The following is a 68,023-nucleotide window of genomic DNA, read 5'->3' as shown; positions in this document are numbered from 1 at the left end:
TACTGCGCTGTATTAGTCAACCCTGAAAGATGAGTGTATGAGTGCTGTCAAAAAATTTTTTTTGTTGAACCTGTTTATTTTCCTACGGCTCCACATAGCTTTTTATTTTTTACAACTTCCCTTTGACATTGCTTGAACTACACAGTCAAACCCATCTCTGTATAGCAGTTACTTTCTTAGTCTTAGTTTTTTTTTAGTCTGTTTTTCCCTTTATTTTCACTTGATGAACCTGCCAGTAAAACACTTCTGTCCCAGGGTGACAACACTCACTTGCTGCACTGTATCTATGGAGGAGCAGCATTGTCACCCTAGGACAGGAATAAAGAATACCTCCCCCTCTCCAGTTCTCCATAGCATGGGGGAGGCCTTTTGTAGTCCACAGAGTTGACTGGAATCAGTATAACTAAGAGTGCAGCAGAGGAAAACAATGTTGTCAGCTCACAAGATTCTGGAAGGACCAAGCGGTATTTTTTGCACTTATCAAACACATACTGTATAACAAAAGACTTTCAATGGACTTTAATGGAAGCACAAAAGGGAAGGTTGTTAAGGGTTTACTTACAGTTCAACTACGTCCTGTTAACTTCTCCACGCCAGTATGCCATAGCCATTTATTTAGTTCATATTTTGTTTATACAAATTATTTTAGTTGATTTATTATTTTCCGCTTTATATTTCTCAATCAAAGGGATGTCAGTAAAGAAGAATTCAGGTATAATTTCAGTTTTGCTTTAATTTTTTTTCTCGTTTGCCAACTTATTTTGTAGGATGCATTCTTTTTTTGACACTTGTGTTACTAATAACAATCATGCATTAGGTTCAAAGCCCCACTCACCCCACTTTCAGTATTGTAATCTAGATACCACAGGAGCCTGCTACCTGCAAAATGTAACAAAACAGCAAAATATTGGGGTGTACATTTCAGAATGCAGAGTGAAACTCTCTTACCAGGTGTCAGTGCTACACTCTCCTTCCAGGTGACAGGGTGAAACTCTCCCCTCAAGTGACAGGGTGAGACTCTTTTCTTAAAAGACAGGGTGCAACTCTTCTCGCAGGTGAAAGAGTCAGACTCTTCTCCGAGAAGACAGGGTGAGGCTCTTGTCCCAGGTGGAAATGGGGAGACTCTCCTCCCAGGTGACAGGGCGGGACTCTCCTTCCAGGTGATAGGATGAGACTCTCCTTCCAGGTGACAGGCCGAGACTCTCCTTCCAGGTGACAGGGTCAGATTCTCATCTCAAGTGACAGTGCGAGACTCTTCTCCTAGGAGATATGGTAAGACGTTCCTCCCAAGTGACAGGGTTAGATATTTCTAGAAGACAGGGTGAGACTCTTCCCTAAGTTGACAAGGTGATAGTTTCCTCCCAGGTGGCAGGATGACATTTTCCTCCCAGGTAACAGGACAAGACTCTCCTCCTAGAAAACAGGGTTAGACTCTTCTAGTAGGTGATAGGATGAGACTCTCCTTCCAGGTGACAGGGTGAGACTCTTCTCCTAGTAGACAGGGTGAGAATCTTCTCCTGGGTGACAGGGCGAGACTCTTCTCCTAGAAGATAGGGTGGAACTCTCCTCCCAGGTGACAGTGCAAGACTTTTCTCCTAGAAGACAGGGTGAGACTGTCCTCCCAGATGAGAGGGTGAGACTATTCTCCTAGAGACAGGGTGCAACTCTTCTCCCAGGTGAAAGGGTGAGAATCTTCTCCTAGAAGACATAGTTACATAGTTACATAGTATTTGGGGTTGAATAAAGACATACGTCCATCAAGTCCAACCCATATAGGGTGAGTCCAACCCATATAGGGTGAGACTCTCCCCCGGCTGACAGGGTGAGGCTCTTCTAGAAGATAGGGTGAGACACTCCCCCAGTTGACAGGGTGAGGCTCTTCTCCTAGAAGATAGGGTGAGACACTCCCCCAGCTGACAGGGTGAGACTTTCCTGCAATAAAAACATTTTGAGTTTTGATTATTTTTGAGTTTTAATTATTAATGTTATAGATTAAATCAAATATGTGTTTGCAACAAGTTTAGTAAAAAAAAAAAACATTGCTGCATGTTCCTTTAGGGCCCATTCACACCATCTCGTTAAAAAAGGCAATGCTACCGTCACTGCCTGTTTGAGTGATTGTGGGTAACATCACATACACACTCATTGGACTGAGGTAATGATGAAGACCAATCCCAAGCTTTGATTGGACTGTGAAGGAGCAATGCCACATTCTAAGTGTGTATAGCTAGTGAGGCAATAATTATAATCAATGTAGTTCAATGAGATTGTTGTCATTTGTATCTCACAGTGTCCAAGGAAGAATGCATCTTTTACATTACTTTTTTAAATGATTTGTGATTTTGTTTGTTGAGATGTTTTGTGTTGTTGTAGTTTTGCAGTTTCTGTAATGGATTTGTGGACTCATTATTGTAATTATCTTTGAGAGGGAAGGAAAAGTTATTAAATATCAAAATATGTTACAAGTAGAAAATGTGAGAATGGGCTTTAGGGCCTGCCAGGGGTAGGCCGTACTCTCCCTGGCCAAACACGGATAGAATTATTGCCATTTCCTGCTGAATGGGCTGAAATTTGAGCTGTGGATGACCCTGTTAGCACCACCCGGCTCAACACAAGTCAATTTTTTATTAAATTTTTTTCGAAGGAGCTGTCTGGAAAATTGTCAGCCGAACAGGGATGGAAGCCAGTCAGGTGCAGTCACTGTTTGGGTATTTTGACAGCTATGACATCAGCTGTAAGGATACATTAGCCGGCAGGGGAGACTCCGCTGTCAATGCTCTTAATGTGGATGGGGAAATTAAGTGAATTTTTGCCGTTCAGCCTTCGGGGCTGAACTAGAAAAAGATTGAACTGTGTGGACGTCTTAACCCAAATAATGTCAAGGGGAAATGGGAGAAGCATTCTGTGTGCTTCAGTACCAGAAAAATCTCCCGCTTTTCTCCTGCCCTAAAAGTGAACAATGTTGAGCTATATGTAGTAAGTGGGACCCAGCACCTGTCCAACCCACATCTAGAATTTAGGGGCACCTGAGTCTCAGACTGCACAAAATGTTCATCCACCCCAATCTGCTCAGATCTTACCCCAGATCTCTCTGAACACATTTGACCAAGAAAAAGAATTATACTTTTAACTCACTTCCACTACCTTTGGGTATCCAAAAACTAAGTCTATAGAGGGTATGCACAAGATCAGATGAATATTTGGGTTTGCTGATCTCCCGAAAATGCAAGTTTCCTACTACCATGCTGATTTTCTGGATCACTGATTTAAAACAAGTATGCACATGAGGTTTTCTTACTTCATATGTTGCTCACTTGCACTGGGTCAGCGACCTTAGAAAGAAAACATTAAATCCAGAACATTGGCAGGGCTAAGAGGAAGGGTGCATTTTTAGGAGACCATTGCCAGCACACCACTGAAAGACAAATGTCCAACTGTCTGTTGTTATTGCCTATGATTTTAGATTGCAAGTGACCTCTTTGTGACGTCATCAGGTACTTTTAGCAATAATGCCATACTATAAAAATAAAATACAGGCATGGAAATATGTAAAAAGAAAAACAAATGGTAAAAAAGTACTTTACAGACTTTCATGATGACTCCAGTTCAGCCAAGTTCGAATTTAGAAAAGATGGGTCTATTAAATAGAGCTTCATAGTGAATTGCTGCTGATAGCAAATGTCAGACCATCCGCCCACAGCTCATGTTCAGTACATTGACTAAAAGAGGAATAAATTACAAGCCATTAGCTTGTCTGAAATGCTGTTTCAGGAAGCCCATGTCCCCATTCAGCATTAACTAAGTGAAGTAGCACACAGTGTGAGTGCTTGGCATAGGATGAATGCCCTTCAGCAATGCAAATCTGTGCAATGTGAAATGCAACAGCCACAGATGAAGAGCAGTGCACTTATTTGCAGACTTCTGAGACATGAAGATTTCTTAAAGCTTTAGCACAACTTTACAAGAGCACCTTTGAAATTCTACTCACTGCAGCTTCCCGTAAAAGGATAATCCCAATTTAAACCTGATATTTTAGTTTTGGGTGGGTGCTGATGGGTAGAATATTTATATATCACTGAAGATGAGTATATGTTTTTTTTAAAACTATAGTTTATACCTTTTTTTAGATAAACATTACTCATAGACATTTACCATATGACAAAATATTCCCAGAGCACTCTGGGTTATCTAAAGAGACAGTACAGCAGAGCAGCTTGCTTTCAGGCTTTATTCGTCACAATAAATCCTTGGACTAACCTTTTTTCCCAGAGCACTCTGGGTTATCTAAAGAGACAGTACAGCAGAGCAGCTTGCTTTCAGGCTTTATTCGTCACAATAAATCCTTGGACTAACCTTTTTTCTGTCAGGGCACTCCTTAAAAGTATGGAAAATCTAAAATGTTAAAAAAAGTTACATTTTAAAAATGGCATGTGGTCCCCCTCAAAATCCATAGCAGACCATTATTCTTGCTAGGTGTCTGTTATAGATTCTAAGGTCGGACCCCACGCAAAAAAAAACAAAAAAAGAGGGGTTTCCCCTTCACAGTCCCCTGTGTTCACAGCAATGTCCCTCTCAGTCTTCCCTTGACAGAAGAAGCCAGCAGCATGACAGATGGTGGGAGGTGGCAGGTCTGGATGGAGGAATATTTATTTCCTCTTCTGCATGGATCACGCCTGTTCACCTGGATTTGCAACATTAGTTTGCATGCTACTGTTATCAACCTAGTCTGTACTATGGAAATGCATGAAGCTGTGTCATAGCCCCCCTGAAAAAAACAGATGGTATCCCAGCATGCTGTGGCACCTAGGTTAAGAAAGGCTGCTGAAAACAAGAGGCTTCTTTTAACACAAATGAATAGGATTATAATACTATGCAACTATGTGAAAATAGACCTGCCTGTTCATGAAAGACTATGTACCAAATTAATATACAATAGTTCATATTAACCCGACTTTAATAAAAGAGACATATTATTTTAATTATTACTGTAGTATTTTTAGTCCTGACTATAATAAACAAAGAAATAAAATATGCACAAAATCTTTATACACTAACATTAAACCAGGATTACTAAGCATTAGTGAAACCTGCTAGCCTTATCTCTGTGCAAAAGGATTGTCGACAGTTAAAGGAGAGCTATGGGGTCAGTGTTTTTCCCCATAGTTCTCCTAAGGGTCACGGGAGGACATAAACTAGCATCCTCCCAAGACCCAAAGCTCAGTATATCGCGAGCTACAGCTCACGGTATACTGAGAGGCCGCAGCCGCGACGGATCCCGACATTACTGTTGAAATCCACCCAGCTGCGTGATTGACAGCTGGCTCTGCCTATCTAGAGGCAGAGCCAGCTGTACCCGCCACGTCCGTTCTGCCAGTCAGCACTGGAGGATCGGAGGGGGGAATTCCTGCAGGGAGCCATGAGTGGCAGTCACGGCTCTCTGTAGGGAGATGATCGAGAAGTGAGCGAGCGACGGTATGTGTTCACTCACTTCCCGATCTATTGAGCCAACTTGTGACAGTTTCATTGTCACACGTCGGCTCGAACTATGAGGTTGAGTGAAAATCTCTAACCTCATAGTTCTCCTATAAATACAACTGCCCATAGTTTGCTTCTTCAGTTTTCCAAAGGTATTTAATGAAATTCACATCAGGGTTCTGTGCTGGGCACATGGGTTCCTTCAGACCAAACTCAATAAACAATTATTGAGCCAGCTTTGTGCACTGGGACACAGTCATGCTGGAACTCAAATGGGTCTTCCCCAAACTGTTGCCAAAAGGTGGAAAGTAAACAACTGCATTTGTATGCTACAGTATTACCAGTACCTTCAAGTGAAAACACTTGAACTCAATCATTTGAAGGTATGTCTACATAGTTGTGTCCATATAGTTGTAAATGGGTTGGTCAGGTTTCCACAAACTTTTATAGTGTATGTTCTTGTGATGTCAAAATGTTTCTTGCTGTTTTTATTATCTTACTTTGAAAAAAAAATTCCTGGCGATTGTACCAGCAAAGTGTCTCTGCAGGCATTTCCTTTCCGAGGACGACAACTCTTACTTAATTCAACTGTTGCACTGTAACCTTTCTAGATGGACAACAAGATCTATACACGCACACGTGACTGCATAAATTATATTTTATACTAACTAACTTTATATTAATGCACCCCACCAAACCCCTCTAATTGGCTTTTGGGTGGGAGGGGCTGTGATCATACAATAAAAAAATAGGGGTGACCGCCAGTGTTGTGCCCCCAGAGTATAGGAAATGATGATGAGATCCATAGTGACAAAGTGTGATGGTGAACAATTGTAATAAGGAATTTAAAGTTTTACTAAATGATGTTGTGTCTTTTTGTCCTGTGTCCTGTAATTTGTTTTTGGCTGGCAGTCTTGTGAAATATGATTGCATGTTCTCAGCTCTTTTGTGTTTTTCTTTTTGTATGTGTTCATTGTTACCTTCACTTTTTTATATTCAAAGAATAACAAAATATATCATTTATTTGCAGTAAAGTCAGCAAAACAGAATGGGAAATGAAAAAGTTTGACAAGGCAATTGGGTATGTAATCTCCAGAGAAACTACATGTATTTTACCTTTTACAAAAGGTTGGTCCATCCAAAATGAATTATGGGTGGATGCTGATAATCTGAATCACCTACTGTGTTCTTCTATCCCTTGTTGATTCAGTAGCTAAATATCAGTATTGTGTGTACTCATCCTTTCTCAAAAGTATAAAAAAAAAAATGTTTGATTAGGTCCAGCATATACGAACTGTACGATAAAGCAACAGAAGCAGTAGGAAAACATAATAGACAACAAAAACACTAGTTTTCTTCTAGTTGCTAGCAGTGCACATTCAATTCAGGTCCAGTCCTCTTTATATAATCCACAAGTATCAACACTGCCCGGACAAACCATAAAAAAATGACATATTTAGTCAGTATGTTTCAAATGATAGGAGTTGTAGACAATGAGTTAGCACTGTGTAAGAGCATAGATATCAAGGAGTGAACAGTAGCCACTAAAATATAGACCAGCGGTGGTCTACTTTCTTGATATAGTGGGAAAATAGCGGCTTTCACATTTTCTGCAGAAGACGTGTATCCAAACCTCTGTTGTTAACCTTAGTGGTGAGACAAGTTTTTTTACATGCTGGCTTGTGAGTGTGCCATGATAACTTTTTACTGTTTTGCTGTTTAAAGCCCATTTCGTGTGCACCTTACTGTATAGCTGGAAACGAATTGTTGAGTGCGTTTGTCATTTGTTCTGCTCGCCCTTACATTATATGCCCCCATTGAAGTGCCCTCCTTACATTAGTTGTCCCCTTCAGAGTGCCCCCTTAGATTAGTTGCCACCATCAGAGTGCCCCTTACATTAGATGCCCCCATCAGGGTGCTCCCCTTACACTAGATGCCCCCATCGGAGTGCCCCTTTACATTAGTTGCCGCCATTAGAGTGCCCCCTTATATGTGATGCCCCCATCAGCGTGTCCTCTTAGACTGGTGGTTCCTAGAGTGCCCCTTTAAAATGCTGCTGTCATCTTAACAGCCCGATAAGCTGGCAGTGGGAGTCCGTGCTGAGGGGACATGAGAGGTGGGGATGGGAGGGGCAAGAAGGCAGGGATGGGAGGAGCAAGACTTCAGGCTGCAAGGGAGGACAGAAGAAGATACTCTTCCATCCTTCCTTAATGCTGGGTGGGAACAAAGTGATGTCATTGACTGCTAGGACCGCAGCATTCCTAGCAGCCAATGACTGGGGAGGAAAGGGGACCTGCAGTGAGTTATAGCTGGCTGTGGATGTGGCCCCACAGGCCGGCGCATCCACTGCCAGCCAGCCATAGCCTAATCGGAGATTGCAGTCTGGATAGAACCACTTCTCAGTCCACCATTTAGGGACCCCTGCTATAGACAATGGCCAAACACTGCACAACACACTAAAGGAGATGGCCAAAGACAATATCCCCCCAAGCACAAAAGATAATCCAGACATTGTAGAATTGAAGCTGTACCCAAATTGACCCCAACATTTATTTCTTAAATGTATCTTTCTATGTGTTTACAGCTATTCATTTGCCATAGTTGGGATTAATATCACTGACCTGGCCTACAACCTGCTGATAAGTGGGGCTCTGAAGACTCACCTGTACAATGTGGCCCCTGAGGCTCCATCACTGCATCATTTCCAGCAAACATTCTGTGAGTATTGGTTTTCCTATTCCACATACTGATGTATTTTGAAAATAATATTATCATGTGGTGTCATTATTGGTGCATATTTTGCATTGCCATAAGGGACCAGGATATGGGCTTTGAAAGGAGCCACTTAGGCAGTGTTTTTGATGCACACCAAGCACTGCCCAACTGCAAGATGAGAAAGAGCATCTTACTAAACTTGGGCTACAGTATTTGGGCCAGGGCAAAGCCACACCCAGCAGACAGCGATATTTACAGAGCCAAACCATTCAGCACCATGCAGCAAATGGCTGTTTGCTGGACGAGGCTTCATGCTTTCCTGAATGATGCAGTCAAATTGTAAACTAAATTAACCACAGCTAGATGTTGTTCTGCATTCAGTTCCCCATGTACCTGGCTTGAGAATTCTTCTCCCCCTCCACCCAGACCATCTCTCCCCTCCCCAGAGTATCATTCAGCCTAGATGTGAACCTGTGCTGGACTACAGTGAGTCTTAGTGGGTCAGTGCTGCAGAGAAGGTGATATGTGCAGTAAAAGGGCAATTTTTATAAACTTGGGCCTAGGAATGCACTGATATTTCGTATCGGCCGAAAACGGCACTTTTGGCAAAATGCCGAAAGTGCAATTTTTTGGCCGAAATAGTGGTGCATCTGCTTTCTATGCTGGGCGCTGCTCTGTGTCCCAGCGGGGAGGAGAGAGACTGTTACAGGAGGCCGAGCAGTGTGGGAGAAGAGCGCTATGAGCGGCCGCCGTCTCTCCTCCCCGTACCGCTCAGCCTTCTGTGACAGATCAGGAGAGCGGTGGTGTGGGGGCGGAGACAGCTCTCAAAGATCTCCTCCCCGCACTGCAGATCCAGGATGGAGAGCGGGTACAAAGTGTTTGTACATAATTAAGGACAGAGTATGTTTACTGTATCCTTAATTATGAATGAATGGGAAGTCATCTAAATCACCTCCTGTTCATTCATGATTGTGGTTATAGTAAACATACTCTGTTCTCATGTTATGAATGAACAGGAACACTCAGTATAGAGGATTCTTGTTCATTTGTAACAGGGGCTGCAGAAAAAGAGATTGGGGACTCTGTGTTCGCAATCTCTTTTTCTATTTTAAAAGGGAAATATCAGGGGTCTGTTTAGACCCCTAATATTTCCCCAAAGCCCCTAAGAATAATATTAAATAAATAAAAATATAAAAAAAAATGAAAAGATTCTAAAAATGAATAAAATATAATATTTCATTTTTTTTTTTAAAGTTAGAAAAAAAAACATTTTCAGTTTCGGCCTGACATTTTTTCTTCATTTCGGTTTCGAAATTTTCATTTCGGTGCACCTCTACTTGGGCCTTAATCTCAATCCGGGATGCCGCTCAGTGTATAGTCTGGACCTATGATTCAAGACGATCCATAGAGATCCATGCATGGATTGATCTGAAGACTGATACTTGCAGGTACCACAAGGTTCTGCACTTCAACATTGTTACCTTATAAAGGTTTCAGACCAGATTACGCTCTTTTAAAACATGACATTTCCAAAATATGATAACGTTTTTATTGATGGAAGAACTGAGTACAGTGTTTCATTCCCCTAATCGTCTCTTTTACAGCATTATGTTTAAGACAGAATTAGAACTGTTGTAGATAGTAACAACACATGAGAAATATTGCAGGTTTAACCATCTTACACGCTCCTTCTCAGGCTTTCTGATGCACGAGTTCCACAAGTTCTGGCTTGAAGTGGACCCTGTGGACATCATGGAATTCAACCGGGTGCGCAACAAGTTCCACAAACGGATCCTGAAGCAGCTCCAGAAGACGGACATGGCTCTGTGTCCCCACTTTGCAGCCTCAGAAAGCTTAGTCAACGTGTAATCATCTCCATTTCCCCCGATTCCAGATCACTGCCTCACTGTTGTGTTCATGATCATGGCGGCCGTGTTGTACGACCACAGCGATTGTATGCATGCTTTTTTGGTAAAGTACTCATCTCCGTTTTTACTATGAATCCCTTCGGAGCTCCATGTACGCCGTGGGATTTTCTCATACGCATATTGCGGATTATGCAGTGTTATATTTTCATCTGACATAAGAGTTTTCTATTTTTTTAGGTTTTGTTTTTCTCATAGCTGAACATTGAAGAGTTGTATTTTGTCACGTTTAGGTGGGTGTCTGAATAAGCTCTTGTACTGTACACCTTTTTTGATCCCTAATATTTCTACTGACCACATGATACATATACTTAGCTCAAATGTCTTAAATATATTTATATTGTATATAATGTGCTTCACTGCAGTCCTCAGTCTACACGTAAGTGCTGTGTTACATGTAGGCCCCAGAGCGCTTATTTTTAACGTTATTGACTGTCATAAAGTATGACTGGCCCCTTTAGGGCTGTCTGCTCTACTGTACTACCATCAGAGACAACAGGGCCCCCCTAAAATAGATATATTGACCTCCTTTGTGAAATTGTATTGCCTACCTGCCTTTATATCCCATGACACAGAGAAGCAGCAGTCCCTGATTGCATCTATCCCCTTTTAGACAGGGTAATGCCCACTTCTCACATTTTCGAATTCCACAGGAAAGTTTAGTTTTAATTCTAGGGATATTGGAAGTAAAGCTGGGCACCAACCAGTACTTGGAGGGGAGGCAGTAGGGGCCGTGCAAGAGTATTGTCCTAACAACAAAGAGTAGTAGAGTATTGTCACAGCAACAAACTTAATGATCCCTACACTACATATATGAAATGGTGACATAAATACAATAATGGTTATTGCTTTCTTGCATGAAGGTGGATATGATTAAACCACATTTTTAATGATGAAGGGTGTTGAGAGAGAACAATTTTAAAGCAAACAAATCAGGTTTGTAAAATAATTCATTTTAAATGCAAGTACCACAAGGTCTACAAGTCCTTTTGTTGTGTTGGTTAAATTCTTTCCTCTGAGCCTCAGATGCCACCCAGCTGAACGGCGGCCTTGACATTATGAATCACAGCCCCTGAAAATTGCAGTAATGGCACTGGGATTGATTTGTAGATAGTGGGGAGGGAGTAACACACTAGGACTGAGAAATCGAGGTCTATATTCAGTATGAACTCAGAATTTGGGGGGCTGTATACTTTGTAAAGTATTTTGGAACCTAACATAGATAATCATATTGTGCTGGGTTGATCAACTTGCCATTTCAAACTTTACCATGTGCAGAAGCACAGGGACTGTGCACCCTAGATCTATCTCCAATGAAAGCATATGCAGGTTGAGTTGGTTTGGACATTTAATCATCATGTGCTGCCAGCACTTAAACAATGGCATGTTACTTTATCAATGATGTGAATACGAAGGGTTCCTCTTTAAAATTAGTACAGGGGCAAAAAAAAAAAAAAAAAAAAAAAAAAAAAAAAAAAAAAACGTTCTTTCTAGTCAACAACCATTAAATAGATTCACAGTTTCATAATCTGTCAGCTGGAATCTTTGGTTTGCGGCTGTAGATAAAACCAAGAGTTCTAACTGCAGACCATTTACCAGAAGATGCCACTTCCAATGAATGACCACAGCAGGTTAAATACACTGACAAATTGGGTAACACAATGACATCACAGTAGTGTATTACATCAGGCAATATACACAGACCCATCCTTGTATTGTATCAGTATTCTCCAGTTGTCCCTTTTCTCAATGAAAAAATCTATTTTATCAAGGAAAAAACTCTTCATAAGTAAAAAGCAATATATTTTCCAGTCATTTGATATTTGCATATTACACATTGATATTTATCTTGTGTTTCTAAGCTGCAGTATATGCCTTTGCTGTTTAAGCAAACAGCTGAATTCAGTATTGTTATGGGAAGCTTTGTGAGAGACTCTCAATGGGGTTTGAGAGGATTAACAAAGCTTAAAAATCACATATTTATTGTCAAAAGTGGCAGAAAAAGAAATTAACCTAAGGGAACCTTTGTACCTCTATGGTCCAGTAGCTGAATACCATAGCTGATGCCAGAAGCTGATGGCAGACCTATTCTCCTTTATGATGTGGCTCTGCTGAGGATCTCCTTTAAACTCTAAGTGGTGTTGAGTGAGAGGAATAAGTATCTCTGCCGAGCACTCATATATACTAATACTGTGATTTGATGCATGTTAACTAAACTGTATCCTTGGCCATTGCACAGCCAAGTGTGGCTATCCTCTACATTTTTATATCAATATATGTTATCATGCTAGGAGCCATTTATGGTCAATTCCATCCAGAATGGATTTCTCCCTCAATAACTAGAGCTACACAGGAGATTTTATTAGCTAAATCATGCTACTAAAATTGTTAGCAATTAATCTCTAGTTTCCTATGCTTCACAGCTCCAGCTAGGCATGGGAATGCAGTGCAAACATTTATACATCAGCCCCTATGTATAGTGAACAATTACTGCAATGATTAAACAAATGGCCCAGTATGATGTAAAGTACAAAAGGAGCATGTTGTAGCGATTGATCTCTTATTATCACACAATGGTCCAGTTGTGTATTTTCAATTGTTACTACATGCTAATAGTGTAGCTTGCACCATTGGAAACCATTTGTTCCATGTGTGTGGCGACAGGTTAGAACTACACATGTGGTTAAATATTTTTACTACTGGGAAATTAAACGCTTGTTGGCAGTTATCTCATTAGCATACCAGTAATTTATTTTCACAAAATGTTTATTGTTTTCAAATAAGCATGTAAAGAGAACAAGGTATAAAACAGTGCTGACGCAGCAGCCCGAAACATTCATTGGGGTTAAGGATCAATAAGTTGTGCACACAAAAAGCAAGCTGGTTAGTTCATTTAAATTCGTCTAAGTTCTAATAAACCATCTAGTGAGAACCGACCGGTGAAGGTCTCAGTTGTTGTGGACCGTGGTCCAGTTCTACAAACAGTTTCAAACTGGATTCTGGGAGGCTGATCCCAGTGAACAAACTGCGTGGAGGGCAGTAGGGCGGGAAAAGGGACAGGGTGTCGCATAGGAGGGCAGTTGGGGTACCAAAAGGCAAACATAACTTGGGGATTAGGGTGAGGGGAAAGAAGTGCAAAGCTGGCATAGACTCTTGTATGTCAGATGGGCTCCCTCCTCTTTCTTTCATGGGGGCCAATCAGATTGTTAGCTGGGCTGAGTAGCATCCCACTAATTTCAATGTGCTACAAATGAGGTGTCACCAACAGGTAGTTTAATTTTCTCAGTAGCACAGCAATTTAAAGGCTATTTTAGCCTTAAGCTGCCTATACATGGCAGTTTTAAGTAAATTTTAACCAATTTCCATTAACTGGAACTTTACACATTTGATTGGAAGTAATCGCCAGAAACCAGGCAATCTAATACAAACGAGTTCGATCGACCACCAAAATTCGATAGATTGCTAAGCCGAAACTGGGCAATAAATTAACAGCTCCAAAAACAGAAAAAACTATGGAAAATTCAATATAAACCATCAGACTTCTCTGTCAGGATTGATTGGGACAATTTCAATCCCATCTCCTTGTGGTCAATCAAAACCACAATTTGATGTCTTCGATTGCTATGTGATTTTGAAAAGAAAGGAGTTGAAGGTTTGATTGCCTTATCCAAATTGCCACGTGTGTGGCCAGCTTCAAAGATTAATTGCTAATAATGTAATATGATTGACCTACTAAATATCTATGTAGCACTAGCCTAGGGTGGAGCAGGGCAAGGTTCCATCTAGGAGTCCAGGAATGAGTGCATTTCCTGTCAGGGGTCAGAGTGGTTGTGATCTGCCTGCTCTTGGACAATAGGGAAGATCCAACAGAAGATTGAACTCCACCACTCCACTGGAAGAAGCACATTTTGGGTGCAGTTGATTGTTAAAGGTAATATTCTGGTATATGTCAACCACTATATTAGAATATAGATGCTTTTGAAGCTGTAAATGCTTTGCAGAAAAGCACAGATCAAACCAGGAGGATAAATTGCAAACTAGAATTTGCAGGATGACTTGAGTAAGTGCATCTAATGTAAATATAGGATCCCCTAGATCCCGTTCCATCAGCTAAAATCTAATTCATCATTTGTACCTAGAAATATAAAATTGTGAATGTAAAGTGACAGTGGCTGACACAGCTCAGAGGCTTCTCTGTGATATGAAGAACTGCTCCATACGTCACTCACAGTTTGCTTTTCTACTGAATGTTGCATTTGTTTTGAATATGCTGTCATTTTGCAATGTGTAATCTCATTTTTTGGATATCAGGCTTTTGATTGTGAAATCACGTGAATAAATTTCATGACATTCCAGAAAAGTTCTTGTCTTGTTTATCTTTTGTTACTGGAAAGAGATTTATCCTCACTTGCTCTCATGGTGACAGGACAGACAGGAAGTGAGGGAAAATCCACAATTCTGCTGTGAGGAGTGGAAGGAGAGGACTGACGGCCGGACTCCACACCCACATAAAGGACTCAAAGACAATACCAGTAACTGCCTCAAAACGCAGTCTCAACAGTGTCATCAACACATGTGATCTACTGCTCCTCCTACAATACGGTGATATATGAATGGCAACATAGAAAACAAAAAAATGTCATACCCCAAACTTTATGGAAGAATATCAGGTGTAAGAATCCTTTATTTTACACTGATGAGGAGAAAGGAGGAGTTAGTGCACAATGGAGGTATTCTTGAAGTGTAAAATAATTACATGGCCACTATACATAATGGAAAATGTTTTATTACAAAAAATTGTAAAGGTTTCAAGAAGACTTCTGAAGCTGTAGCAACATAAGAAAACAATTAGCTTTTTTAAACATATCAACTATGGGCAGCCTTAGACATTAGAGAGTAGTTAGACATATACTGTAGCTATGTGTCTTGTTGAAGAAAGGGGGGAACAATAGCAAAAAAGGGTTCCATAACTTATTACTATTAACTTAAAAAAAGCATCACCCAGAGTGTGACATGAGATGATCAACCAGTCTACCAAACACTTACATAAGTAGTAGTACCTGTAGTATCTGTTCTTATAAGTGTCCAGGAGGGAAATTCTGGCATCGTGGTAGGAATGGCTGGCTGCAGAGTACTCTATTTGGTATGATAGGGGTCTGAACCGTGAGAAAAATTGAATTGAGTGCCCACTAAGTAAGGTGAGGAGGGGCAGGAGTACTTTCCTAGTGCAGCTATCTCAAGTGGCCCAGAGCCTCCTGATTTGAATGAGTCTACCTGGTCATAGGCTGGGCAGGCAAAGAGTTTACAGTGTAAGGATTGGCGCCTTGGGGGTGCCAGAACAGCACTAAGGGTTTGTGACCCCTTCGTGTGAAATGTCACTAGACCATGACACAAATGCTTTTTCTTCTGTTTTAAGTGTAATGGTGCTATCCATTTACTTACAGCACTTTTTAAAACATACTACGGAGTACAGGCTGCGCGTATCATGTTTTTAACATATAAGATGGGTCATATAAGTAATGCAAGAATGCCATACACAGGAAAAAAGGTTAAGGTCTTTATGAGCATGGGCATTATGAGTAAGCATGGACATGGGCAATTTGTCAAGGCATGCTTGAGACGACTGCTGTATCACTCTATATGAATAAACAGATCCCATAACGTTAGACCACCTTGCAGTATTTTGGACATTTCACTGTCAAGCAAAAGCTAAGGTCTGACGGGGTTTCGGAACAGTGATATACTGTATTGGGTTCCACCATGCGGCAGCAGGATATTGTTATTTGATTGTGAAATTATTGTTTAAAACAGATTTGATAAATACAGCCATGGCCATGGTTTTTGTAGATGCTAGCCTGATATCTATGGTTGTCCTTGACTTTAGCCTGATAGCCACAGTTATCCTGGACCTTAGTTTGATCGCCATGGTCATCTTAGACTTTATCAAAACTTTACTCTGATGGCCACAGTTGTCCTAGACTTAAACCTAATGGCCATGGCTCTCCTAGAGTTAGCCTGATAACCTAGTGGTAAATGTTTTGGATGTGTGACTACATTTGTCTCAATAGAAAGCTAATAAAACAAAAAAAAACATTGTTTTCCATTAAGTAGTGGTTGTATCCCATTACAGTGTGACATTGTTTCCCAAAAAAGTGAAGCTATAAAATCCTTTAAATAGTTGACGATCAGGGGCGTCCCGAGGCCGGGTGTCACCCCGCCGTGACGTCATCGCGCATGCGTGTGCCATCACCACACGCGTGCGCGATGACGTCATCACGCATGCGTGGCCGTCTAATTGACGCCTGCCGGCGGCCATCATGGTGATGGACGCTGGCAGAGAGAGGAAGGGACATTCATCCGGTTGGATGAGGTATGCCACCGGGCCCCCTCCGCTCTCCTGACACTGTGTGCCCAACATTTTAGAGGGGGTGACACCAAAATGACTGTCAGTCATTTTGGTGTCACCCCTCCAATGGTGTCACCTGGGTGCGGGCTGTACCCCCCTTGTCCCTTGTGACGCCACTGTTGACGATAGAATGGCATGCACTTAAAGTGTATCGAAACCCAGAAGCAGAAATGTAATATATTGCAAAGCGCTCGTCCTTAGTTCTGGTTGATTGAGTTAGTTTTCTTTTTTCAGGCTCCATTCCCTTTTTTTACACCTGCTAATCTTGCGAAAACACACTTCCTGTCCCTTCCTGGCTACATAAATTTCTCCACTTTATCTATGGAGGAAGCCCTGGTTGTCACACAGGCTGCACTTCCATCATGTCTGCCTTTGTTTATCCCCATTAGATGGTGGATTCATGGGACTAGAAGTTCACACTAGAAAGATAAGAATGTTTGTGATTTCTTTTCAGATCACAGGAAGTTACAAGGACTCAACATTTTTGCCAGAACCAACCTGCATTTTTTATACCTGCTGAAATTTTTCTTAGCCTAAAAAAATAAACGCAGCTACCATATCTAAGGGCTGGTAAGCTGCAATATATGACATTTTGGTTTTGGGCTTAGATATGCTTTAATTGGTTGCATTTAAGTAATGCTACGGTGCAAAGAGCTGTACTATCAGCGTTCAAATATTTACTGTACAAAGAATGACCCCCTGCTGGCTGCCATTGTGTCCATTAATCTTCATTTTTGAAGATGCTGACTTGTAGTTCACACATTCACAAAAAAATTAAGCTGTGCTAACAGTGTATTGGTTCCTCGCCATCAATCTGTCCTTTTCACTTTGTGCTTTATCTGTTTATTGGCTCTTGCTGCCTGTCAGAAATGTGTGGTTTGCAGTCAGGTTGCCCAGTGACTGTGCACAGTGTATTTCATGGGCTGCTGAACCTGTAAGTGATTTATCAAACAGCATCACCTGTGAACAGTAAAAATCAATTTCAGTTACCTGAAGTCATCTGTTATTGTACGACACCATTCTCACCAGACAGGTTCTATCCCAATAGATATTGTCTACACACCATCAGCACAGATACCTGCTGGAATGTCAAGGTAATATGTGACAATGTCTCAATTAATACACTTTATATGTTATGTATGTTAAACACTTTATACGCAAAACTGAATATCTTTATATTGGCATGTGTCAACTGTATCCATAACGGTATATTTGTTTTGGGGCAATTACAAGCACATTTGTGTTGGCCATAGCTGGGAATATGTCGCCTTGATTACGCTGTGATCACGCAACATCTGCCTGACTAGAAGAAATTTCACTTTTTTGTTCCCAGATTTTCAAGGTGACCTATAAACAATGTAATCGTCGTCTTTAGATCGGTAGTGGGATGGGGCTGTCAAAAGCCAGTCTTATAGGCATATTTTATATATCAAAATTCTGTTGAAATGCAGTCAAACATTGTGTTGAAGAGTATTCCTTCTCCCGTCCACCAAGGACAATAATAGATTGTTCTAGGTCCAGGGAAAAGTAAATTATTAGCAACATTTTAGATGGAAAAAAAGGACAATCCTAAAGATTAGACATGTGTGATTCGTTTCGTTCCGAATCGAAATTCGGACGAATTTTCGGAAATTCGGAATTCCAAATTACAGACATAACGAATGTAAACGAATCCGAATTTCCATTTCCGAAATTCGGTAGCGGTAGTTCGAGCGTTCGTTTCGTTTTCGGTTCTTATTCGTTTCGTTCGTTAGAGCAAAGTGACATTAGAGAAGGAGAAAAATATTTTTTCCCCCTCAAATGTCACTTTGCTGCAAACGAACGAAACGAATAAGAACAGAAAACGAAACGAACGTTCGAACTACCGCTACCGAATTTTGTCCGAATCCGAATTGACTTTCACACCCGAATCCCGAAAAACGAAATAACACAAATCCGAATTTAAAACGAAACTAAACTAAACGAATTTTTTGGCAGTGCACATGTCTACTAAAGATCTTTCTACATTTTAACATAATCAACTTTTACAAAGAGACAAAACTGAGAAAACAATGTGAAATATTATTTATGAGCTTTTGTAAATGTTTCCCTTCATTCTGAACTCTATTCTTAAGTTTGCAGTGATACATTCAAGATAAATGCTTTGTTTTAAATTTCTCCTGTCTGTGATAGCTTCTCACATTTGTACCCTTCTAAAAGTCTTTGCTTTTTAAAGCCAGAGCCAGACTTTCCACTAACATTTTTTTCTCTGTAGCCTAAAAATGTTAAAGAAGGGAAGATTCAAGGAATCTTACTGGATCTAGACCTTCGAGCAATAGTAGGACAATATCTACAAAAGGACCTGGGTTAGGGTAACTCAGCAGTCTATGATCACCTCCTGTATTGTTTAGATTACAAGTACACAATGACCACTAAATGTCAGTAAAACATTGCGTACTTTATTTAATCATCAAAAACCAATTGTTAAATACATACTTTAAAATTACAAAATAGGCTGGTGCCCTGGGCTAAAGCAGGGTGAGAATTAAATAATAAGAGAGTGGAAGAAGGGAAGGTAGAGAGAGAAAAAGTAAGAAGGGAGAGAAGGAAAGAAGACTGGAAAGATAAAAGGGAGTGGGGAAGAAAAGAATAAAGGAGGGAGAGAAGGAAGTAATAAGGGAGAGACATAAGGGAGTGGGCAGGGAAAGATTAAAGGAGGGAGAGAAGCAAGTAATAAGGGAGAGAGGGAGTTGGAAGGAAAGAATGAAGGAGGGAGAAAAGGAAGTAATAAGGGAGTGGCGGAAGTTGTGGGGAAGGAAAGAATAAAGAAGGGAGAGAGGAAATAAGGGAGAGAAGGAAGGGTGTGGGGAAGAAAAGAATAAAGGAGGGAGAGAAGGAAGTAAAAAAGGGAGAGAAGGAAGGCAGTGAGGAAGAAAAGAATAAAGGAGGGAGAGAAGGAAGTAATAAGAGAGAGAAGTAAGGGAGCGGGGAAGGAAAAAAAAGGAAGGAGAGAAGGAAGTAATAATCGAGAAACGGAAGTTGCGGAGAAGGAAAGAATAAAAGAGGGAGAGGAGGAAGGGATGGGAAAGAAAAAATTATGGAGGGAGAGAAGAAAGTAATAAGGAAAAAAAATAAAGAAAAACGAGAGAAGTAAGGGTTGTGAGAAAGGAAGAAATAAGAAAAAGCGAGAAGGAAGTAATAATGGAAAGAAGGAAGGAAAACTAGAGAGAACGAAGAAAAAATTGAGAGAAGAAAGTGGGCAAGGAAAGAATAAGGAAGTGAGAGAAGAAAGTAAAAAGAAGGAAGGAAAACTGGAGATAAGGAAGGGAGTGGGGAAGGAAGGAGCTGGAAGGGAGAAAAAGGGCTGTTTCCCGTTGTCAGAATATTGAGAGATGAATTTAGCTGGTTGCTAAGGACTTCAGCACTTTACACATTGCTCTTTTGCAACCCTTCTCCTAATTCACCTGCACAATAAGAAGAGTATTTATAGTCATCAGGGCTCCAACTCACTATCATGCTGAGAGGATTTGTCTCTGGATAAAACATAATTCTTTAATTTCGTCCCTTTCATTAATACAAAATCCCTTTGTGTTTGTTGCCAAAGCCCTTAATTACATGGCTAGACATGGAAGGCTAATTCTGAGGCAGCAAACTTGTGCGCTCATTACACCGATCATTTACTTAGTGGTGGAATAAGCAAGTACTGATGCGGCAGCTTACAGCAGCATATGTGGATGGTAATTACCAGTTGTAATGTAGCAAATTAAAAGTAAAAAGCACATCAAGCCGCATGTAGAATGTTTCTGCAGGGAGATAAGTTCACACAGCGGAGAGCAAACATTAAGATTATTCTGCAGGGAGGATAATATTTGCACACACATAGTGAATGATGAATATTGGTGGAATGTTCTGATGCTGGTATAATAACATTTCCACAATATTGTTATTTCTTTCTTCAGTTATAAACAATTGGTTTCCAAGACCCACGGCCTGGATGGAAATAACTATTTAAATTCTAAACAGGTTTAGTTGCAATTAATTATTTTGGTACTCTGTAAATGAATGCATGGACAGTAAAAGGGGCCACTTTAAGCTCCAACCAAGAGTACCCCAGGTTGGATAGAGTGTACTGAGTCATACTTTTGTGTTTATTGGGTATAGCTTCACATATGCTGACCCTAACAATGTGGGGACTATTGATCCTAAATTGATTACTCTCTCTGTTCACGATGCAGATAAAGCTCCTGCCGAGTGACTCAAAAACTGGATGTCCTTTTACTAATGTGAATTTAGCCTTTAGTGAACCTGTACTCCACTAGTCCCAACTTCAACTTTTATTGATAAATCAAATCCTAATTCCCTATCACCTATTGCATCACATATTCTCCCCAGGACATAGACTATCAATGCTGTCCTGCACCACTGGTCCTCTGTTGGGTTAAATGATGCCCAGGTTGCAATGGAAACACCATCATACAAGTTGGGCTCAGAGGAGAATGCTGAAGACAATCACGTCACAACAGGAGCATTATTCTTTTCAGCAAAGAAAATCGCTCATCCCCAAAGAAAAAGAGGAGCCTGAAGAGGAAGACCCTGCTCACCACATGGCCGTATATAATTTTCTTGGAATTAAGGTATGTATGTAGATTTTGTTGTTTAAGTCTGTGGGGGAACAGGACCTTGGGGGCAGGTAGGCATTTAAAGCTGGAGTTTGGGTTCAAAAGTAAAAGTCCTACCAAAGATCAGACACCATGAGATATCTGCTATTACCTTTAGACTGAATAGCCTCATCTGTGCTATTCTCTAAGCCCCCGATCATGTCTATGCATAGTGGCAATGTACACGAAGATGGGCCAAAATGTATGATGCACTGCAGAGCCATTCATTGTTAATGGCACCCCACTATGTATTTTGGTGTGACTTGTTTTGAAAAAAGGTGAAGGGACCTCAGTGGTGTGATTGTCATGCATAGGGCAGCCCACTGAAATCAATGGGCACACAGAAAAGTGTGAACTGGGGTTAAACTAGTATTCCTTTTATACTATGGCTCTTTATAGCAGAAGTATACTTTAGAATAAAATTTTACAAATACAAACCGAAAAACCAAATAGGTGCCAATACACCAAGATAAGGTCATGCAACACATTGTTCACAACTCATAGCTGACGGTATGTTTAAGACCCCACCAAACTCAGAAGGAGGGAGGAGAAAGCACGGGACCAAACCCCCTCAAGTCTCCTCGGTGAGGATGAAGTTTATTTTTTTCTTTTCAAACCTCCTCGCACTTAGAAAACACTGGACACAGAGGAAGTGTATTAAATTACACTGGCCAACATTCAGCCTGGAACACTGAGGACATCTAGTATTGGTAAGGAAAGGAGGGTGTGGGAAACAGATCAATGTAAATATTATAGTAAAAGATGCTTTTTATTTTTACTTTTAACGCCTTCATGACTGAGGCCCTTTTTTCATTTTTTGCACCCATGTTATATTCCACATTTTAGGCCTGAAAATGACATAAAACCCCCCAACATTATATATTTTCTGAATGCCAAGACCCTATAGAATAAAATGGTGGTAGTTGAAAATTTTTATGTTGCGCAATATTAGCGCAACTCCTTATTAAACCCCAAAATTTAGTGACAAATTTAATTAAATGCCCCAAAACACAACAAATTACCCATTTTTTTAATGAAATATAAAAGATGAGGTTACAACGAGTAAAACGATACCCAACATGCCCAGTTTACAAATTGCGTGCGACCGTGAAACGGCGAAAAACTGCAGTACCCTGGCCCCTTCTTCGGGACGCAGAAGCGATCTGGCGACAGGTAAGTCGCCAGGATCGCTTCTGTTGTAAAGCCGACAGTCGGCTCTACAAGTTTAAACAGACTCCCGGCGGCAAAAGTCGCCGGGAGTCTGTTTAAACAGCCCCGATGCTGGCGACGTACACTGTACGTCGTCAGTCACGAAGGGGTTAATGAACAATGTATTTTTTATTTTTTACTGGAGTTCTGCTTTAAATCAGAACTCTGGGCAAAATCATTATTAACACTTGCAATGGGATGCATTGCAAGGGTTAAGTGCTTGTTTGTGTCTAGGTAAAAAAAGAACAAAGTTATTCTCATTGGAAGCTGTGAGTCGGCTTCTTCTTAGACCGGTCTGTCCAATGTTTCTCCCTCTTCTCTGTAGTGGTCTGCTTTAAAAAATATATATATTTCAAAATCACATCCATTTGGAACAAAGAAATGGTGAATGATAAGTAAATCGGTAACTATGCCCCCTGTATTGAAGTCCTACCTTGGTGATTGTACATAATGTTCATTTTCACCACTAGAGGACAACACAAGATTTCATGACAGCTCAGGTTTAGGCATCCAGTAATGCAGAAACTGACATTTATTTCCTTTATCAATTTTTGTATCTGGTCTTCGTGCATGATGTACCAATCTCCCTTGATTCCACTCATTCACTGACTTTGCCTTCCTCCTTTCATAATTGCAAGTTGTCCTATATTCCAAAAGATAATCCTGATCTGTTACGTTAATGGCTGCTTATGCACATCATCCTGCCCTTAAAGGAGAACTATGAGGTGAGCGATTTCCACTCATCCTCATAGTTCGAGCCGACCTGTGACAATGAGACTGTCACAGGTCAGCTCAATAGATCGGGAAGTGAGCAAACACATACCGTCGCTCGCTCACTTCTCGATCATCTCTCTGCAGAGAGCCGTGACTGTCACTCACGGCTCCCTGCAGGGATTCCCCCCCCTCTCCTCCCCAATCCTCCAGTGCTGACTGGCGGAACGATCAGGGGAGGGGGCGGGTACAGCTGGCTCTGCCTCTAGATAGGCAAAGCCAGCTGTCACTCATGCAGCTGGGTGGATCCAGACAGTATTGTCGGGATCCATCCCGGCTGCGGCGTCTCAGTATACCGCTCGCGGTATACTGAGCTTTGGGTCACGGGAGGAAGCTGGTTTATGTCCTCCCGTGACCCTTAGGAGAACTATGGGGTAAAACACTTACCCCATAGTTCTCCTTTAAGGCTGAAGTCCAGGTAAACTCAAAACTTACTATTGCAGCGGAACTCCGCTCACAATGCAAGGGTTAAATGTTCGTTTTGGTCTAAGGCAGGGGTAGGTAAACTACAGGTCACAGCTGGAGGGCCAGAGTTTATCTACCCCTGCTGTAGGGGAAATATAAAAAGCAGTTTTACTTATCTTCTCAAAAGTGATTAACAATTTATAGCTCAACTCCAGCTAATAATTTCTAAGCAGTTACATAAACATATAATTTCCTTTTGGGAATAAGGTTTTACATAAGTGAGTAAAAGCTGACCATTGTAAGCATGGGCGTCCCAAGGCAGGTACCGGGTGACACCCCACCGTCACATCATCGTGCACGTGCGCAACTTCATTGCGCATGTGCGTAGTGTCATCATGCATGAGCGCAATAATGTCACGCATGTGCGCGATGAAGTCTTCCGAATGGGCGGCCATCTTGGTGATACCTGCCGGTGGCCATCTTGGAAATGGACACTGGCAGAGAGAGGAGGGGACGTTCACCCAGTGGGATAAGGTATGCTGCCGGGTCCCCTCCACTCTCGTGCAACTGTTGGGCTCTCAGTCCAGGACCGAGTGCCCAACTTTTCAGAGTGGGTGAGACCAAAATAACTGTCAGTCATTTTGATGTCACCCCTCCACTGGTGTCACCCGGGTGCGAGCCACACCCCACGTACCCCGCTAGTGACGCCACTGATTGTAAGCCCCCTTGTCAGTGTTCAGTGGTTTGTCTCAACCCACTAGCTATTTAACTTTTGCTGAACAGCTTGGTCTGAAACCTGAACAGTTTGTGAACTGAAAAATAACAAACCTACTGACAGGTGAAAATAAAGGTAACAAAGCCTAAAAAAAAGAAAACGAATGCAGCCACCACATTCAAGGATTTGTAAGCTGCAATATATTATATTTTTGTTTTTGGGTTTAGATACTCTTTAAGTCACCTATCTATCAGCGTTCTGAAACACAGTGAAAAAATAAGGGGGCTAAAGTAGAAATTGTTGTATCATGAAAACCCCAATCATGCAGGAATTACCACCCTCTTTAAACTATGAAGAGACAGGTAAGAAGACAGTATAAATCCAAGATGAGTAGAAAAACACTTGCAGTAAAAAGCCAAGAAAGCACAAAGTGATCTAAAACATTCACGTTTGGTGGGAAAGACTTTTATTGTGATGGAAAAGATGGAGCTGAAATATTCCGTTGAACTTATAATCAAAACATTCCCAGTTCTTATTTCTAGAGACATGCGTTTGACATTTTTCCCTCGGCTTCCTCCGCCAGAGTAAACATATCTTCTGTGTTTAAATCTCACTCGCTCATGTCTTATCACGGTCAGCTAATCAATCATAGTGTAGCGTGTTCTCGCTCTGGGACTGGGAAGGTTGGCAGCACAATATGGCTTCCAGGTTCAGGGTCAGGTAGATATGTACTAGTGGTAATGGCCTAACTGGGTGGTGGAAACTAGGATCTTGGTGGCAGAGAGCAGACAACATTATTGATGTGGGGGTGTTCAGTAAGTCCCTGTGGAATTTCCCATAGTTAAGTACAAACAATGACTGTTGTTTTACTCCATAGTAGTCTCTTAGCTTTGATAAGATTTCACAAGAACCCACATGAGCAGCACAGTGATCAGGACAATCATGAAGTTGAGGAACAGCTCCTGAGTTGAACGCTCCATTTTGGTGAAGATCTGAGGATTGGTCGGGGATTTTTTGGCAACACGAAGGTATAATACCCCTGGGACAACTTCAGCGCTTTATGTTCACTGCCAGGCCCGCTTGTCCTACAAAAAGGTCCACAAAAACAAAGGTTAAACATACACATGCAAACCTTAAGTTAAAGAACAGAGTTCTGGAGAGCACATTACATATACATGAGTTGGTGGGTGGGTGAGTGTGTATGCATTTGATTATTGGTTGTGAGGAAATTCTCAGTCATGACAGTTTGGATTCATAAAATGTATAATGCATGTATTGCCACTTTTAGTCGCTGAGCTAGTTACCAGCTTTTGTATTTCTAATTCACACTAGTTACCTGAATCCTAACATTCTTCCAGCTCTGCAATATATTGTATTGAAAAACACAGCTTTGGGACGCTAATAAAAAAGCATATGACCCTCAGGAACAGAAAATGAGCAGTCTGAGAGATGCACTAGAAGAGCTAGGTGGCTAGGAAAGGGTGATATTGGTTCACAAAAACTATTTCGGCCAGTGCTGTAGCTAACCTTTTCAAAGGAAGCATGCGATTTCACAAGAAGTCTCTCTGTATTTGGAGAAGAAACCTGGAGAGAGAGAGACACCGTATACTGAGCATAAGGTTCAACCTCTGGACAGAGTGAGACTTGAATGTATAGTAAGTGCTAGGGTTCATTTTTAATCCCAGTCTATGTGATTCTACTGCTCAGGTGTGGACATTATTATGAAGATTGAAAGAGAGACAACTTTAAATAGTAGGAGCAACAAAATTGAGGACAAAAAGTCCCAGGAGAGACCAGACTGAGTGTAGTTTTTAATGTAGAAGAGAGAGTGTGATACTCACCTAGTTAGGTTGTGAGAAATCCCCTTGGGGATATCAGGCATCCTGAGGTGCAAAAAAGGCGTGTGCTGGGAATATTTCCGTCCCTGCGCAAGGTGGTTGCTCTCGATGCTCGTCGTGGTGGAGTTTGGATGATGCAAAGCTTGGAAGCTAGAGGGACCCGATGTGTACTGGAGAGATGAGACAAAAATGCACCAAAAAGCGTAGGTGCGAGACAACAGAGGTGCCCAGGTGGAAGAAATTAAATTATAATTTTTCTTCAATTTAGACTTTTATTCCATGAAACGCATACATAACTATCACAGTCTCAACACGTTTCATGGCTCTGAGATGGACCCTTCTTCAGGAGGGTGTGATGAGACACTTTAAGCAGAGTGGTAGCATCTCCCAGGGTGTGTAACCATGGAATAAATGTCTAAATTGAAGACATGATCATTTCATTTCTTCCACCTGGGTGCCTCTGCTGTCTTGCACCTATGCTTATTGGGGCATTTCTGTCTCATCTCTCCATTAATATGAAGAAACCGGTGTAAGTACAGATTGCTGCAGACCTTGGGGGTGCGCTTTCAGTAAGTATGGAGCTTTGGGGGAAGGGGGCTAGTTCTTCCCATTGGTGTGGGGGCAAAAGGGCAAGGAAAATGTGTTTACTCACCCTTTAATGCTTAAAAAGCTAGTTGGGACCAGTTTAAAGGTTCTCTTACTGCCTACACAAGCTCTCCATTTGAGGCTGCCTAGTCCAAGAGATAGTGGAAGGGAGGTTGCTATTATCTCAGAAGGTGAGTCCCACTTTTCACATCCCAACCTTAGATACACTTCCCCAAAACAAGATAGGACAAACACTTTCAGTATCTTTGTGGTTTGTTGTAGCCACTGTGGCCACCGTCTCTATATTACTACCCTAGAAATTATACTTTCACAATTTTTGAAATGACGATGTAAAGACCAGTTATGTACAACCCTGAGATACCAGAAAAAATAGAACCTGCATATATTCCTGGAAAGATGTAGATGTAAACCCTAGCTGAATTCCTGGAGTTCCTTTTTAAGACGGTTAGTTTTTATTTTTGTGGTCTGTGTCCCTGAGACTCAGCAGTAAGTGGAAATCTCTTCAAACTGAGGGAATATCCCCTCTTAGATAGTTGTTACCAGAACAGGTTTCTCAATTTTTCTCCAAGATTTCCTCTCATATCGTGCTCCTGTGACCTCTGAAAGATGTGTGATTTCCCGTCACTGCAGTCAGTGGTCACCAAGACACATAGAGAGGGTGAATCTACTCACCGGGGGCACCTGACAGAGGTCCTAACCAATAAACAGTCTAACCAAAACTAACCTTGATCAAATTACAGTTAAACCACATGTTCTGCATGCTTCTTTCTTCTGGTATTGCATAAAAGCCTCATTAGGCCATGTAGTCAGAAGAAGGATGGCAGAATGACTCTGTCCTTCACTCTCAGCTATCAGGAGAATTTTTATCCAGGCACAGTGTTGACAGAGACTCTCTTCATACAAACAGCTGTACCCAAGCTCCTGACGCTTGTGAGGAAAATTCCAAGGAGATCCGATTACTTGGTATCCAGTGTCACCGATCACCACGTCTAATCAGGTGAATCAGGATGCAGGACAAGCGGCACTGGATGCATTTACATAATATTTGGCTATGGCAAACGTCTGGAAATCTTTTCCATTCCATTTTTAGTCTGCTTTTATGAGAATGTGGAAAATACAACGCAAAAGGCATGGGAGGTTTTCTGAGAGTCTCTACTTTGCAGAACATGAACATATTTCAGCCCAAGATGGTTGTGTAAGAGTTACAGGGGTGTGGGTAAGGAATTGATTTTAAAGCTGAAGCCTAGCTAACCAGATAAAATACATATATGAGAACTGTTTTACCTGCCAAAGGATTTGTATTTCTGTCCATCTAGTACTGAAGCTAGGTGGATCACACTACTTACAGATAAGGATTATTGCTGGGTCATCTCTCCGCCATCAGCCTTTTTTCTGGGCATTGAAAGAGCAGCAGCAAACGTATGAGTTCCACCCTCTGCTCATTCTGCTCTCTTCCCCTTTTAGTATGTTCCCGATCAGCCAACCTTTTTGGCTCTCAGTTCTACCCCTCCCTCTCCTAGTCTTGGTTTTGCTCCACAGGGGATTAAAAATGGCTGATACGCATTTAAATGTAACTACTTACACCCATATTTAAAATAATATGTTAAAGGTCTATTTACATTTTTACACTGTGGTGCATTGAAGAACACATGTTAATATGCGGCATGAATTGTGGTGTGCTGCAGTGCAGGTGTATTGTATTAGTGTGTTGGGGTGTCATTCAAAATGAATGTCACCACAACACCTTGCTGTACATGTCTTGTGGTAACATGCAGTAAAATGGATTTTATCTTGAGTTGCTGCAATGCATAGGTGGTAATGGGCCCTAAATGTTTTTTAATGAATACCTAGCTACTTTATTACAGGGAAATATTAAGTAAACATTTAGGGCCAATTCACACCAGCCGCCGCGCAAAACACACAATGGCTGGTGTGCGGTGCCCAACAAAGTTCCAATCACGGCACATTGCACTATGTACATGTAGCCCCTATATGAGTTGCTACGAATCAGCTTTAACTCTGCTTGTAAATAGGTAAATTACACTGTGCAGCCTGTGATACAGAGAGACTTGTGGGAGTTGCAGTGCAGAGCCAGGGAAAAGCTGTGCTGTGAGAAACTGGTGATACTACAATTCGCAGGAGCCTGTGCTTTCAGCAGGAGGGGTGATTTGGGCAGGAGTTTCTGAGCACGCTCAGTCTGGGAGAGACCAGCCAGTGTACAGATCGATGAGTGTGGCTGATGCTGACACAGAGGAGCCACAGACTCTGTGTAGACCTGTCTAGGGGAGTGTGAGCGACCTGTAGAACACACAGAGAGCAAACTCCTGGCCTGCTATAATCTGTATTGTTTGGACGATCACTTCCACGGGGAGCAGTGTAACCCATACAGCAGCCTGGAATGAGCAGCCGTGCCGAGACGGTGAGAGATCCACTGAGGCCTAATATTCCACGTGGTGTCAGGAGGTGTCTGCATAGTGTTCTTCAGCATCTTTCTGTGAGCGGAGATCGTTTTCAAGTTACAGCAAATGCCATGAGGACCAAAAAGGGTGTCAGCTTGAGAGAAAGGGAATTACTTGTGAAATGTCACAAGTAATATATCATTAAGTTAAGTTACACATTAATGGGTACTCCACTAGGGAAGTCAGAAATGGAAACATATTTGGGGGTCATAGTAGACCACAGATTGAATAATAGTTTACAATGCCAGGCTGGGGCAAACAAAGCGAGCAGAGTACTGTCATGCATTAAAAAGGGAATGTACTGCAGAGACAAAGCAATCATTTTGCCACTTTATAGATCACTTTTTCGGCCTTATCTTCAGTATCTGGTTCAGTTTTTGTCACCTGTCCACAGAAAGGATGTCCTGGACCTGGAAAGAGTCCAGAGAAGGGCAACTAAAATAATTAAAAGGCTGGAGGATCAAAGCAATGAGACAAGGTTACTAGATTTAGACTTGTTCACGCTGGAAGTGAGGAGGTTAAGAGGGGACATGATTTTAATGAACAAAATGTTTAGTGGTGATGGCAACATCTGCAATAAACTTTTCACTGTAAACTCCCTAACAAGGACTAGAGGCCACCACCTAAAATTGGTAGAGAAAAGATGTAACCACAAGGGGCGTAGGGGCTTCTTCTCAGTCAGAGCCGTTAAAGTCTGGAACTCTCTGCCACTAGCAGTGGTATCAGCAGAGAGCATTGAATCATTCAAAAATCAATTAGATACCTTCCCCAGAGACTGTAACATACAGGGATACAGGTACTCTTAAAACCTTAAACCCCAAGGGATTCATTTATCCACACATGCACACACTACACACATACACACTTACAAATAAAGTTTGAACTCGATGGACCTATGTCTTTATTCAACCTCAAATACTATTATTATTTGATATGTATTAATAGTAATATTATATGTATTAATAGCATTCTTTGATATGTACAGGGTTTGTATTTTTTTTACGTGTGTTGGGGGGTGGGGACGGGGAGTAGAAGTGTATTAGGCTACATTCACACCTTTATTTTAGGTGCAATTAGGGATTTCTGCGTCAGGAACTTGCGTTTTCCTGCCGCAGAAATCTCTAAATTAGCATTTACAAGTGGCAGCTGTAACCTAAGTTAATGATCAGGTGATAGCAGTTGCAAGTAAATGCCTGCACACCGCATGTAATGATACGTGATATGTTTACATTCTGTTAGGAATCAATCACTCTCCCTGGACACAAAGATTGTGCATCCAGGGAGAGTGTTTTCTAACCGCATCTAATCATATCACATGCCATTACATGCGGTGGGCAGGCGTTTACATGGAGCTACTGTCATCTGATCATTAACTTGAATGGGTGACAGCTGTCACTTGTAAACACCAGATTAGGGATTCCTGCTGCAGGAAAATGCACGTTTCTGATGCAGGAATCCCTAATTGCACCTAAACCTACAGATATGAAAGGGGCCTTATTGTCTGTAGTACCTTACCAGATACAGTTACATTTTATTTAAAAGTATGAAATTTGTCAAGTAGCCCCCATGAGAGAAGAAAATTTGTCAAGTGGCCCCCGAGACGGAAGAGGCGGGGGGCGAAGATGAAGGAGGCAGGGGGCAGAGACACCGATTCTGCACAGCCCACCAAAGAGTCCCAGGTGTGCTGTGCAATACCCTTTGGTTGGCTCTGCAGGATCCGTAGGGGGCTTTGTCGGGTCTCAGGGGGGCTTTGCAGGATCCATAGTGGGCTCTGCAGTTTCAAAGCCCACCACAAACCCTGCAGAGCCCACCTGATACCACAGCCGGGTGGGGTAAATTTAGTGTGTGTGGGGGGGGAGGCGGGGGCGCCAAGTTTTGTATTGCCTAGGGCGGCCCCAAACCAGAATACACTACTGCTCTACTGTACATTTGAAACAAGTTATAGATTGCATTTTTTTCTAAAATAATAAAGAACAACGTACAAGTTTCTTGGCTATTAAGTTTCCAGGGTAGTACCGTAGTCAGATCATTTGAGAACATGTTGTCAGAGGTGTCAAAATAGATATTTTTGGTTAATGTGAGGTTGATGACATTAAAAAGAGCACAACCTAAAATGATGGTTACTACATATCATCCAAACACACAGGGTCCATTCATAATTCATAGACAATACTATGCTGATCATTTATATAGCTGGAAAGAAGTGGAATAAAAGCCCTGTACCCGCAAGGTTTGTCCTATTGGTGTGGGTGGCCAATTATGATGTGAAAGTCATTATAGGTGATCTTACTCCTGGACAGGCAGCTTCAACAATCCAGAGGCTCTCCAGCATCGCCTTGGTTTGGCAGTGTTAAGTTGCAGAATTGTGAATTGAAGCACCACACTTTGTTTAATAGCCCAGATACATGTTTATTCAATGTAGGGTTCAGGGGACAGTGTAGAAACAGATAATGTGTTTTCGGGGGCTCATACAAATACCCCCTTCCTTCATCAGGTCTGCCAGATCTGCTGCTGAAGAGCTCTGTGCTTTCTTACACAATGGACAAAACGGGATCTCATTTTAAGTCTTTACAGTCCTGATACCCTTAGAAAGCCCCGATGAAGAGGGTATTTGTAGGAGCCCCTGAAATGAGTTGGTTGTTTTTATACTGTCCCCCTAAACCTGAATAAAGATGTATCTGAGCTATTAAATTGAGTGTGGCACTTCAATTCAGATTTATATAGCTGTGATGGACAATGTATCCCTGGTTACCAGGTAACCAGGGACGTTGTTCTGTCATTATACTGAGAACCCGTCGGAGCCGCAGTGATTCTACAGCGGCTCTGTCGGGTTCTGTGTATAATGACAGAATGGCGTCCCTGGTAACCAGAGACGCCGTTCTGTCATTACACTGAGAACCCGGCGGAGCCGCAGTGATATCACTGCGGCTCCGCCGGGTTCTCAGTGTAATGACAGAACGGCGTCTCTGGTTACCAGGGACGCCATTCTGTCATTATACACAGAACCCGACAGAGCCGCTGTAGAATCACTGCGGCTCCGACGGGTTCTCAGTATAATGACAGAACAACGTCCCTGGTTACCTGGTAACCAGGGACGCTGATCTATCTTACAAATGGCCAGCTGGCTGTCGGCCGGCCAGCTTCGAATTTCACCTGGGCTCAGTCGAACCGAAGCATATGCCTTCGGCTCGACTGAGCCGCTCGGCCAAGTTCGGGAGCTGTACGGGTATAGTGAATAGCCCGTACAGCAGCCCCTTGGTTCTACTGAACCGAAGGGGTCCTGGGGCCGAAGCTAGCCGAAGGATCAGCCGAAGCTACGGCTAGATCCTTCGGCAGCTTTGTGAATAACCCCCTTAATGATAAAACTGCAGATTCTTACAACTGGGGTAATTCCCATAATTTGTCCCATCACAAATCAAAACACAAGGAGCGTATTTCTCATTTAGACCTGAACTCCAGGCAAAACGCACAGTTAAAATACATGTATACAAACCATTTTACCTGCGTAAGATTAGTAATTCTGGCACCCCTGTCACACAGTACACAGTATAGCTTGTTCCTATGTGCCCTGAAAGCTCTGTATGGCCTACAGTGCAGATAAGCAAAACAGACTGTTTTAGCACTATCACCAACACGTGAAATGACAGAAAAGAAGTAGTAGCACACTAATGTGATCATTAATGTTATATTTCCATTTTGGCAGGTCCTCTTTAGAAACAATGGCACCATCTGACCATTCGAAGCTGGTATTAAATCACACATCTTTGTTATAAGTTCTACTCTGCTACACATCAGCTTGTCAGTTCCCGCAAGTGGAATTTTGATTACAGAAGTAAAATTGTTATTATACATTTTAACCTCTGTGGTATGATAAAGAAAAAACCCTCTGATGATACATTAAATATTATGAAAGTCTTATGTGTTTATTCTTTCCTTCCAGTCATTCTTTACCAGGCACAGTGGAAAATGACTATATGTGAAATAAACAATTGCTACAAAATGATGTAAAATGTTGTCCAAGTAAACCAAAAATGTAAAATATATTTTAAAAAATGTATGTGATTTATATATGTCCCGCTTCTGTGAATATAAAGGTTTTCTCTAATCTGCAAATGTAAACAGCATAGTAAACATCATTTCTTCGTATGTTAAGCAAAACCCGCTAGCCTTCCTATGTAAAGTATACAAGAAATTCTAATCTGGGAAACTGTATATACTGTATGTACATGGGCTCTGATGTTCATTGTAGAAGATTACAAAATAATTGTATTTTAGTTCAGCTGTCCTTTAAAGGACCCCCCTTCCCTCGAAGTCATATACTTACCTGCCCCTGGCCTGTTTAAAGATCTTCATTGCACCATCCTTTGGAAATCTTACAGCCACCCCAGCTCCCATCTGGGCTCTTCATCTGTGCATACTTAACTTCCCCCTCTCCTCCAAGATCTTTGCTGTGTTGCCCACTGGGAGCCACACAGCTGCATCTGCAGAAGTATCCAAGCCGGTTTTACTTCCACATATACTTACCTGTCCCCACTCCTCCAAAATCACTGGGAGTCATACAGCCCCATCTACAGAAGTCTCCAAGATGGTTCTACTTTCATGTATACTTACCTGTTCCCACTCCTCCAAGATCACTGAGAGTCACACAGCCCCCATCTACAGAAGTCTCCCAGCCAGTTCTACTTCCATGTATACTTACCTGTCTTTACTTTTTCAAGATCACTGGGAGTCACACAGCCCCATCTACAGAAGTCTCCCAGCCAGTTCTACTTCCATGTATACTTACCTGTCTTTACTTTTTCAAGATCACTGGGAGTCACACAGCCCCATCTACAGAAGTCTCCCAGCCAGTTCTACTTCCATGTATACTTACCTGTCTTTACTTCTTCAAGATCACTGGGAGTCAGTGGTTGAAGGGAGGATGGGGGGGGGGGGGGAAATTAATGGAAAAATGTAATAAAGGCACAGTTATTCTTTAAGGACAAACTTCTCATAGTTAGCCCTTCGCAAAGTAAGAGTTTACCACACTATATGTACTCTAAATAAAAAGTTGGCTACCCTGCCCAAATAATCTGATAAAGGGGTCCTTTGAACCCCAGATCTATTCACTTGGGCACCTACACTAATTAAAAAAAACTATTATCACACTTATTCATTAATTCAATTAAAACTTTTTAAAAATTCCATTGTTCCTTCTTTCTCGCATATTTCATGCAGGGGCCTCCTATATAAAAACACGTAGAGTTATATTTGAGGATGCAAAGTTATGTTTTCCAGCCGCAGAATTAGATACGTTTGATAAAGCAGACCTTGAAATAAAAACAAAAGGTCAACTTACTTACTGTACCCATGCCAAAATGCATGGATACATGCAATAAATAAATAAAAAAAAACCTGTAGGGAAATAGTTAATACATTTACTCACATTACTCCCACCCTGAGGTGCCAAGATGAGGGTTATGTTACACTCATTCGTGCAAGATCCCAGAGAATGCTGAGTAGCCCAAAATCTCATGAAAAGACACCCTGGCACTTTGCTGGAGCATCATCTTGCGTGATTTGGCCTATTTAGTATTTCCCAGGATGTCGATGGAAGTAGCACGTCGACACGGGGAGTTTTTTTAAACTTTATTACTGATGCAGTTTGATTTGGAGGGTGGAGGCCAAAGCAGATAAGAAAAGCTAGTTTGTAGGACATGGTCTACTATAAGATTTATCATTGCTAATAACTGTACATTTTACAATTTTTTTAACCTGGGGAACAAGGGAGTCAGCATTTTAATAATTTTTATGCATAGTGATGTGAGATTTTCATTCATATGACAGAAAACTGATAAGAGTTTTAAAGAACCAGTAGAAAAAGGGTAGCCGATATATTGACCCCCACTTGGGACAAAGCCCACCACATTCCCACACCACAGCACATGATATTATTTGAAGCCCTTGGTCTTGGAGCACCAGCTGTGTGCTAATGGACATACATCCTGCTACTGAGCTACTAGCGGGCAGCTTCGCCTTCACTGGTCCTCTTACTCTGCTGTTAGCCTATCGAATGTCTAGTGTGCTAAGCTTGTGCCTCTGGAGAGTTATTGAAGTCTTTATTTTATTTCTAACTAAAAAAAGAGTACAAATAAAAGCACACGGTCTTTAACTGATATTGGAGGATGTCCTCTATCTGCAAACAAGGCCAATGTGGGGCAGCTCTTAATCCACATGGATCACTTTACACATGTCAAACTGCAAGAAGACATGAAGTAGAAAAGGAATTCTAGCTCTGTTAACACATAAGCCTGTGTAAATAGTAAGTAGCAACACGTCTGTGTGGTAATCCTCCGAGAATAATACAACGGTCTCACTTTATATGTCATATCATTATGGCTTATCGCATGTAAATACCTCTAGGGATATATGAAGCTTGAAGCATGCCTCATGGGTCTGGAGGTGGTGAACTTTTTCAGAGATGGACTAACAGAAAAAATAAATGTATAAAGTGATGTAATCCACAGCATCCAACCAATAACTGACACCCACTTATCTGACTACAAAAACTAAAATCTGGTCATTGCTAAGTTGTTGCTCTCTCCATCTCATCATTGATCCTAACATTGAATATGCTCATAAAGGTGTTTTCTAAATGTTATAGCTCCTTAGTCATAGTAAAATCATAATTCACACAACCGTCATCACCCCATTTCCGAATATTGTTCTCAGTATACCCATCCATGAGTAGGTCTTAGCTTCATGGATTGAAGGAAAACTACAAGACAGGTGGCCAGAAATTGTCAAGCCTTCTACAGAAGAAAACTCTTAAAGCTCGTGTTAAAATTGCAGTTCCATGTTTGCCCAAGAGATTAATACCCTACCAACATACCGGCAATATCAATACTTTTTTTATTGCCATGAGATCATGAAGCATTAATCCCTGAAGTGGGACTTTTGGCATTAAACATAATAAAATGACACAATGACAATGATTTTTTTCTGATGCCTAACCTCTCTCTTTTATCCAGACCCTAACGCTTCAACCTCCACCACCTAAACCATAACAATTAACCCAACCCATAAAGTTAACTATTAATGCTTAACTTATGTGTCTAAAATCTTAACAGCTGTTAAGAGGAAGATGTAGTCATTAAAACGAGCCACTGAAGTCTCCCTCTACGAACAATTCTACCACTAACACTTAACACGTTCACCCCTTAATCCCTGACTCTAACATGCACCAAGTTGAGTCAGCCAACTTGCTTTGTGTCTGATGTTAGGAAAGATAGTGTCCATTTTCCGATTCCTGAGTTACAGGATAAATCCACCTTTTGCATAAATTAAAGAAATGCATAATTAATAATATATAAAAAATATAAATGTCTTTAATATTTGCATTCAAGCCTGGAAAGCATTGCAATTGTTATCACTCAATCACAGCTGCAAAGCTCCGGCTTCTGCACATTCTCTCCCAGGCAGAGCACGTACGGAGGTACGTAGTTTCAGTTAGGAGAGATGGGGAAGAAGGACGGAATATGGGCAGCTCTACCTAGAGGGAGGACGGCTGGACGCCGTTTGAGGTGATTTATTGCAGTTTGAAGTCCAGCCATCCTTCCCCATCTCTCCTAACTGAAACTCTGTACCTTAGTACGAGCTCTGCCTGGGTAAGAATCTGCAGTAGCCAGAGCTTTGGAGCCCTAATCGAGTGATCACCATTGTAATGCTTTCCAGGCTTGAATGCAAATATTAAAGAAATGCCTATTTTTTGTTATATTATTAATCATGCATTTCTTTATTTTTTGCAAAAGGTGAACTTATCCTTTAATGGGGCATTATAGATGACATACTTCTGTTTTTAAACAGTGCTAATTACTATATTGCATTTATAATAAATACGCTGTTAAATGGCACATCAGAGACTTGTTATTGTGTACACAGGTTTTTGTTCATGTCACAACATCTTCTCTCTCTCTATACAAGTCAGGGGGAATGCAATATAAACTTAATGCAGCTTAGAAGAAGGTCATCTGCAGGTCAAATGAACCTGTCAATGAACTCTGCCAAACCCTGCAAAAGCCCCATTCATACCACATTCATTTCACTGCCATTTATTATAAATCACACCTTCAAAACACCCATGCACTGCAACCAACCAAAGGGCAGCACAATGCACTCTGTCCTGTGTATTGTGTTGCACTGTGAAAAAGAAGCAGCCTGCACCAGATTCTGTAATGATCATTTATTATGATCAGTAATTTTTCTCACTCACAATCAATCAGATTTCTACCAATTTACTTATATTTTATTTATTTATGGTTTTAAGAACGTGGAAGCTACATCTTGGTTGTTGTGAGTTACCACACTTGTTAGAATGCTTATAGCATCAATATGCATGCTTTTTTATCATCCATGTGTACATGATTATGCACTAAGCCTTCACCCTGGAATCCACCTCATCTCGGAGTAACTGGAGCAACCAGTTAAGGAAAATCCATTCTGGAAAAATCTCTCCTAACAATGGCAACCATGGGATATCCCTGTATCTTTGCTGTGAAGGTCTCAGAATGTCCATAGAGTTGTTTCCCAATCCAACCGCAAATGGCCAAAAAGAGCAAAAAACATCTCATATCTGTGGGATCCATAGCCTAATATGGAAACAAGCAACATGAAAACCAGAGGCCCATGGCAACCAATTAGAATCAATCTTTTACAGATCTGATTTTATTAACTTGTATTGTTGCAGTTTGTACTGACTTTGTAAATACTGTATGTTTCAAGTAACAGGCAATATGGGGGCTTAGTCATTAGCCCTCCTGCCTTGCAGCACTGGGGTCATTGGTTTGATCAGGACACTATCTGCATGGAGTTTGCTTGTTCTCCCTGTCTGCATGGGTTTCCTTCCAGACCCCAAAGACATGCTGGTAGATTAAAGTGATACTAAACTCAGGAGTGAAATCTTAAAAGTACATTCAAGTACCCTAACTATTTACAAAAATGTTGAATACCACATAAAAAATATTACAATACTGATGATATAGAACATCATGTGGAATTGTGCACATTAAATATATTACGTTTAATTCTAGCTGCTCGAAATTCTCCAACACATCCAATTATTTTCTTTTTTCTTAATTTCAAAAAACAAAGTTCAAGAAAATGTACAGATTGGAATGTGAACACAGTTTATTCGACCAAGAGAAACATAATAAGGAAACTTTGCTGAAAGCCAACTTTTAAATATACAGTATCTATATCCCCAAGAACTTCTACATCTTATTTCCATTTCAAAGATGCCTCCTAAGAGAGATAAAACTTTGCTGTTTTTATGCTTTTTAACATCCTCAGGTTATTCACTGTGAACTATGTACTTCCATTAGAAACAGATGGAGTTTAGTGTGAAGAAAAGGCATTGGTGAGCATTACCTGCAGCGTGCAGTCCGACCCTGGGGAGCTCAGGAGGACTCCTTGCAGTCTGTATTGTTCCTCTGCGTCCTCTGGAATTCTAATCCCTGTGTAGGACTGAAATAGTTGGAGGGAGGAGTTGTGAATAGTTAAAAGTGTGATGTCACAGGGCAAATATTAATATTAGAATGTGTTTGAACACAGCTACCCCTGGAACAATTTACAGCTAATGACATGGTTATTCAGTGGCCCTGAACTTGACTTCAAATGCTATTTTATTTGCCTGCAGGACAGCTGTCATTCCTAACTTCTTTAATTGGCAATACAAAGACAAATTACCTGATGACATGATACTGAATGGAATACGAACTTTCCCCAAGTGGAGTTTTTTTTTATTATTAATGTTGCTCTGAACACATGTGGCATCTATTGCAGATGGAGCGGGCTGCATGAATAAATTAAAGGGTCAGTCCAGCCAAAAGTGATGTATTAGTCAAAGACAAAGTCTGGTGGGCTAAGTCACCTGCGGGCTTTTCAGAGCCTTTTCAGATACACTAGCAAGATGTGTCTATGTAATAGCTTTTAGTGGTATTTCTGCCCACCTTGGAGTCTTTCTCTTTCTGCCTTATCACAAGTGTCCATAACCTCTCTTTTGCATTATCTGCAACATAACATTTTTATAAAATCCTACATGGTGATTGGGACCTCGCATCGGCAGAGTCTCGGAGAGACATTAGAAATTGTGACATTGAGTAGAATGACATTTTAAAGGTACACTGCAGTGAATGGCAATTCTGCATTTAAAGAGACCCTGTCACCAACTTAAAACAAAACTCCGGGCAAATTTTTTATTAACCCTTGCAGTATCACTAACCCCACACTGCAAGGATTAAGTGCTAATTTTTGTCTAGGTGCTAAACATAAAGTTATATTCACCTGATCCTCAGAGCTGACTGGCTGCTACTCCACTGCAGTGATGGTATGTCCCTAGGCATCCTCCCGTCCTATACACTGTGTACACAACGTGATCACTCAGGACCCTTAATCCGCTGTAGCGGAGGGGAAGCGAGGTCTATAGCCTGGTCTAAAAGCAAGTCAGCTCTGAGGATCGGGTGAGTATAACGTATTTTTTAACACCTAGACAAACACCTGCAGTTAACCCTTGCAGTGCGGGGGTAGCTCTATGGTAAGGGTTAAGATCATTTTTACCCGGAGTTCTGCTTTAAATAAATGCAGGTAAAAGCAAAGAAAAAAATAAAGTATTTTAAATGCTTACTTGCAGCATTTTTCTTTCCATATATTATTTTTATTCACTTGCAATGTGCCCCAGAAATGTTGGCTTCATCAAGAAGAGAAAATTCCCATCCTCCTTGAACATCATAGTCCTCTCCTCTTCCGGGAGTGTCTAATTACTGCCTGCGCTGCAGATGCTCCTACACCCTGCCCTTCACCTCCCTACATAATCTTTTATGTAGCAGTCAGGGAAAGAGCAAAGGTGAGAACTCTAGAGCAGGGGTATGCAAACTCTGGCCATCCAGCTGTGATGAAGCTACAAAGGCTGGAGTTCAGCTTTAAGCAATGACAATACTAATCACAATGTATCTACACCGGCTTTTCACTGCAGTGTTCTACATTTATTCTCTACATCAAAGTAACCCACTTTCTCATGTTTTAAAGTTGGGGGTATGGGATTTATATACTTGTGACATCAAGAGGAAACAATTGAGTCCAGGAAATATATGCTGACCTAGGATGCCGCTTAAATAAATGGTGCTGACCTTCTAGAGATAAAGAGAAATAAATGCTTATCAGGGGAAGTGCTGTGATCTCTTTAAGAGATGTTGATGTAGGATAGTGTTACAGTCTACAGCACTCTACCAAAAAAAGTCCCACCTGAGTTTCTATTCCAAAGGTCACACCCAGGGGCGTAACTAGAAATCACAGGGCCCCATAGCAAATTTTTTATGGGGCCCTGTGACTTCTAGTTATGCCCCTTGCAGAGCCCACTTGAGATCCCACACAGCCCACCTGAGGGTGACCCTGCAGAGCCCACCATAGACTCTCTATGGTGGGCTCTGCAGAGTCAACCTCAGGTGGGCTGGTCACACTCCTTACCTGTCCACCTCCTCTTCCTGCACGATCGCTGATGGGCCCCGCCTCCTCCTCCGTCGCCGGGCCCGCCTCCTTCTCAGTCAACGGGCCTTGCCTCCTCCTCTGCTGCCGACCACGGGCCCCGCCTTCTCCTCCACTGCTGGGTCCAGGGTGCTCCGCCGTCGCTGCTGGCTCTCATTAACTCTGCAGCGGCTGTGAGAAGAACGCACTGCTGCACAGATCACTGTCAGTGATCTGAACAGCAGCGCATTCTTCTAACAGCCGCCAGTGAAATCCACAGCATAAGATGCCATAGCGACCCAGGCGGCCCGCACGGCATCTGGCCTGGGTCGCTATGGCAATTGTTACGCCACTGGTCCCACCTGAGCTTCTGTTTCAAACCTCCCACCTGAGCTTCTATTTCAAAGGTCCCATCTGAGCTTCTGTTTCAAACGTCCCATCTGAGCTTCTATTCCAAAGGTCCCATCTGAGCTTCTGTTTCAAATGTCCCACCTGAGCTTCTATTCCAAAAGTTTTCAGCAATTCTTCTTAGGTAAGTAACAAATCCCTGTAAATGTTAGGGAGGGAGCACCAGCAGCACCGGAGCAAAAGGCTTTCAAATGAACGAAGGGCCTAGGAGACCTTTATCTTCACTTCTTTTTGTAGCTTAAGTTCTTTACCATGGCATCACTTATTAAGTACTATCCTCCACTTCTGCCATTTCAAGGAATGTGTTCCTATGCTCAGCACAAATAGGGATAGCTTCCCTGACCAATTACCAACATTAGACAACCCTAGATGTAGGTCTTTTCTCATAAGGACCCACCAACATTCACTTGTCATCTAGAGTGAGACACCCTACCTATTTCATGGCACTGAAGTCCTCTCCCACATAAAGCTGTCATACCTAAAGCAACAAATGTCCACCACAAGCCATCCTCCTGATGTTTCCCAATGTACTGCAGAAGAGCATGCACACAAATCCACTCCGGGTAACAAAACTCAACCAGAAAAGGAGTGACTTCCTACCCCACCCATAAATTCAGAGTCATGCACCTCTAAAGGGGATCATCTTTATTACATGTATAATTGCTGGAAGGCAGCATGCAGTAGTTTGTTTTAGAGGCTTAGACATTATGTTGTTTATTCTTTACCTACTGAACAATAATAAGGTTTGGCCAGCAACGGAGCGACTTCCATTAGGTAAAGTGGCAGTTGTGCTTTGGTGACTTTGTGATAATCAGCGTGATATGGGTCTCAGGGTCTCTTTTAATGGATTAAGCTAGAAAAATTGGTTCAACCTGTTTAGTTTTATAAACACCCCCAATGTGTCCTAAAAATAATGAGCTTTTAAAAACTTGGGCATTCTTAACACTAGCATCCAAAACTTAAGTGTGTGCATCCTTCACGTGTTTTGAAGGGAAATAGTGCAACATACTTAACAAGGAAAAGGTCACCACTAACTCACCACTTTTTCTCTTGCTCTGCCAGCATCACATCAAGAATCTGAGATTATGTTTCTTAACAGCTGTTCATGTTAACCAAGGTCTTCGGTAATGCCAATTAACATTGCTGTGTTTACAGTGGAATGCCAAGTGCATTGTTATGATCATTATTAGAGGACATGGGTTACTATAAAGTGAACTTATATTTGCAAAATTGGGCACAGTAACAGGTTTGCATTACAGGAAGTGGAGTCAGCAACATTTCAATTCAAACCTTACCCCTGTTGTTCTGATCGGTTGCCAGAGCACCCAGAAGTTTGTTGTAAGTTTGAACTTCCTGGAAAAGTAAAAATACTAATTATGGATGTTCCACGCACTTCCATATGACTGTTTAAGCTTGGAGATTGGTTACTTAAAATGCTGTACTGTTGGGAGGTAGGGTAGCGTTTCCTATAACTACTGGTTACTCCTAGTTGGAGCCGTGTGTCAGGGTGGTACTTTGACCAGTCAGGGTTGAGTAATCTATACAGTAGATATATTTATTTATTCCTCTCTTTTAATGGTCATCGTTCTTACATTCCATTTTGCCTAATTCACTTGACCACTTGTTTGTTTTTGTTGAGAACTGGCTGATGATCTATGTCAGTGTTCAACATCCCCCCCTCCCCCCCCCTCAGCGGGCCACGGTAACATTATTAAACGTTGACCGGTCCGCGGCGATAAAAAGGTTGGGGAGCACTGATCTATGTTACACTAAGTTCTTCCTATGATCAATTCTTAATCACTGACATCCCTGCCATTATTATACACATAAGTCAGTGAGACAAAAGTATCACCAAAACCTAATCTTCTGCCATGCTCCCTAGATATTTACAGTTCTTGCTCAGGACCTGACCTCTCTATAGACATTCCTAGATGATCAACTGGAGCAAATAAACCAGTTAAATATCCCTTATTTTCCACTACTGGACTTGTGAAAAGAATCTCTAAAGGGCCAGCATCTCCATTTGCACCAGAAGAGACAGCACATGCAACTGAACACGTAGGCCCATAGTAACTGAGTTTCTTGTTCACGTTTACAATCATAAAAAATGATGGTTAAGACAATAGTAATGGCTACAGCTATGTAGGTTTACAGACTCCTGGTCCTTCAAGATTTTCATATGTGAAACTTTTTTGATCTCCTGAGAAAGTAACCATATACTGTATATATAAATATACAATGTATTTAAAGGTATGTACAGCTGCTCTGTATAGTAAATATACACTGCAGTGTTTTATTGTATCACTGAAGGAGGTCCTCTTTTCCTATCTGCTGGCCAAAACTAGTCAAAACCAGACTGGCCCAAGGGGAGCATTTTCTCTAAGCGTCTTTTTTCTTTCTCACTCCTTGATCATCATTCAATTTGTGTACTGCAAATAATTTATACAACCTGTAAAGTGTCTAAATAGGATTAGATCACCTCTATTTTCTTTATGCAGGCCAAGTATTTTAGGGGGCATATAGTAAAAAACACCACTGGAAACATTTTCAGGGTTATTCACAAAAGGGTGAAGAGTTTGGAGAAGGCAGGACAGGTGAAAAATCTAGGCCAAAATAGCTGATTTGGAAAAATGCTCCAATTCAGCTCACTTTCCAGTTCAGCTATGTTGTCCTAGAATGTTCACTTCTCCTGCCTCCTCCAAACTCTCCACCTTTTTGTGAATAACCCTGTTTGATTGTTGGTATTGGTAATATGGAGCAATACAATGTATTTGCTAACATGACCCACTATTTTCAGAACTGTTATGGGTTTTGTTACCCACACAACACCAGTAGGGAAATAGTAAGGATGTCTATCAGGTTTTTATTGTATTTGTCTGTGTCTCTGTTAGGAAGATTTGGCCTCTCAATTAGTTCCAGTGACTGTCATTACAGGGACAGAGAGTGCTGGGAGTTTCAAAATCTTACAGTTGTCACTGGATCAGGAGGCGAGGGGAACTCTTCCAATAAGTATACCTGTTCCATTGACAACCATCTAAGAGGGGATCTCTCTACACTTTGGGGAGGTTTTCTATCATCTCTTGCTGTATCTGAAGGATAGTAAATGTGTCCAATGGCACACAGACTGCAATAAAAAAAAATATGTGAGGGGTCATAACCATTCCCTTCTCTACCAAAATAAAAAAAGGTACATTTTGGCTAGAAATACACTTTAAAGTTCCATGACGTCTGGGAGTGTAAATCATGTTCTTCATAATCTTAAATTAAAAACAACACAGTGAGTTGTTTCAACTTTTCTATTTATTCAGCTGAACACGTATTGTGTCCCAGTGTATATTTTATTATGGGGGCTCCAAAAAAAGAATTGTTGAGATAGCAATCGTGTTACTGATTTGGACGGTAGAAGCACAGTACATCTGAGATTTATAGGTTTTTCACAACATTCATATGCATCAGTTGACAGAGTTATGGACAGTGTTTATCTTCTGGAAGCAAAATGCTGTGCACAAGGGTAGATCTCTCTTTGGTTCCAGTAATTAAGGTCGCATTTGATGAGGATACTGTATGTACAGATGTTATGTACACAGCCCTTTCGGTGCAGAGGAAGACCGGTGAAAAAACACTCTTCGGCACTGAAGGGGCTGGAAATGTAGACTTAGGTGCATCCAAGAAACATCCTGTAGTCCATTTACTCTATGTAAGACTTGACAAGCAGCCACATCAACATCACAGTGATCAGCACGATCATGAAGTTAAGGAACAGCTCTTGTGTGGATCGCTCCATCTTCTCTGAGCGTGGTGGGGCTGGTGGACCAAGAGGAAGCTGGTGAACTCACAAAAAAAGCTTCACAGGGTCAATCTGCAGAGAAAGCACATAGACAACATTATTCTAAACAATGTGTATTTTGTTTTCCCTGGCAAGGTGTAAGGTACTGACAATGTAATGTCCTAAAAACAGAATGCCTTGAGTGTATATTGTTAGAAATGTAAAGAGTAGCCAGGAGGAAGTTATTGGAAGCTGGGAGTTAAAGGGTCAGTCCATCGAAAATAGTATTTTAGATATATCAGGGGCCTGGTGAGCTGAGTCAGCCCCTGGCTTATTATGTATCTTGGATACTTCAGCAGTGAGATCTCCCTACCGTAATTCCTGATTTTGTTTATATGGGTGCTTTCAGTGTTGCCAACCACCTTTGCATATTCCAGCACCCCTTGTTACATTTTCCATAACATCAAATAAATACAAATTCCAACAGGGAGAGTGGGAACCCCTCATAATGGCCGCAGCAGGTGGGCAGTGAACAATGAATTCCAACTAAGAGACCTCACAAATAGGATTCCTGAGTTTTATAAGATAGTATAAGGTGGTTAAATGCTCCAGCACATATCAAAGAACAGAACATCAGTTTTGAGGTGAGTGACCCTTTAACTATGGATCACTGATTTTCTTCATCTATACCCCCTGTATCGATGCTGGAAAGATTATGGTTTCAAAGTCAAAGGTATGAAACAAAAAAAGAAAAGAAAAAAAGGTGTGATGTTCTTTACCAATATGTGGCATGACAATCCCGATGCATCATTAAAGATATTACAAGAAGAGGTTTTAATCAGAACCAAATTTCTTGTGGATTTAAAAAATATAACAAACATATTTATGCAATGTTATCCTTTGATACGTTTGTATTTTAATTGATATGAAGAAGCTGTATATAAGCTGTATATACTGTATATTTTAGCCAATAAAGTTACCCCATATTGAAGCATATACAATTTTTTGGGAATTTGTACATTGCTTGCTATTCAAAGTATATCTACAACCAAAACTTTTTTTATAGTTTGGATTGAGTAAGACATTGCCATTAGATACACTTTAAACATAATATAATAGGACAACGTCAACTTTTTGTTGTGAACTGTGAAATCATAAATATGAATATGAAGAAAAATATGCAGTTAAAATAAATATGCACACAATTCATGTTATAGTTCTACATATTCATAGCTGGTTTCATGGTTAAAATGTACATATATAATATATATTTTGTAATGAGATACAGGTATGTACATGTAGATAGTGATATGTGCTTGATATGCTTGCGGGTTTATTTGGGTTTCACTGGCATTCTCTATATATAGAGTTGGCAGCAAAGGACAAAGAAACAGTTTGACTCAGCTTGGTAACAGAACGTAACCCTGACACAATTTCTGTAAGCAATTATTACATAAGGAATACAGCAAAGTGCTTTAATTTAAAGCGATAAAGTTTTAAAAATAAATAGGCTGAGGATCCAATACACCATGGAGGAGGAATCAGCAGACCTACCTGTTTTATCAACTACATGTTAACTACTTATAGGAACAAAGATCTCTGCTAAGACTACAGCACAGAGTGCAGCTACAACTGAAAAATTAGATTTGAAGTTCATGTTAAAGCCCAACTCCATACTTTGCCCCCCCCCCCCATCCTCCATGTTCCCTCCTGCCCCACTCATGGAGGGCTTCCTATTTGGTTTTTATGTTTTTTATCTTATACTTACCATTTCCAGATGTCCTCAGGTTGGTCATGACACGCAAGGTCCACTTCCCCTTTGAACCTTCTCCCGGTGGTGGGTAGTGTGACGGATGCGCCCAGTCAAAGACCACTATACGTTAACATTCATGAGGTTGGAGCTTAATAATATTAATATGCTCCAACCTCATTATCGTCACAGGCAGTCTTTTATGATGCATTACACTATCAACATCAGTACACTATTAGTGCATGGTGCTGTGGTGACAACTCCCCCCCATGGGGGCAGGTCTCATAATAAGTCCTGAATCTTCCACATTGAATTCAGTAGGTACCATTCAACCCCAAATAATTACATCTTGTGATAAAGAGCAATTACTGAGGGGGACTGAGTCGGAGAGAAAGGTAATCATTGCAGAGCTGCTGTTTGTTTCTAACCTCCAGTAGAAATTTAGCCCGGAAATGTATTAACCTACAACCTGTCCCTAATAGTCTGCGGTCATGATCAACAGTCCAGCTTCCCTAAGAAAATATAGTGAGTACAATTACCCCGCTGCTTGCTTTCGAGGTTGCTCTCAACCTGGCATGATGTCTCATGTCTGGTGGAACTGCCCAATAGTGCCTAAGCTCTGGATTCGACTGTATAACCTGATTCCCACACTATTGCATACAAATTTGTGTAGAAACCCATTGGAAGCCCTTTTCAATAAGCTCATTACCCTTTTTTCAAATTGAAAGGTTGTTGGCCCAACATATATTCACTCCCACTAGATTAACCATTGCCAGAACATGGCCAACTCTCACTCTTAGTTTTAGGGTTAAAACTCGATTGAATGGTATTATGGTTAATGAAAAACTGACAATAGCAATATTAGCTGAAACCCAAGCAAATTTCTTTTGATTTGGCAACCATAGCTCTCTTGCTCCCTACCTCTAAATTTTGATTCTTCCTTGCTAAGTCTTTGACTTTTTTATGGCTTGACCCCTCAGGACTTCTCTCCTCTCTTTCTTCCTTCTTACATCAATTTCCCATCTTCTTCCCAGCGGCCTTTTTTCCTTTGTGTTACCTCTCTATTGTCTGGTTTAGTGGATTGACATCCTTTTCCCCATGGCCAAACAAGATTGGGTGTGGAGGCTTTAGTTTACATTCTGTATTTATCTGACCAGTACATGTTTTCAAAGTGTGTACATAAGATTTTATATTTCTTATTTTATTTCAATATTTCTTTTGCAACCTGTTAACATTGTATTACTTGTGTTACTCCCAGTTACGCAGCTAAATAGCTTTTCGCGACTTAGCTTAATTTCTCTCATTATTGAATGTTATTTCCTACTGTTCCTTTTGCTTGTGTATTTTTGAAATATATAACCTGTGCTGTATCATTTGTGAATTCCCTCAATCAAATTTTAGTGAAAGAAAATATTGTACATATTTTAAAGGGGTTCTAAACCCTCCGTTTTTTTTGCTTATATCTACTGCCAGCAAGCAGCAGATATAGGCAAGAAGTGTAAAAAAAAAAAAAAAACCCGCTTGAAATCATTTTAAACTTACCTCGTTATCGCTGCTCGCTCCCGCGCCGAGAATCAGGAACTGCTCGTACGGCCGCAAAGGATCTTGGGACGGGCGCATTCGCAGTTCTGATTCTCGGCAGGGAGACGAGCAGAGATGCAAGGTAAGTCTATGGACGCGTGCACCCGCATGCAGACACCGCTGGATCGGAGGGACAGAGCAGTCAGCGCTGGATCAGAGTGACGCCGCACCGCTGGAGGGACACATGAAAACATGGGGAAAGAAGAGGAAGACCAGAATAAGAGACATCATTTAAGGTTAGTGCTAACATTTACATGGGGGGGAGGGAAAAAATGTTTTGCCTTTAATATCACTTTAAGTTATTGGTGTAAGTGGAAGAGTAAATCCCAATTTCTGTGCTGCATTTCCAGTCAGGAAGCACAGCCTAAACATCTAACAAAATTACTGCCCTCATGTACCTACAGTGTAACATTAAAAACTACAAATAGATAACAGACATTGATGTTATGTTATTTTCTTTAAGCTGACCATATTTCCTCTCCATGGCAGCATATGAGTGGGGGCAGAGGCTACTTACCTATATTCCGCCTTGGAGATAGTCAGGAAAAGAAAATTACGCTATCGATATGAATTTTCCTTATTACATGTATATATTTAAAATAGGCCATAGTTGCCCTTCAATATTAAAACTAACACTAAAGAGAACCTGTCATTAAATAATAAATGCAGTGCTATGTCACCTTATTCGAAAAATACTAGTGCTATGCTTCCTATTTCACTACTCAGCCATTGACTGATAAATATGCTTTGCATTCTGCTATTATATAGGATTTATATCGCGTCAACAGATTGCACAGTGCTTTACAAAATGGAGGGAGACAGTAACGTTACAATACAATTGCAATACAGTAGGGTTAGGAGGGCACTGCTCCTGAGAGCTTGCAATCTAGTAGGAGCACATGATCACCTCATCCCGTTAAGCAATATAGCTGCATATCCTTGACAAATTTCACATGAAAACGAATACACCATCTCACGACTTCTGATCATGAGTGACACGTTGCTTCTAAGGCCAGAACTTGCCAGACTTTGAGCAAATATTTAACAGTTGTGATTATACTGTACTAGGAAATCCTGATATTAACATGTAATGTGACCTCTGGAAAGTTCCTCTTACAGGCTGTATGCTATGTTGGTTGATCCCTTTCTGTGGCACTGAGTCACTTGCTATGTGATACGGTCCTGAGAGTCCTCCTGCATTAGCTGACACACTTGTTAAGTTAGTAAGAGGCATGGAGAGATTCCTTATAAAGCCTCCTGGTGCTCTAGAATTAGAGGAAACTGGGCTGTGCTCTGTGTGAGTTTGTAGTATGCAGCAAGAAAAGTCTGGAACATATTCCAAAATGCTCAAGTTTTTAGAGTTTCCAGTGCATACCTGAGACACAACAATGAAAGTGTTATAAGTAGCTCAAAGTATATCCTTAAGTGGATGTAAACCCCAAATCTATTTTTTTAGTATGTTTAGCCACTGCCAAAGAATTGTCAGCTTGCCATGCACTTTGCTTCAGGCCCGCAGGAGTCATGCACTGACCTGAGCATGCACGGCAGGCTGACAGCATGGCTGCTTGGTTAACGCTATCAGCCTGCAGCAGGAGGGCTGTTACTGGCAGAATCTTCAGGTCAGAAACTTTACAAAAGCATTATTTATTCAATTCTTTGCTTTAGAAAACTGTATACAATGAGGCATGATGCCAAACATACTGAATATAGATTAGGGTTCACATACACTTTAGGGGGCCTCATGGGTCATCTTCTGACAGCCCATTAAGAAAAAAAGAAAGGATAGGTTTGGGGTCCTTTTTCTAGGCACTAATTAAATAGGACAATGACAGTAGGTGTCTGCATAGGTTTCATGTCCTCCATAAGCAGAAATTAGTGTTTAAATTCCTGTCTTACAATATTATATTTCAGACATATATGGTATTTTTGGGATATCCAGTAAAAGCATTAACTTGTGTAATGGTATCCTATGCACGTCTTGTTGCCATATGTATGTAAATAACCTTTGAACACCTATTTTGTTCAGTTAGAATTGTTTTAATTTCTCGTGCTTCCTTTTTACAGACATTCATACAGACAATTTATACAGACAAAGACATATATGATGCTCCCATTTATCATGCAATAAGCATCCACTGGGTACAACAGATGCCTTTGCAGCCATAGGCAAATACATAGAAAATAAAGTTTATATACAAAGGGGATTAGTGTGCTTGCTATGGCACCACCATAGAAAATCAGAAAGATGAAACTTCAATTTTATTTATTAGTTTTTATTTATTAGTTTTAAATGAAGTAAGGCAAGGTTTCAGGGTTTATTGCTAGTCATGATCCCCAAATGTAATGGGGAGGCCTACCCTTCCTGCCTTTTTCTCTGTGTATAAGCTTCATATATTCCTATGGGATTTCAGTTAGCCCACCAATATGGAGTCACAGTCTACATCCAGGAGTGTATGGCTCTATGCATGCACAGGTTTACCCAAGTAGTGTCATAAGCCCACGTACAACAACCTACAACCATTCATTACTAAGAGTAGCTGTACACAGAAGCTGTGTATCTGGGTGCAGACATACACCCGCAATTTACATTATACACTGCCCTTAAACAATGCACATTCTGGCGTCATGAGTGAATAAGTCCTTAATGTGTGCTGTGTAAGGGCAGCATATTTATTTTGAATTGGCTGCCGACGCACCACAAAGCAGGAGTATTGGATGTTTTACTGCTTGTTACTTCAATGCATAAGTGTAAAGTCAGTCTACAAGACAGAACAAGATTCCCTTTACAGAGTCTAAATTGTGCCCAATTGCAAAAATTAAATATAACTATCGGTGGAAAATGTTTCCCTGGTATTCAGATGTTCTCAACATTTCTGCATCCTTATTAAGCTTTGCTATTTTTTCTTCTGTCACAGCTGGACTCGGGACAAATGTTTCCCAAAACACATAGCTCTACAAGGATATGTGCTGTGTTGTAGATGTGCTACTGCCTTACCGTAACATCCATAAGAATATACTATGTTAGCTGTGTTTACTTACAAGTAGATCATATAGATATAGATTTTTGCAAAGTAAATCTGCACCCTATACAGTCTATTTTTGGTTTTGCCCTATCCGTGTATTTTTAGCAAATGCTATGATAAAGATCACAAGCATTTTGGCTTAGAACACACCCATAATTTTGCCCTAATATAGCTAAGTTACACTCTCCATACATTGCTTGAAAACAGACCCCTTACAACAGTTTTGCATGTTCACTGGGCAACCATTGTTTTTTTTTGTTTTTTTTCACAGAGCCCTACATACCCATGTTTAATGTTATCAGGAGTCAAAACGTAGTTTACCATTGTATAGAAACCCCAAAGAGATATTGCTACCATTATTTCCCACTAAAAAGGATGGAACCCTCAAACCATGGTTTCAGGGTTTTCTTTGCTGGCCTAACTCAAGAGTCCTTAAACTTTGGTCTAAAAGCTAGGAGGACAAAAAGATGTACTGGGTTTTTTTCTGTAAACATGTACTCCAGATGCAAATGTTCACCACTTTCTTCTACAGCCACTAGGATACTGCTAAGCAGTCCAACAAGGAGACGTGACTCAGAGGCAGTAAAGGGAACACAAAGTGCATTTGCAAATGTCCGTCTATGCCACTAGACACACTGGCCAGTGTTTATCATGCACTTTCAGGATGGCAGTTTATACAGGGCTGGGTTGCTAGCTTGACATCTGACCTTCCTCCTTTTGCAGCACAGACTTGGGACCAGCTTACCAGTAAACCCATCAGAATTTTTTTGGGCAAACAGGCGTAATAAAACTCTGTGCAGATAGAGTCCCAAAAGGAGACTGAATCCAGGCATCAGGGGGTCAATTTAATACTTTAATGTTTTTCATGCACTTTACCCCAAATTAAAGAAAGTACCAGAAGAAATAAAGTCCTAAACATGACATACAATCTATTACCTGTATTATATATATTTACCTCATAATAATAAACACCTGGTACAGAAAGTCTTGATGACAGATTTAATTTTAGCAGCAGCATGTGCACTTATAAAGCATTAGTTGCATGCCAACTTTTTACATCCTCTTACATCTCTGTGCTTGCCATTCAGGCACAGAAGCTTGACAGCTGAGCAAAATATTTTAAAGCAGGCTGGCTACGAACTGTCGAGTTTAACATACTGTCCATGGTACATTAAAAAAATCTATAAATATCCAGTATAGAAAACTTTGCTGAGCTTTAATAAACACGGTGTGCTACAAGAATATGACCAATGATTGCCTCTAATAGAAATTAATTACCTGATCTAATGGTTCAGAATGTTCTAGCCTTAGGGCAATGGATGTTATCAATTCCTGCTTGGCTTGAGTCTTCCCACCTCCTTGAGCAATGTGATTCGAAACTATCTGTGTTGGAACTAAAGTAGCCAGAGGGTGGGGAGCATCAAGTTGACTGGCAGAGTTTCTGATGAGGTCATGGTTGCTGCATATATAAGGCAAGAACTGCATCTACATAGCCCTTCTCATTTCACATTATATAAAACCATATACTTGAGCAAGTACATTTTATATTTTAATCCAGTACATGACTGTCCAGTACAATCCCATCATTTCATTGTTCGCAGATCGGGCATTACTCGCCCCTGTCCATGTTACGGTCTTCCTAGGCAGAACACTTTACCAAGTCGTTAAACCGTGGCCATGTTCTTTATAAATACGCAGCTATTTCCACACCCTCCTCTACGTCACTTTTGATACTGTAGATCCCTCCATTCTTTGTAGACACACAATTAAAGCACTGCCCTTGACAGAGCCAATAATTGGATCATGTGGCCTTTTAAAATCGTCCCTCCTGCAGTGCACAATTGGCCTCCCATGTAGGAGTAGGTTAGGGATCATTGCCAGACGTTCATTAGTAAACCGATATTATTCCATGATAACATGAATTCTATTTATGCTGAAGGGCGCAATCCTGAAAACATCTATAGCTCTTCTGGGTTGTTTTTTTTTTAAAGAAGCATTATATCAATGAGTTAAACATTTATCCCTTCTTTGATTCACTAAATTTAAACAAGACGTGAAATCATAATTTTCGAGAATATAATAGGTCAGTGAGAAGTGGTGTACAGTGTCTAGTAATATTTGGCATGAAGTAAAAGGATTAAGCCATCCAGACTAATAAAACAGAACTGGGTTGGTTCTAGAAGATAAAGAATATGATGACTGTTTATAGAACAGCAGCACTCCACCAGGGAGATATACTGGCATATGTTCCTGGGATGTCTTTTGCGGGAAGCCGCATCTATGTCAACTTGATGTCATAGGTTGTAGCCAAGTTTTGCCCCCCTGGAGTTATACACAGTCATAAGTGGAGATTTCAGTGTTGGGATGGTTTGATTATAATGTCTGGTCTTGAGCTAGATGCTGCAATAGTACCTTTAGATAAGAGACTGTCTGGCATCTTGTGTCATTGAATATCAAAGCTAGAACACCATAGGCCTTTAAAGTGAACTAATAAACATCTAGCAGAATTGAAAATGAGACACCTAGAGCAGCCATCTCAACTCTCCGGGAGTAGACACCCGGGAGAGAAACATTTTCTCCCGAAAAGTTTACTCTGCTCTATATAGCAGAGTAAACCTTTCCCCGATATGTGTTGTTTTTTTTCTGACATCAGGGCCGCCGGACGCCGTCAGTCAGAGGAAAAAAACTGCATAGGAATGAATAGCTAGATTGCTATTGGCTATTACAATGTGCAATAGCCAATAGCACCCACCCACTGCTAATTTCAATCAGCAGAGGTGGACCTGAAGTTCTCCATCAGGTCTTCCTCTGCTGATCGACAGCAGCAGATGGTGGGTGCAATAGCCAGCTTGCTATTGGCTATTGCAAATTGAAATAGCCAATAGCAATCTAGCTATTCATTCCTATGCAGTTTTTCTTTTTTTATTCTGTCGGCAGCAGGTGTCAGAATACTAAAAAAAACAGCAGATAGCATGGGAGGCATTAGCTTCTTTGCTATCTGCCATCATTTCAGGGGGTGCTCCCTTTCCCCCAAATGGATTTGGGGGGGCGTAGGGGACAGAGGGCACCTCCCTAAAATGACTTATTTCAGTGTGGGATCCCTGCCTAGAGGGACCTGGATGTATGATTGGATATCTTCCAGAGCACCCAGGGTGGCCAAAACCTTGAGCGCTTCGTTTGGAAAGGAGTTTGGCATGATTTGCTATGTTATAGAGAACATTTACAGTGTTATTCACAAAAGGGTGAAGAGTTTGGAGAAGGCAGGAGAACTGAACAATCTAGGCCAAAATATCTGAACTGGAAAGTGAGCTGAATTGTAGAATTTTTCCAAATCAGCTAATTTGGCCTACCGTACATTGTTCACTTCTGCCTTTTCCAAACTCTTCACCCTTTTGTGAATAACCCTGTTAAAATTGCTAATTGTACCTAAGCAGTATCCTGAAAGATTTAGGTTTTGTCTGGAATTCCTACTGAAAAATAGCAGTGCACTTTACATGTGAGGATGTCTAGTTTCTCCTGTGCCTACAGCCTTATATTTGTACATCTGTAGTGTAAAATCTAAGGTACCATGCCTAGCTGCTAATTTCAAGAGACTTGTGTGACATTTGGTGATGTCACTACTGTATTGCTCACTGTTCTCCTTGCTGGAGGCCCTGACATGAGGAAGCAAAACCCTGCCAATAAGGCTATCTCCACACAGAGATACAGTGCAGAGCAAGGAATGGTAAGTCAGTAATGGGGAAAATGCAGCTGCAGAGAGACCTCATACAATACTGGTGACTGGTCCTTTGCCCTCTGCCTGCCATTTTTGGCACAGCTTACAGAGTTTCGTTTCTCTCTAAGGCAGATCAGCACAACACATTAAATGGCCCACTTGCATTGGCTTCTCTTTCAGGGAACCTACTCTAGACTCAGACCATCTTTCTACCAGAAAATTGCCTGGTATTTTTGGGCCTGGCTCTTTAAACACATTGACTCTACTCTGACCTCCAAATGCTGTGAACAAGACTGGGGGTTACCCGTTTAAAGACTGAGCATAAGTGACCCTCATACCACTGTGGCAGCACTGCTACAACATGCTGGGCCACTGCAAGTTAAATATGACAGTGGTCACCTTAAGGATGAAGCAGGAATGGGAACCATATCCCTCTTCATAGTGCACAGGACCAAGCACAAGTAAGTAGGATGCAGAGCATTGCCACCCTATCACAGGAAATGCCTAAACAATGACCTGCATTAATATGTAAAATGTACAGCATATGGTATTTTTTAATATATATATTTATTTATTCAAAAAGAATAAAAGCATAGTGAAACAACATCATTTAAGTACAGAGAAACAACATCATTTTAACAGCAACAGATAGAAGAGGTGGTATTCACATAGTGAAGAACAATGTTGCAGTATGATATTTAGTCATATGAAACTGCAGAATGAGATGCCAAGGTGTTATAAAGGGCAAATGAAATTATAAATGTGTATTTTACAAAAGATTAAATATCACATTGAAGAAAAATTATTGTCTAATAACATGGAAATAATGAGATTCTAAAGAATAAGCTTATAAGTGCCTAGGGAAATCGTGTCTACATGGAAATGTTCCTCAAAGGAAAGTATAACTAGGCAGTTAATAACCATGGAAATTATGTAAGAAAACGTCAATTTTTAGACCCAAATACACCAGTAAACTTCCAAATCCGCACCCTCTTTTGAAGCTCGTCCAAGAGGTTGGAAGAGGCCAGGGCCATTGCAATGGACAAAATAGACAAATTCATCCAAACTTGGTCTCCCTGGGTACACCATGGACACCATATACCTTAATTTTCTAATTCACTTTCCTACTCAGGTATTGGTCATATCACACTGTCATTTTAACCCCCTTCTCTCTCTTTATATGAGATTTTAGCTTCTGAGTTTATAAATACTTTTAGGGAAACCTGTGCTGACAACACATGTAGGCTGCCAAGGCTGAAATACTTGTGTCCTGGCTGTTTTGTTGATCTAAGGTCTGTAACACTTTCACAGCCACTGACCTGAAACAAGTATGCATATCGGGAGTTCTGACTAACCTGTATTTTCTAGTTGCATGCATGTTCCAAGTCAGTGACTCAAAAATAATGTAGATGTCAGGGATAGCTGGGGAATTATTCATTTATTACAGGTTTTCATGTAGCGCCGACAATTTACGCACCACTTTACATAGTTGGACATTACATCAGTCCCTGCCCTCAGGGAGCTTACAACCTAATCTATTCCCTATCTCACATGCTTACATACAGGGCCAGGGGCGGACTGACAACACATGGGGCCCCCGGGCAATACATGGTTATGGGGCCCCCTTGATAGCGATACACTGCCGCGGGCCCTCGGGCAGTGCCCGACGGACCGAATGGTCAGTCCGCCCCTGTAGAGGGCCAATTTAGACAGGAGCCAATTAACCTTCCAGCATGTCTTTGGAGTGTGGGAGGAAACCCACGCAAGCAGAGGGAGAACATACAAACTCCATGCAGATAGTGTCCTGACCGGGACATTAACCGGGGACCCCCAGTGCTGCAAGCCACTACCCCACCATGCCACCCAATTAGTATTTTCTGATGGAGGTCAGCAAAGGAAGCCACACCTATTCAGGGTCAGTTCCAGTGTATCAGTGCAATGCCCTTTTACCTGTACTGGCAGATACTATCATTTTGATTTGGGATATTTTTGGTTTATTTTTTAGATATTTAGACAAGGAGGAAAATGCTGATTAAAGGTAAAGTCCTCCCCGTTTTATCAGAGAGAAGCCCGTTCTCTTTTCTCACCCCCTGTACCCAGACCAATAACAAAATGCATTAGTATACTAGCACCTGTTGCTGTCGTCAATTCTTAATATAGGCCTGCCACCTTCTCCAGTGTCTGTCTATGTAATGTTAGTGATAACATTTACAGAGATTAAAAGTTTGCTGTATTTTTGCTTGTAACTTGAATGTGTGACTTGCTGTGAAAGTGCCAGCAATTATCTCTCTAAGGTCAGAAGACAAAAGTTTCACAGTAGAGCCTCGGAAGGATCCATCTGGCATTCCACCTGCCAGGAGAAGATCTATACTGTGTCTCCTATCTGCATGGGCCTCACTGCAGTGCAGCAACATAAAATCTAATGTTAGTATGCTGAAGCCAAGCCTTATTTGTATCTATGATTCCATTTTAGATGGTAAGTGAAATCCCAACATTGAAAAGAAAATTAAAAAAAATAAAAATCCTTCAATTACTGTTCATGCTTGCTAAGGTAAGCACCCGTAATGGACTTCTAAGGTGTATGACATAAATATTCATAACAATAACAAATATACAAAAAATATACAAATTACATATATTACATAAGATATATACTGGTAGCACTCCCCTCCCCAGCAGCACCTCCTTTTAAACCTCCTGTGGCTTCTCAGTTCTGTAGCCAGTGACCTGACCTCTTTCTCTGGCTAGACTCCAGAGCCCTAAGTAGAAATTTGGTTGCCTGCCCAAGCATCTGTCTCCCTCCTGAGTACTTTTATCGTTCACATCACCAGAGATAAGTGGAATGTGTTGGGTCTTTAGAATGCAGAAATTGGGACCAGTGACCACCACAGCTACAGACTCTTATTTTTGGTAGCGTAGTGAGGGAGACATATCATTGGGGGATTTCACTTCAATTCCTGTCCTGTGGACTCAACAGGATGTGAGAGCATATCTTTTCAATGTGAGGAAAGTCCTCTTTTAGACAGTTGTCAAGGGAACAGGTATTTCAATTAGAATATTTATCCCCTGATGCTGTTGTGGTGACAACTCCAAATTGTAGATTTACCCTCACTTTAATTACCGGTGACATTGGTGATCAGAACAGTTATAGGGAGTCAATCTCCCTGGGTAGCTCTAGACATACCTGCACTAAATTTATAATTTGCTATATATGCTCCAAGATGGAGGCTCTCGTAGATTAGAGTTAAGGCCACTCTACACAGAGGGGTCTTGAGGCAGTGTGGCTTTCACATATTTTGCAAAAGTTGCACAACTAAAATCTGTGATTTGACAGGGGTTCTAACCCCCTCACCGCTCTATCCAAATGTAAAGAACAGGTTTTACCACTAGTTATTCTTTAAGCTAGGTCTAAAGAGTAAGGTGATACAAAAATAGTTGATCAGTTTTGGTTTGACTTTTTTTAATTTTATTAAACCCACCATTATCTACCTCAGCTATACCTTGCAAAGCATATTATTCCAATGGTTTTTGGATGGGTCAGTGTGTGCAGGTGGAGGTCCTGTGATTTAGTTAGCAGTTCTTCCCTTGCAGGATCCAGAGGATTTCACAATTAAGTCAGAGGGGGAACCCTCTAATGTCTTGTTCAAATTGAGAAATTAATTTTAGATGGGCATTCTAAACCACCACAAAGGTGCACAAGTGCTTATTGTACCCAGGATTGGGTTTCTCCAGTGATAGGACAGTTTCTTCCCTGGGTGGGATCTGTATGAGTCAGAGGTACTGACTGGTGGCCTGTGCCAGAGCAAGCAATTAGTACTTTCCCTATACAAACAGAAGAAAAGCTGACCGTGCACCAGATTCCACTGGGATAGTTTATTGAAGCTTGTACCACATCACTGGTGTCCTGCCCAAGGTCCACCCACTCTGAAGCGTTTCACCAAATCATAGGCTTAGTCCTAGAAAAGACAGAGACCTCTATGACTAAGCTTGTGATTGGGTGAAACGCGTCAAATGGGGTCAACCTTGGACAGGACACCATAGATGTGGTACAAGCTTCAATAAACTATCCCAGCGGAATCCATTGTGTGGCCAGCTTTTCTTCTGTTTGTATGGGCTTATATTGGAGTGAGGATGTGCTTTCAGCGGCAAGCACTCGCCTCATTCCTTTCCTGAGCCGTGGAGGAGAGGGGCTTCTTTTCTGTGTTCTCCTAGCACCTCTCCCTCACACAGATCCCACCCTAAGCAGTGATTGTATGGAGAAAAGGCGAGGAAGAAGCTGGCCACTTATCACTGAAAGAACCCGTTCCTGGTTATGTATGCTTTTCTTTACCTAGACAGCAACAATAGAAAGGAAGTAGGACCTATTTTAAAGAGAACTTTGGGCCTGCATTGAATGGTATGCCAATACATTTCTTAGAAATTAGAGGATCCTACCACTATCTAGCCAGCGTGAATTTGTGGTTCGCTTTAAGGTATACATTTTTTTTTCATTGGGTGTATATTTATGAAAAAAATATGTTTCTGAAGTATCAAAGCTTGTGGGTTAGTATATGCCCTGCAATATATTTATCATCTATAATCAGGAAAGAATCACCTGGCTGCTTTGAGTTTCATACTTTTGTATTTGTGGAACTAGTTCAGTATATACAGGCTGTGGGAGGTTTCCAGCACTGCAGTGCAGTTTGTTGTGTTGTGAAGATAACAGACACTAAGCATCTATAAATCACATTGATGAGTCAACACTCAGCACAAGTGTCAGAGGAGGATTTCTCTATATCTACTGCTTCTCCTCTTAAGAAGATTCATTGTTGCCCTTCAGAATACATTAACGTGGTTTTTCCTTTTTACCAGGACTAGAACTGCTAAATATTGTAATATTCTAATTGTAAAAACTTCTTGAAGTAGTGGCAACTGTGAAACACAAACAAACAATGATGGCTCACATGGTGGAAGTGCCAAACATGGTAGATTTATTGAAGAACAATAATGGTAGTAAGGGCTTTGGACAAACTGTGTGGTCTAGATTGCTGGGCAGCAGACAAAAAAACAGCCCGGTAATTTGGGCACTGAACTTAGGCACATGAAAGCATTTACACTCAACAGGCAAACTGTTCTATTACTAGAAAGGCTGGGTACAGCCACCCAACTATAACTCAGTAGTAGCAATTAATGTCTCTCTTTCCTATGATATAGTATCCATGATACTATGATACTTTTTTTTCAAATTCTTTATTTATAGGCAACAAGGGTGGGGTACATTGCAAGGGAGCACATGCGACCTCCTATGATACTTATAGATGAAGTTCTGGATGAATCCACTTAATTTGTTGAATTCATATTGTAGGCTCAAAACCTGTTGAGTTCAGAAATAAGTTGGAGAAGAGACGAAGAAAATACTATACTAAATACTAAAAAATAGTAAAGCATCAACGATGAAAATGGGAGGACGAGAAATTTGTGTCATGTGGGGCAAATACAATGAACTAGCCAACTCGTGGTAGGAAAATTCTCTTGAGTTAAGGTTCACTCCAAAGCCACGGTGATTGATTAACATGGTAGAAGATGGGTTTTGTCTTAAAGGCATGGTTTATTGTGACACACCTTTCTATATGTGGGTACTGTTTATGCTAAAAAGGGGGAATGTATCAAATGAAATATAAATAATAAATTATTTTGTGAACTAAATAAGATTTTTCTCTGTGAAATGACTAGGACTCACCTAAACACTAAATAAAAAGAGAACCTTCAACCTAAAGGATCCTAATCATTTAGTTGCATTTAACACATGAACACAGCAATTCCCCCTTTCTGTCAATTGTGTGATGACAAAATGTGTTAGACTATGAGAAGCAAAGCAGGCAGCCAAAAAAAGGGGTACATATGCAGAATAGAAAGTAATAATTAATGGGGTTCCCTTAAATTTGTATTGTAAAGAATGAGTACAGTGTTTGAAGTAAAGCAGACCTAAAGTCAAAAATTGAAGCTGCGCTCAACCGCCCCCCCCCCAAACACAAACACACAATTTTACATGTCACCTATAAAGGGGCCCCTCAAACTTCCCCCTTGAGACCATTAAAAAAATGCCCCTCTCCTCCCGGCCCCTATGCTGCACAGACTACAGTCGCGCATTTTTGCCTTTATATGGGGAGTTCGTCGACCCAGAATTCCTCGTCGTACGCTCTACCTTCCGAAATCCCAGGGAGGACTGGCAGTCCCGAACCTAACCAAATACTACCAAGCAGCGCAAATAGGCCAACTCTCTAAATGCCATGCGAACTATGAGTTCCCGGCTTGGGTGGCTCTAGAGAATACGTTGACACATCCAACGACAGTAGCCAACCTTATTTGGCTTCCCCCCAGGCATCAACCCCCCATCTCTAATCCTATCACTTCTCATTCCCTTAAACTCTGGGACTCGGGGAAAACGACATATGGCCTAATATCCCCGCATAAACCCCTCATGTCCATACTGAGTAACCCTGCCTTCCCCCCGGCGCTTCAAAGCCCCTCTAGCTTTATTGAATGGTCTTCACGCAATCTCACCTCTTTTTGGCAGCTACAATCCACCTCAGGTATTAAATCATTCCCATACTTGCAGGAACACTACTCGTTACCCAACAGAGAAATCTTTTGCTACCTTCAGATCAAACACTTTATTACAAAACACATCAACAATCAGGACAGGCCCACCACACTCTCGCCTTTCGAACGAATCTGTCGAGACAACCCACATGGCCCAGGACTTATCTCCCTTCTTTACACGTCACTACTGTCTCTACCGGATGACCCTCCCCCATCCTATGTGTCTAAGTGGAACACTGATCTAGGAGATGTCATGGATGAGGAAGCCTGGCACCAGTCCTGGCAGAACACCAAATCCAGCTCGCGGTGTGCTAGTATGTTAGAGATAAACTATAAGGTCCTCCTGCGTTGGTACTTGGTGCCAGCCAGAGTGGCCACCTACAACTCCCACTGCTCACCTAACTGTTTCCAAAGATGTCCTGAATCAGGTACGTTTATCGACACCTGGTGGAGATGTCCGATAGTCTCGGGCTTCTGGGATGAAGTTTTTGCCCTCATTGACTCGGTGGTCTCTGAGACGGTGACTAAGGATCCAGTTTTTGCCCCACTAAACTGTAAACCAGAAAATCTCCCCAAAAAGACCTTTAAGCTGTCCCTCCACATCCTCTCTTCTGCTAAGAGAGAGATTGCACTGAATTGGCTCACAAAATCTCTTCATATCTCGCATGTGATTACTCATATTCATTGGATCATGGCCCAAGAAAAAAGAACAGCACAACTTGAGAATACTATGCACAAATTCAAAAATATCTGGTCCCCTTGGATTGATAAATTCTTTAACTCACCAATCTCCTCTCGCCTATGCCACATGTGATGCTATAGTCGTAACCTTATCATTGTGTGCATCCTCCGCCCAGTGTTACGGTCCAGCGCCCTATTCCTCTCCTTCCTTTTTCCTCTTTCCCTATGTCCCTTATATGTCGTTCTGTTCTCCGGTGTCTCCCCATGTGCTGTGTGTCTTATTGTTGCTAGTATCACTAATCTTCCATACAAGGGTCCTGATTAAGGATGGGCTGCATGTTCGAGTCGACCATAGGTTCGACTCGAACATTGCATGTTCTAGCGTTCACCGAACGCCGAACATTATGGGATGTCCGCCATGTGTTATGTTGTATATGTATGACCTGGTTGTTTCAGGCATCAGTTGCTATTGTACCATGTCTGTGACTACTTGTACTGTAAACCTTAATAAACATCTATTTGAGAAAAAAAAAAATGCCCCTCTCCATAATACCTCTATCCCAGAACTAGGTCCCTTGAAATCCCAGTGGCCACTGCTTCACTTCCAGTTCCCACTGTCAACTGTGATGGACCGGCTGCCTCTGAACAGGCATTGGGACATAAGGGAACCAGCAGAGTTAATGGAGCCAACTAGAGTCTTCTAGCAGGTCCCGGCCAATAAATAACAACTGGGCAGAGCCGGCCGTGACGTCACGGCCGGCTCCACCCAGTTGTTATTGTTTAATGACAGCACAGCGTCCCCAGGTAATTTGTCATTACAACTGAGTTCATGGCTGGCTCCGCCCAGCTGTCATTTGCAGGCCTTCAGCAAGTCGAGCCAAAGCATATGCCTTCGGCTCGGGTGAGCCGCTCGGCCGCCTTCGGCTGCTGTATGGGCTATAATGAATAGCCCGTACAGCAGCCCTTCGGTTCGACTGAACCGAAGGGCTCCGGCGGCCGAAGAGAGCCGAAGGATCAGCAGAAGCTACGTTTGGATCCTTCAGCTACTTTGTGAATAACCCCCTTGGTTTTAAGTTAAGAATGAAGAGAAGGCAATGAAACTGGATTGTGTAGACGGTAGAGAAAGGAGGCAGCAAGACCAGATTGTGAAGGAAACAGGAAAACAGATAGCAGGACTGGATTGGAGATGAGGGTGAAAGAGGAAGCAGTAGGATTGTATTGTAAAGGTGAGGTAGAAGAACCAGCGTGTAGAGAAAAAGAGACAGCAAGACCAGATTTTGGAGGGGGAGCAAAGATGCAGCGAGACTTTGTGAGGAGGAAAAGCAGTAGAGCTAGATAATGGAAAAAGGGGGCAGATATCAATGAGACCAGATTGTTGAGGAAAGAGAGAAGAGAAGGAAGGAAGAGACAGTTAAGACTAGATCTAGATGACAGGGTGTCTGCAGTGGCAGCTGTAGATTGTTAGCTTCCTGCTCGCTGTTTAGACATCTGAAGAACGTACTCCCTTATGTATCCACAACAATCAAAAAGAACAATTGTTACCCCCTTATGTATCCAAAACAATCAAAAAGAACAATTGTTACCCCCTTATGTATCCAAAACAATCAAAAACATTTTTGTAAAACAATGACAATTATTTTTTTTATATTAAAGCCCAATTCCAGCCAGCCATTGTTTTGGAGTGGCGAGGGCCAGAACTTATGCCAGTAATGTCTGCATTACTTGTCTTGTTCTATATTTTCAAACCTTTCCCTATGCAATTCAAAACAAAGCAAAATCTGGATGGCATTGGCCTTTACGCTGATAACACTCTGAAAGCTATAATAAGAAAACATCTTCCCTATAAGAGATAAAATGAAAAGAACACTTAGTGACAAGAGGGAAATTGGTGCAGATGCAGATATATCAGAGGTAATTTAGCCCTGATGCTCTGACATATTTTGGACTGTGTTGAATTGTTAATCTCTACGACCTCCACAAAGCCAGTCACCGCCTGCTATTACAAAATGATTTCTTGTGCTGACATAAAAACATTTACAGCTTGACTGTTCTCACTACAAAAAAGAGATAAAGATTACCTTAATCTCTAATGATGTGGTTTAGCTAACAGGAAGTGAGAGGGTCACAGGTTTGAGTTCTTCAGTGCAGCAGACTGACAATTTAGATGGGTTTATTAGGTTGTTACAACTGCAAAATAAACAACACAGATGTATGACTAATCTCTATCTCTACATTGAACTAGCATTGACCATACACTAACGGTGGTAGATTTTCATACAAAGGTTTATATGAAAAATGTTGTTAGAACATTCGATAGTGCCATCAGGGACTTGTAGAATGTTGTCTGAAATATAGTTTGATTTCAGCATTTGATTTTGGAAATTACTGGAGTTTTCAAATAAAAACTACATTCACTGTTAGAAAATACATTTTCCTTCCTGTTCTTTTGATTTTTGTTTTTTTCCATTACATTGGTCGAAAACGATTGTCAATTTTACCCTATTAATGAATTTTTCTTATCAAAATTCTACTGGTGTATAGCCATCTAAAACTACTAATAAAAGACAGACCCAGAGAAATTATGCGGGGTGTCTACATGACTGTGGGGTGGAATTGTCCCTGGAAAAAGGGTTAAAGATGGGGAAGGATAGGGGGAGCAGATATTCCCTGATTGGAGGCTAGAGTCAGGTCATAGGGAGGAGCTGCATGGGAAGGAGGCTGGTGGGAGCTAGAAAACATGAAAATAAACCCTTGTCTGCAAAGCATGCTATGCCATTGATTAGGAATGGTACCCCAACACATTTACAAAGCACATTTGTCCTGTGGTCAAAAAAATAAGGGCTGGAGTGATTTTAGCAGTGCCTATTTATTCTGCAGCTCACTTCATCTAATATCTCATGCAAGAAAATTGGCAGGTCCCAACCTCTGACCTAATAAAATCAGGGTTCTCTAATGTGGAAACAGTAACCTTCTCCAGCAGCGAAGGTAAGTTAAAAAAAAACATAGCGCAAACATCGGGGCATTTTGACAAGTACAAGTACTGTCAAAATGCCCTGTTTTGCCCTGGAAATCTAATCTGTAATCTCATGAGATCTCAGGGAAAGGCATTTTCCTCCCCTGAGATGATGTGCATGGTCACATGTCCTAATCAGATGTGCCAGAGTTCCAGAAATTAAAGGGAGATATATGAATCTGCCCTTAGTTAAAATGCCCACTGTGAGAAGAATGGGGAGGAAAGGAAAAATAAGGTATGTAAAGGAAAAAAAAGCCTGCAATTATCGAAAAGTTTGTAGATTGTCATCACTTAACATTTCTAAAGGTGTATTTGTTGTAATTTCAAAGATATGGGTAAAGTTCCGCTTCAATATCTATGGTGACCTGTACCCTATCAGAAATACAGGAGTGGTGCAACATATCTGGATGTTTCTTTATTTGCAGTGCCAACAATCTGTGAGTTCAGTTGGTGTTTTCAAATGAGACAATACAGTTATTGGCAGCTTTTCTAAGCATTTTATTTGTCTACTATGCGATAGTGGTCATGGCCATGTATGCCTTTATAATATAATAATATATTAAGAACATACATTAATATAGGCCCACTGGAGTTTGTGTGTGTGTTTTTACATGATTTCATTTTCTAATTTCTAGAATGACATGAATGGTTTTATAATTATCTACAAGTAACGGATATTTTCTGATTATGTGATTTATACAGTGTAATTCATTGATGTACATTAAGGGAAGAGAAACATGTTATAGATCTAGTGTGTGTGTGTGTGTGGTGGGGGGTCGTGAATTTCAATTGACAATGTTGCCACTATTTTATACGGGATTGGTTCATGGATTACTCGGTAAGGAAAACATTTTAATCGTGTGGTATTCAATGAAGATGTTATATACTTTCAGAGTGTCGGTGAATGCCTTATACATTTGGAAATATACATGGGCATACGTTTTCATTCTGCCTTGTTTTTAGTCCTCTCTGAGGTGCCCATTTGATTTATTCAAAGCAAGTTCAACTAGGATGAAGCCCCAGGGCAAATTATTAAGCATTATATTTCTCAGGAGAGTTGGGATTGCCCTGGAACCCCTCCAGGAAGGGTTGAGTTTGTGGCCAAGGACATTGGGGCTGGTCTGCCTAGTCTGCTGTTTAAACAACGTTTACTAGATTTAGATGGTATGAAAAAATAAAAGTTGGCTAGATGTTGCCTGCTGTTTCTAAAGGAAAAATCAACATCTATCACATGTAATACAAATTAAATTAAACTTGTGTTATAGAAGAACATTAACAATCAATATATTTATGAGAGTAAGAAACCCTAAAGTAAATGTAACTGCTGGAGTTCACGGTGGATATTTCTTATGTTGATACTCATAATACTTGGCAATGACTGAGCTTCTAACCTTTCACTACAGCTATGGCAGAATTTCCTGCCCATCCCTCACGTATCTAATGCAGGGGCTCCAGGTTATAATTAGCATTGCTGACTCTCCAAATATTACTCTGGACCTTCAAATGATCAGGCACGTAGTCTTTCCTGCAAGTAAAAAGACTGAAGGCACACTAGACTGTGTAAACGTTCTTGTCTATGCAATGGAAAAATCACATGTACAGTTTATCAGAGACCTAAATGCCACTGAGAATGCCTACGAGAGTAAAGTTAGGTTCTAATGTAGCTTTGCTGTCAATTTTTAGGTAAACAGAAGTGTATAGTTGGCAGTAGTGTTTGGATGAATAAAGTTATCAGTGTTTGAATTTTTTTTTCGGGGTGCAGTCTGCCTTTTCCATTGGATTTGTACTATTGCTACTGCATTCATGGAAAAATATATAGAGGTAAGTTGTAAAATGGACACTGTACCACAGTGCCATCAGCTTCAGAGGTCAGTAAGAGCTTATTTTAAAGCTCAGTTATTGCTTGTTAAACTACATCTAAAAGCCCCTGCATGGCAGTCCAAACAAGTCCTAAATCCAGTTACTATGTGATACATTAACCTTCTTTTACCTTCCGTGAGCCAAATCCTCTTTCATTTGTGCATACACTCATTTCCCAGACACTGCAGCTCACTGTGGGAGGGTTTCAGTAAAAAAAAGGCAGTGCTGTCAATTCAGAAAGCAGTGGGCAGGACTAGGTGTGGCCAGTTGCTGATTGACAACCTACAGGCTTGTGACTCAACAGTGACAATGCTGATAGCCAGCCCCCTGTAACATCATCTAATCCCACTGAAGTACAAACAGACACAGCCTATATAAGAGTGCCAACTCTGCTCTGAATTCAGGAGCAGTGCAGCATCTTTGCCACCCCATCACAGGAAGCTACATTAGGTGGACTTCACTGGCAGGATCAGCAACTATTTGTGGGACTTTGTAGTGGGTTAATGGGAAAACAGATGCAGATGTACTTAATTGTTACAACACATATTTTTTAACAGGAGGCAAAAATGTTACTTTACTAATATGTAAATATGTGAACAAACATAATCTGGCTACATTCCTATTCAAGGTAAAGTGGCAGTGTCATTGTAAAGGCCCTACACAAACATACTCACCTTGCCATCATATGTGAACAAACATAATCTGGCTGCATTCCTATTCAAGGTAAAGTGGCAGTGTCATTGTAAAGGCCGTACACAAATATACTCACCTTGCCGTCATTCTCTAGTTCCTGTTGCCTTCATCACAGCCGGCAACATGGGGGATTGTCAGATGTTAAGATCAGTATCCGGCGGCTGGCGGGCCCCCCATCTCTGTGCCGGGAGTGTCAGATGACACTCCCGGCGCAGAGACTGGGGGCCCGCTGGCTGCTGGATCCCTGCTCTCTATATACATTGCCCCCCCTCCTCTCTATATACATTGCCCCCC

General features: G+C 41.2%; 3 protein-coding genes across 5 annotated transcripts in view; 1 reads left to right on the top strand and 2 right to left on the bottom strand.

The window, feature by feature from the left end:
• Nucleotides 1-10,691, top strand: part of ELMOD1 (ELMO domain containing 1) — a 93,252-nt gene extending 82,561 nt beyond the window's left edge. For 2 of the 3 annotated variants that reach the window (XM_018567486.1, XM_018567487.1), the window contains exons 9-12: nt 689-712; nt 6,506-6,556; nt 8,060-8,193; nt 9,887-10,691. In XM_018567486.1, coding sequence (XP_018422988.1) covers nt 689-712; nt 6,506-6,556; nt 8,060-8,193; nt 9,887-10,059 — 382 coding nt within the window. In that variant the 3' untranslated portion in view covers nt 10,060-10,691. The remainder of the gene's footprint in view (nt 1-688; nt 713-6,505; nt 6,557-8,059; nt 8,194-9,886) is intronic. The other variant, XM_018567488.1, reaches the window with a different exon arrangement.
• A 14,028-nt stretch (nt 10,692-24,719) lies between these two features.
• On the bottom strand, nt 24,720-25,335 carry LOC108796096 (sarcolipin). The gene has a single exon (XM_018567489.1). The coding sequence runs from the start codon at nt 25,236-25,238 to the stop codon at nt 25,143-25,145; it is 96 nt and encodes a 31-aa protein (XP_018422991.1). The 5' UTR covers nt 25,239-25,335; the 3' UTR covers nt 24,720-25,142.
• Nucleotides 25,336-44,514: 19,179 nt separating this feature from the next.
• On the bottom strand, nt 44,515-52,538 carry LOC108796092 (sarcolipin-like). The gene is made up of 2 exons (XM_018567483.1): nt 52,464-52,538; nt 44,515-44,924 (listed from the first exon to the last, which is right to left on the bottom strand). The coding sequence occupies exon 2, from the start codon at nt 44,847-44,849 to the stop codon at nt 44,754-44,756; it is 96 nt and encodes a 31-aa protein (XP_018422985.1). The 5' UTR covers nt 44,850-44,924; nt 52,464-52,538; the 3' UTR covers nt 44,515-44,753.
• Between the last annotated feature and the right edge of the window lie 15,485 nt (nt 52,539-68,023).

This window comes from Nanorana parkeri, unplaced genomic scaffold (assembly GCF_000935625.1).
Source record: "Nanorana parkeri isolate BGI_ZX_2015 unplaced genomic scaffold, ASM93562v1 scaffold1054, whole genome shotgun sequence".
In the NCBI taxonomy this organism is placed as follows: Eukaryota; Metazoa; Chordata; class Amphibia; order Anura; family Dicroglossidae; genus Nanorana; species Nanorana parkeri.
The sequence above is the reverse complement of the archived record's forward strand: the minus strand, read 5'-3'. Positions and strand labels throughout refer to the sequence as shown.

Excerpts from the sequence above, each read along its gene's own strand:
- LOC108796096 (XM_018567489.1), bottom strand. The coding sequence starts at position 25,238 with ATGGAGCGTTCAACTCAGGAGCTGTTCCTCAACTTCATGATTGTCCTG.
- LOC108796092 (XM_018567483.1), bottom strand. The coding sequence starts at position 44,849 with ATGGAGCGATCCACACAAGAGCTGTTCCTTAACTTCATGATCGTGCTG.